Source organism: Aythya marila (genome assembly GCF_965140915.1).
Source record: "Aythya marila genome assembly, chromosome: 13".
Classification (NCBI taxonomy): Eukaryota; Metazoa; Chordata; class Aves; order Anseriformes; family Anatidae; genus Aythya; species Aythya marila.
Window position 1 is genome coordinate 16,478,807 of NC_139054.1, and position 57,972 is coordinate 16,536,778.

Consider the following 57,972-nt stretch of genomic DNA (forward strand, 5'->3'; position numbering starts at 1 on the left):
CATCCATCAAACCAGGATTTTCCCTTCTGTGTTCCTTGGTGTAAATCACTGAGCTTTACTTCATTTCATGGTCCCGTGAATTGCTCGGGTGGTGTGTTTAAAGAAAAGATCATTGCATCCTGACTTTTGCATGGTCCAACCCAGTTTCTCTCTGCTCCCACTAGGAACAGAATGATGGATGCTTCATGTTGTTGTCATTGCTGCCATAAAATTGGCCAGCTCACAGGATACAGCTTCAAATCCCTTTGCACATGATGCACCCAAATCAAATCCCTTTGCGCCCAATGCAGTGAGATGCTGCCAGTGAAATATTTATTGACAGACTGGTGATTTGGATGCATTGCAAGGTATTGAGTAAAGTCTGGCTTTAGGCAAATAACAAAATGATAAATTCCTGAAGCCAGGAATTTCAGGCATCATAAAAGCATTTATTCTTTAAAAAAAAAATAAAAAAATTGAATCAGATATACTTTGTGTGATGACCTTATTTCTTTAAAGCAGTATCTTTGAGCTTAAAATCTAACTAGTTTGGGGGAAAAAAAAAAAAGTTAAACAGTTTTAGGTTCTGTCCTTGGTCTTGATTAATACAGTTGTTTTTTTTTTGTTTTTTTTTTTGGAGCAGGTTTTACAGCTGCACTGCTCTATTTGTCCCTCATTGCCATGTAGCAAGCCTACACAAAAATGACAAGTAGACCATCAAAAAACTGACTACAAAATGCTGCTAAAAGTAAGTATTTTGCTCATATAATCACTTTCATAAATAACAAGTGTTTAAAGAAAAATAATCTGAAAAAATTACATTTTTGTAATCTCCCTTTAATGAGACACTGTATAAGCTTGCAACGCACTCTCCAAGTTCCTAAGAACACTTTCTAAACTGCAGTTTCTGAATTATTACCTTTAAAAAAAGTTATTATTTATCACTATTTATATTTGTCATTTACTTTTTGCCTTTATTTTCCAGTCTCATGACTAAGCAAATCTGTTAAGTTTTGCTTGCTCATTATAGCTCCTGTCACTCTCCTGGTGTCCTTCTGTAGCTTATTGCCTATGCTTAGGAACACAACCACTCCCAAGAGAAGCCACTTCTCTTAATAGTAGAATTTAATTATTTTATTAATAAAATCTACATTTTAAGCCTAAACTGTATGACTGTCCATTTTGAAACAGAAATATTTTGCGACAGTCTATTCTTTAAATCACAGTTTCTAAATTCTTGCCCCAAAAAGCACATTCTGTAAGTTCCTTTGCTGAATGGATGTGGGACTTTTAAGGAAGATGTGTAGACAATATGAAAGAACCTTCCACACAGTCTGATTGCTGATGCCCCTTAATACCAGCTTATTTTCTTGCCTTTTTTTTCAGTGATGTAGAAACCAATTTCTGTCAGCTACATCAAAGTGTAGTGGCAGATTTCCCTTTGGAAGTCAGAGCCTGTTTCAAACGTCTCTTTAAGTCCTGCATGTTTGGAGACTTGGGTCGGACAAGGTGGAGGCCTCTTCGTTTCTCTCCGTTGCAGCTCCCGATCATCCTGCTGACCTCCTGGCAGAGCTGCTGGAAGGCTTCATGCACTCCCTCACAGTTCTCTCGAGCTGAGACTTCGTAGTAAGTACCTCCCAGTTCGCTTGCCAGCTGGAGTCCTTCTTTGGAGGACACCTGCCTGGCTCGCAGGAGGTCTCCTTTGTTTGCCATCAGAAGCAGGGGAATGTTAGCGTTTGGGTGAATCTTGCGGATGTGCTGGTACAGGGGCCGGATGACTCGGTAGCTCTCATATTCTGTGATGGAGTAAACAAAAACGAAGCCATCTGCCCAGTAGATTGAACGGTTTATCTGCTCTTGGCAACATATGCTGTCAGTGTCATCCTGCCGTCAAAACCAAGAGGTGTGAGATTAGAAAACTGAGAACAGGGAGCAGACGGAGCAAGCAGTCATACAGCACCGATAGCTACTCAAAGCTGTGTACTAGTACGGCTGTTGCTCAGCAGACAGGGAGAAACCTCACTGTTTGCTGGGGGATGCACTGGGGACAGGAGAAAGTTCCTCTCTGTGTCAGTAGCATATGACAGACAAGCAGCACAGAAGCGGAGGGCGATCAAAGCCAATCGGTTAAAAATAAGAGAACAACCTAACACTGAAATTGAAAAGTTCATTTTGGATTCTCTGGTAGTAAATCCTTATGACAGCAACCTGCCCTTTTGTTGTGGATAAAATTGGGATTGGCATAGTAGGAGCGTTAGAAAATCTCAGCAGGCTAGTCATACTATTGCAAGTGAATGGTTGTTCCCCAAGGTGGTTTTTTATGTCTTTTTCCAATTTTGCATTGGATGTCTCCATGGTTGGGGGTTCTCACTAATTCTGTTAAGTGAAGCCTGACAGGTTTTACTGCCATATAGTTTTCCAAATAATCAGAAGCAAAGTTACTTTGAAAGAGCAATTTGTTGCAAATAGCCAATTACTGGCACTGAAATGAGGTGAAATCTCATTGCTCATTTATGGAGCTGCCATGGGTTTATATTACTGCTTTGCTGGTCACACGCTTGTTCTGTCCATCACAGCTCCTACTCACACAGCTATAGCAGTCACCAGCATGGGGAATATAAAACAGAATACAATACCACAATACTGTGGAGCTTGAAAAGAGATCTGCTCACTTTTCAAGATGACGCTATTTTCAGCTAATCCTCTACCCTTTGTTATCCCTGCTGGCATGTTTCCCAGCTAGATAGGGAGATCAGTGCTGCAGTTATTACCAGGATTCTCGGTTTGATAAGAACTGACATTCCTGTCAATAATCCAGGCTTTCTGGGAACGTGCAATTTCTGCCATACCCAACAAGACACTACACACATTCAGCCCTTGCTGAAGTTGTAAGGAATTAGAGGCTCCTGGGTGTTTTAGTGGGAGTTCAGCATCATAAATAGAGTCCAGCTTTTTTGATATTGTTGTTGCTAAATTCTATTCAAGAAATCTTCATGAACTTTAGTAAGACTTAGGACAGGCATTTTAAATCCTCTCCAAAGCCCACTAATGTCCGTGAACGTTTTATCTAACAGTTACTGGCCGACAGAATGTGCCCAGTAAACAGTTCAGTTAATTGGCTGTGGAGGACAGATCCAGCACAAGAGGTCAGATAGTATCTTCCTAAACTGAAACAGGCAACATTTCACATACTTCAACATCATTCACAAATTGTTTTGTCATGTGTCTGTGATGCCATGTAATGACTCATTCCAAAGGCATAAAACACCTGGAAAAGCACTTAGAGGTTTCCTGACAGAAATCTAGTTTGTCATAGGAAAGAACAAAAAATATGTTAAAAATTTAGCCACTGTTCAATATTAGTTATGGAAATTTAAAATATCAGAACTTATGCTCCAATATCTATCTATCTACATAACACTTATCTGCCTTTCTCATGCATTTTAACAGGATTTGCATGTGCTCAGCAATCTCCCAAAACAGATCACGTTTACTTAGACATCTAAATATGAATTACAAAGCCTAACTTCAGGAAGCAGAGGTGGAAAAGAATGAGCAAAACTGATTAGTCCTTTATGGTGCGTCAGACAGTTTAAAAGAAGGACCACAGACAAGACCCTTTTGTGGGAAGGAGGAAGCAGGGTATCTGAAGGCTCAGAGTCTAAATAAGGCTTAAAACTTTCAGCAGCAGTTCTTCTAACTGCCCTTTTGATATACCTATTTGCCCTGTACTTATTTCAGTATGAGCAATACAGGCACTGGCCCATCATACCTAGTAATTCTTTGCTCTTGCCAGCTCACAATAGTATAAACTTAAATCTTAAATGTCCTTTATTAGCAGTGAAATTGTTTAACAGATGTCCTGATCACTCTCCTCTCCCCTGCTCCCCAACCGAGGGAAAAAAAAAAAAAAAAAAAGAAAAAGAAAAAAAAAGAAATCAGGGTTGCATAGAGAAGGAAGAGGGAGCCTCACTAGCAGCTTTGCTTGCAACGTAAATGAGAGTGAACTCAGCCAGGCCAGGGCAGGCTGTGGGAAGAAGGGCAATTTGCACTGTTGGTGTCTGAGTTGTATCCAATCTGTAGATAATTAGCCTCTTTTCACCAGCAAACTCCTTTATGGGGAAAAAGAACTAATTGCTCTGGCAAGCGTTGGAAAATGTTTTGGGAGAAGGTGTACGTTCAAGGGAGCCCTAATGAGCAGGAATTCTCAGTTACTCCAGCTAGGCCCACCCAGTAGTGAGATGGATGGATAATCCCCAATGGAATGCTTTATTCAGGAAAATCAAAGGCTAATGGGCTACTTTTTAAATGGAAATCTCTGCTCCAGAATGAATTTTGAAACACACAGTCATTTGCCATGTATAGTCCAAGCAGCAATGAATCATCTAACAAAACCAGTTATCTCTTTGCTTCTGTTTCTCTCTTAAACATTAACATTTCCAGTGTGGCAAGAATCCTGAGTGATTCCACATGACTTCCTCCTGAAACACTCTGCTCAGCCTGCCCACCACAAACAACTCTCTTTCTTAAGGATTTTAACAGAAAATCCGACCTATTCTCACTCAGTCTTGAGTTCTGTTCAGGAACAATCCTTTCAAACGATTTCAGATACATTATTTGATGCCAGCAGAGATCCAAGCTAAGATAAGCATGTCTGTGGGAACTGTTGAAACAGAACAGACCTTTGATTGGGACAAAGAAAATGAAACTCCTCCCTAACTAAATTAGAATAGTTCCTGACTAGGAAACCTCAGCTGCTGGCATTACTACATTTTGCAGAGCTCTGGTTACAGTCTCTGAACTTTAGGGCAGAGTCTTAGTTAAAACAGGGAAATCAGAAAATAAACATGTATCTGGTATGAGAGGGGAGTTAAATTCATTCACTCCCTCCTTTCTCCAGGAGACAGAAGAGAGAAGGGATTCCCTTTGCTAAGCCTGTCAGGCATTCCCTGTTGTGCCTAATCACCACCAATAGCTTCTCCTTGCTGTGTCTTCTCTAAGCAAGCTGGCGTAGGGTCTTTGTACAATTAAGTCCCACTTGAATATTTGGAGGACTTCCATAATGGCTTTTGTTTGCTTTTTAGTGTGCCGAATAAACGAGGGTTCTTCTGCTCTGTGCACCTCTCGGAGCAGAGACTTTGGAGCCTTGTCAAGGCTTTCCACTTCAATCTGCTTCTGGTTGTCAGAGAAAATGGACATGCAAGCTGAGGCTGGGGGACCTTTGCTTACCCTGTTCTCTAATCTCAGGCTGGAACAGCTCTTCACAAGCACAGAAACGAGCCCGTGCTCGTGTGGGTCCACGCAGACTAAACAGGATATATAAAGCTGTCCAGGGCTAGCTTGAAAGTGGATGAGAGATGGTGGTGTTCCCATCCAGACATATATTTGGCCAAGTCTGAGCACAGACTGAGGTTAAAGCCAAACCTAGAAGTTTAGATTTGATGGCGACAAGAGGATGCCTAATTTTACCATGAAATCTCAGCTATTCTATAGGAATTATTGCTCTCCTGAGATTTCCAACATTCCTGTAAAAACAAACTTCATTACAATTCCTGCTGCTCAGACACCACTTTCATCATGTTGTTTTACACATAAAGCAGATCTTCAAAAAAAAGTTATCTTTATTTTGGAATCTGTTTGTAAGAATATTTATAGAAACAGGTTCCTGTTCAAACATTAAACCTTGAATATCTAAAATAAGAATAGAAAGAGGCGTATATGTAAATGCCAACAACTGAGAAATAAGGAATGAATAAAATTAAAACATGAAAAAGTAGGGAAAGCACTGAAAAGCACCCTATCTGGAAATGACAGTTTCTGTGAGGCCTGTCCCTTTGAAAAGAAACACCTTTTCTGGAGAAGAGAGATTCTGGGTGCGTCGAAATACGTAAGGTGAGCCAGCTGAGCCTCTGGGCAGGTGAGTTTTCTGCTGCACAGAGACAAAAACTATTTGACAGGAAATAAAACAAGTCAGGGAGTTGGCAAGAGCAAGCCAGCCTGATAGTCCTGCTGTTTAGGGTTGGGATGTAGGTATGTATTTGAAATAGATTTGGTTTAGTTCTGACTTACTCCTAAAAAGAGCCTGATTTAATCTCTTCAAGGGCTCGTTTTGGTAGGTGTAAGGTACCCCCGTTATGTCTTCCTTTGAGTTTGAGCCCAGGTGTATTTCTGCTGGAATACTAACAGATGACAGTGCTGGCAACAAACAGATAGTAACTGTGCTGTAAAGTAGTGAGCAATGCACTGAGCAGATGTGTTACCTCCAGTGAAACAAAGGGAGTATCCTGCACCTGTAGGGAGATCTGTTCCCCATCTATGGTGAACTTTCTTGAATACAAAGCACCTGGTGGAAAAAGCAAGATCATTAGGGGCAGGGACTGTAACAACAAAGGAAGAGCACATAAAGGCAAAATGGAAGTGTCGAAATCTAGTTTTGAAGCTCATGATATGTAGCTGCTTATAGAAAAGTGAAAGGTACCAGGGAGGCTGAGTGGCTGGTTACTTAAGTAAAGTGGGTTTGTTTTTGCTGTGTGTTTGGATGTTCCCACTGTATCCCTAGGATGGTATATGGGAGGGGTGGCAATTGTAGTGAGTCAAATACTCAGTTACAGTGGGTGCATCAATCCTAGTCAGATTTCCAGTCCATTTTGTTAACTTTTTAAAATGTGGAGGGCACATATTTTTAATCTCAAGCCAAGCTATCCAGGTGTTTACTCTAAAATAGGTGAACTGATTCCTATTGCATTTTTCTGAAAGTGTTTTTTTTTATTTTTTATTTTTTTTAAGGGAAGTATTCTAGTTTTTGAACACAAAGCAGGTGAGCATATACAGAATACCCAGATGCTTTTTCGAATTTGTACGACTTTAGCAGTCAAGAGTTTGGTTGAAATCCCCAGAGATTAAATCAGAGTTCTGGTTAGTCTGAATGACTGATACTCAAGGTCAAGCCCTGGCAAAGTGTCTAGGGCTGACCCAGCTCTCATAGGAGCATGACTGTTCTGGGCTTGAACTTCATTTTGGTACTGGAATGCAGATGAAGTGACAAAGAAAACTTAAGTTTTGATCTTATGAACTATCTGTGGTTGTGATAAGGACAGCTTCAGAGACTGATGTCATCATCGTTTTTCTTTGGAACTTAATGCAAGTCACATGGATGTACAAGAAATGCTATATCTACAGCTGTTGTGTTTGACCTTTCAGAGTTGTCCAAATATAATTGTCATCGCTACACTTTAAATGATGTACTTCGGCTCAAACCTAGAGAAATCCCATCTACTGGAGAGCACGGAATTCAGACCAACAGGAAGGTCAGTTAGTGACAACAATGCTGTCACTTCTGAAAATTATCTCTGTAAGATTAGATTCAGGGAAACAAGTGCTTTTATTCCAGTGGAAAAGATTCTGAGCTCATAGCAACATTTATAATATGAGGAAATTTAATATGGCGAAGTTTGCTGCATCTGGATCCAACATTATCGTATTATATTTTAATACTGACTCCGTAAGGTAATATAGCCCTCCTGGGAATTATTTATTTATTAAAACACATCAGATTTTAAGCTGCTTAAAAAAAGGTGGTACTAGTTTATGGGAAGGTACTGCGCCCCTGAACCAGACAACATATTATTTCTAGTCTGTAATGCACTGCAGAAAAAAGACCAGGTACTTCCAGACGCTGTGCTCTTACTTCTACCCAAGCGGAGGAAAAGCATGCTTGAGTGATCACAAATACAATACCACCTGTTTCTTATTTCTGGCATATTTGTTTCTTCTACAGCATGGCTGTTGGGCTGGTAGCTTAATGAGAAAAGCATGTGGTTCTCGGCACCAATCCATTCCAAAGCTCAGAAGTCTGACTTGATCTACGGTCTCCCATAGAAAAGATGAAGGAAAAGAAAGAGAAATAGTGCAGGCAACCGTCGAGGTTACTTAGGGTCAGTGAGAGGGAGCTGTAAGGAGGAGCTTTCAGACTGTATTTCATCAGACAGGCAGAGATCAAAGGTGTCTTGTACTGCCATCTCCATCCCTAGCTCCCCATTCTAAATCCAGCATGTGTCTCCAAAGTGGAGCAGTCACTGCTCTGAATCCCCTTCTTTTTCACCCCAAATCTGAGGCAGCCTACGTGTGGGATGTGCTAGTAGGTATGCGCACAGTGATCCCTTCTACAATGCTGGCTGATACAGTTAGCACTTGGAACAGAGGCTGAGAATTAAACAGCACATCCCCTGAGGTGTCAGGATTAAACAAGAAACACAGTAGGAGTTTGCGTGGCCACTTTGCTTATCTTATGGAAAGAAGACTTCAATTTGAAATCTCCCTTGTCATAAAAGACACTGAAAGAAGGGAATACAAAGGGGGAAAAAAAGTTCTGAACTGCCTTTTACACACTTTGGAATTCCTCTGGCTTCCCTGGGGTTGCAGAGAGAGCAGCATTGGGTTTCTGCGGTTTAGTCAATATGCCAGTTGCTCCTAGAGTCTACATTTTAGTATAGGTATGTCCCCAAGCAAGCATTTTACTCTGATCCTTTTCCTTCATGTTGGGAAAAAAAAAAAAAAAGGCAGCTAAAAGGATCATAAATAATGAGGCTTTGATTTATTGCTTTCATAGCTTGAGGCTATTAACTGAAAATATGCACCTTATGGACATCTAACACTGCTTGGCTTTCCTGTAATATGCGCCCGTCACAAAATTGAGTAGATTCCTTTTTAAGCTATCTGCAACACTGCAGTAGAGAGCAGACTCACCAGTATTGGCTTCGTAGTCTCCAATAAATCTCTTAGTGAGAAAGCGCACAACCAGGGCTGTAAAACAATGAAAAAAATATGGGTCTTTAATGTGAACCAAAGTCAGTCTCTGCAGAACACGTGTAATATCTGACTGGAAGAGTTAGCATAATATGAAACCAAGATAATCTTGCTATTGCTTGCATGCTATTCTGCAAATCCTTCTCTTTGCACTCACACACACACACACACAAAGATTGGGGCCAGGCTGTGATACCTAATGCAGTGTTTAGCAACTTGTACTGTAAATTCCCCTCCAGTTCAGTAGGCTATCCAGTATAGGGTGTGGAGGGCTGCTTGTGACTGCAGATATAATGATCTGACCTTTGGTTTAAAATAATTTAGAAGAGTAACAAGCCAACCCCTTACTATACTGAAACTAATCCTAATACCAGCTTTAAGACCTCTGTGCCATATCAGAAGTGTGGCCGATGGATCAAATGGCTCTTCCCAGCCTTAAAAATCCTCAGTCCCCCTCTAATGAAACCCATTAGTGATATCTAATCACACCCAGCAAACAAACTGCATGTGCTATGCACACACGGGTCATGCTGTGGCATGACCTCCTTATTCATCTTAACCTGTGGTGCTTTTATACACCATTGGATTAGAACATTTTCCTTTTTTTGATCTCTTTATAACACTTATATCTCATTTTTGGCCACAGGAATTTATATTCCTGTAGTGCTTTCATCTCAGCAGATTCCCAATAATTTTCAAAACCACTCAGTTAATATCTAAACAAAAAGTTTTGTTCTGCAAACAACTGTATCATAGGTTTCATTTAAAACAATCATTTTTCTCACAGTCTGTACTGAGTCACCTCTTTGCTACCTTTACATGGGCAGCTACCTTCAGCAAGTTACCTAAAAATAATACAGAAACATAGCTGCTTCAAATCCAAAGCAAGGAAACATTTTTGCTGAGTGCTGTGGAACCCCAGATGCACTAAACCAGATCTTCCCGTAATTATTTCTGAAACCATGAGCCATCTACTCCAAAGCAGTAATGCTCCCTCACCCTCCTTTCTTCTGCTCTCCTTTGGAGAGTAATACAGGGAGACACATCTCCTACGCTGTTATTTGTCCACAGACCATACATCATTTACAGCAGGAGAATAAAAATCGCTAGCCCCATTTTTTTCCGAGTGGAAATTTAGATGTTAAACCCTCCGCACAAGACCCCGGAGATTCATTTGTGAGCACAGAAGTCCCCACGCACTGGCTGGCCGCACAGACCTGCAGCAAATCCTCCCAGCAAACCAGGCACCGAGCAAACAAACATAAGCACGAAGTAACTCCAAATGCTTCAGCTGCAATGTTTAAAGGGGCTGGCACAGCCTTGGGTCTATCGGAGCCGCCGTCGCAGGCAGCCAGCAGCAAGCAAAGAGCACGAAGGACACCTGTGGGCTTACCTGTCTTGCCCACGCTGCTGCCACCCAGCACCACGAGCTTGATGATTTTGTTGGGCACGCAGTCTAGCACCGGGTACTCTGGTATGGGAAGCAAGAGAAAGTTAGTAGAATACTGTGACATCGTATCCTGAGGGATGAGACGCATGCCAGAAGGGAGAGCTGATCAACTCCAGCAGGAGTTGGGAGAGAGAGGGAGGAAAGCAGCTTCTCGGCGCCTGCTCTGGGCTGTGTGTCCCCGGGCAGAGAAGCCTTCTCATTGCATTGAAGCAGCTTGCCCGAGGAACGCTACAGCCACCGGCCTCCTCTTCCCGATGCCTCCGCTCAGACAGCAACTTTGGAAAGCAAAAGGAAACTTTTTGATCAACCCCCGTGAAAACTGACTCCTCCATTCCCCAGCCAATCACGAGGGAACCCAGGACATTCCTCCAGCCGGGCACGGAGCGTGTGCCTCCATCAACCACGCTCCCTCGCTCCCCGCTTTATCTCCCCGCCGCCTGGTTTCTGTGCTGCCCCTTGGCTCCTGCCTAAAACGAGATTCTTCGGTGCTGCAGTCGTCCCAGCGGCAAGAGACGGTCACCCCGCTGCCCTGCGCTAATTCCACTTTGAATCATCCCGTTCTGCCTGTCTAGTTTCTCGGCATTTTCAATGGGCTCCAGCTCCAGGCTCTGTTGTTTTCCCTGCCCTATTGTGTCCTGCAGTTGGGTCCCTTCAGGGTGCCAGAGCTGCTGGGACACTCCTCGTCAGGAAAATAAACACTTTCCCCCCACACACACATTTTTCAGACAGGGGTAGGTTTTTTATTCCAAAGTACAAGCTCGCATCTGTATCCTCCAGGATACATTTGATATGCTGGGTTGTGCATGTTATTAGTTGTAATAGCCCGCTGGAATGTGGGTCAGCACAGGGTTGGGGCACTGCTCTTTCTCTGAACATATAAAAGTGAATTTAGGGCTGACAACAGGCTTGGGAAGGCTAAGGAAGCCAGTATCCTTCAGAGCCAGACAGAGGGAATGAAGAAAGAATGACTTCTATAGGCAAACCCGGTGTAGTTTTAAGACAGCTGGCAGCTGCAAGGTCTGTAGGGATGACAGCATGTAACCGTACACGGGCTACGAGCAACTCTCAGTTATCAGGGATAATGGGGAGGGAAGAAAAAAAGGACGAGCAGTGGGGAGGGAATGGCCCAGATAAAGGAAAACTGCAAATAATATAAAACAGATGTAAATGAAACTACAGAAAGTACAGTCTGAGCATTCATCTCTGAAAAAAATGGTCAAAAGAGATCTGCAAAGGGTAGGGCTGGCTTTGCACAGCGGTGGGAAGAAGGAAGCCTGGTGCAGACAGCATTCTTCTGAGACGTGTGCTCTGCCACGCTGCGTGGGAAACAGAGATATTAACTGAAAGCTAATCCACCCCCAGATCTCGGAGACCTGAGTACACGGATTTCTCCTGTCTTCTGCACACTTCTACCAGGCAGAAGGTAGGCATGGCTCCTTACAGAGAGGCTGCAGCCACCAGAAGAGCTTTTTCTGCCCAGACACTTTTGTGCAGCTGCTTTCAATCACAGCACACACAAGCAGGTTCTGGAGGCTGGGGTATCACAGGAGGAAGGGGAATCAGGCCAGGTCTCTCGATTACCACCCCTTCTCAAAGCACTGGGGGCCAGATTTTCCAATGATCTCAATTTCCATGCCAGCCTCACACAGGACCTCTGCATGCTGAGCGTGAATTGGGTGCAGAGCTTCGGAAAAATACAGCTTTGGTGCACAGCAGTCCAGTAAAACAAGCACAGGATGCAGAAGATTTATGAACGTATCGCTTTTCCAGGGCTCGGTTTCCCCTCTAAAAACTCCTTCTGAAGCTGTATTTGTGCTGAGTTGTTGTGTAAGTGTGAAGGGTTATTACTTTGACCATCATGACAGTCAGCTGATGAAGAGGAAGAACAAAAGGCCTGGAGGGCTATCCAGCTCGTGGCACTGGGAGGGAGACACCAGATCCTGTGTCTTTTGGGACACGGCTCCTATGGGAACGGTCTTAAATCTTCCAGTGTGTAAATTGGCTTCCAGATTTTTGCAGACACCCAAACACTGAAAAATCTTTTCCAGGAAATTTCATTACCAGGGTGCTTTAATCTTGCAGAAGTTTTGTAAGAACTGGGCAAATGAAAGGAGGAACATGAAAATGTTCAAAATCTTGTGGTCGATTAACAGGACACTTTGAAATGTGCTGTTGAGCTGGACACATTATAAATTTTAGGATTAGCTAGCAGCAGTATGTAAATGTCCCCCTCCCTAAGTGTAGGATGTTGGAAACCTTATTACCATTTGCTATTAAAAGCATATGTGAGTGAGTAATACAAAATTATTCATTGTAAGTCTTCCTATGAAAACAAGTGGTAATATATCTACCAGCTTCTAGGTGGCCAGAACGATTTCAGCCCAGGGAAAAGGGCCAGATAAATTAAGCAATATCGTGGGGAATGTTCTATATGAGCAAAGACATTCCTAGAAGAATACAGGTCTGCTGTCTTGCTTGAAAAAGAGAGGCAACACCGCTGACAGGAACAGAAGTAAATGTCCTTTTGGGTTGTGTCAGTGCTGAGGAACTCCAGAAGGATCTCACAAAAGCGAGCACAGAGAAAGCTGGCAGAGGAGCTTTAGTCTAGATAAATGTAAAGCAATGCATCTAGAGAAAAATAACATAAACTATGCTTAAGTGGTGCTGAACTTGGACTTGGCACCCATAAATTAGGAAGGAGACCTTGGAGTCATCAACGGCTGTTCTCTGAGATCATCAGCTCAGTGTGCAACAGAAGGAAAAAAAAGAAAATCATCAAAATGTTGGAGGGGAATGGAGAACGAGACGTGGGGTGGCTTTTTGCTGCTGGCATGAAAGCTCAGAGCATCCCCACCTCCAGCGCAGTGTGCGGTTCTCTGCATCTCAAAACCATGCTGGGGGCTGAGAGGGCACGGAGCCGGGCATCTCAAATGGTCACGGCTTGGAGCAGCTGCTGGGAGGAGGCTGGAAAAGCTGCTTGCCATGTGCTTACACGGATGCTGGTGCTGACACCCGAGAGGAGATGTGTCGGGGCAGGAATGAAAGACCAGTGCTGGAGGAAATGTTGGACTGCTTCTTTTGGCAGCTGTGATGGCTTCTGGTTGCTTAAAACAAATGTGAAAGCAGTTTTAGACTGAATCTTGGAAGCAGACCAATTGATTTCTAGTTCTTTGGCTAATATGGTTCCATCTAAGTTTCTGATGCACTAGCCCAGGCTTCTTGTGCTTCTAACCAATGCTTGCATCCACGGCATGTAGAAATCTGTGTCCAGAGCAAATAGTTTCTGGTAGCAGTAAAAAAGGCAACATACACTCCAGAAAGTTTTAAATAGATTCCCAAACTCCTTTTCTTATTAACCAAAAATGATGAATTTGGGGCTCTAATTTGGAAAGAATTTGAGTAAGATATGTAGTAAAAGCCAGAGGGTTTTTTATCTGATCTTTATTTGATTTTCTAGATTGTCAGAATAGTCTTTTCACCGAGTGACACCACGCAGAAGGATCCACACTATTTAAGATTGTATAACCCTTGGCATGTAGAATAAGAATTGTTTTTAAAAGAGATTTTCATTGTTTGTGTACAATGGACTTATATTTAGCTAAAAAAGCACATGTTTTTAATTCAAATTCTTCTGGAAAAACAATAGCTTAAATTAAAGGGAGAATGTTTGCAAAACTCAGAGCAATTTTGAAAACATTTGGATGATTCTGGAGATTTTAGTAACCACTCGTTAGGTTACTCCATGCAAAGATATCTGCCTTTGCATGTTGCACACAGATTACGTTATTTCCACACCATTTTATTTTAAGATTTATTTATTAGTCTATGTTACTTTTGGCTATGATTTTTATAAGATTTTCTATTTTTATTGTTGTTGGCACTTGTGCATATCTTCAGCGATGAACCATAATAAAAACAAAAATATTTGCCATTACCATAGTGCTTTTCATACGAGGATGTCAAATTGCTTTCAAAACTGGATATAATTACTCCTCATACATTTTACAAAAGGAGAAACAGATGAGCAGAGCTAGAGCATCTTGCTAAGATCCCTGCGTATTGGGAGGAAGGCGAATGTTCTCACTCTTTCCCCTTCTTCCTAGCAGAAAAAAAAAAAAAAAAGAACAACAACAACAACAAAAAAAAGAGTGATCTGTCTAAAAGTCTATTTGCAATGGTTACATTTACCCCCAGTGTCTCTCTGATGCTTTTGCACAGTATTTTGACATTATGGCAACACTGCTAGAGAAGCGTGGCACATTTCTGAGCAGATGTGTGAAGCATGGTGCTGAGGAAATGCCACTTGCTTTTGCAGGTGTTGGGATGAAACTCATAGCTGGTTGCTCCCGTAAACACCCCCTGCTCCTGAATGTGTTCTAAACAAGCACAAACTGATCTTTGCAGCTTTGTCTGACTGCCTTTGTTGCAAATGTGAGGCCCAAAGGCCAGCTCTCACACTGCAGAGCTTCAGCACAAAACAGAAGACAGAAGTAGCATTTTTGCCACCTTTTGTTCCCAGTAACCCAGTACCTCCTAGGCAGTACCTTTGTGGCAGGTAAGACAAAACAGTGATGAATGTGATGTGCATGAGGAGCAAGCCTTCCTCTGTGTGTTCAGGATTGCACCTTGTGTAGGTCCTGATCACAGGTAAAAGACATTAAAAATTAGGCAATTGTGGCTCAGCAGTAGCCTCAGAAGTTGTCGTTTCAGGACAAGACTGCCATTTTAGCACCATATTTGTACCCAGCAATAAACTGTTCCGATCTTGAGGCTAGAGGGGAAGGAAGTGTCCTCAGATGCTATTACAACATCTGTGATAAATCATATTTGGTTCTATTTTGGGATGTAAGGGAGGAGATCATTTAAATCTACAGTTAAATCTGGTTAAACACTGTACAGATTCCACTATTTCTGAACTTCCTGTCCCTAATTCTGTTGCATTGCTGTTCATGGAAACCCTGTAAGTTGCACGTGTCTTTTTTTCACTTTTAGTGTATTTTTAAGGATATTTTTTTAGGTTGCGGAATACTCTCCCCTGGGATCCTATAGTAGATGACGTGGGAAGTACAGCGTGTATAAGAGAACATCGCTGCAGGCGAGCAACTCAAATAGAATGGAAACATCTTGGCCTCATAAAATAGTTTGTGCTTTGGAAACTGAACCAGCTCTTCCCCACAGATATTCCCACAAGGTCAAGGCTGAAGCAAGGGGCAGCATGTGGAATTGGTCCTGCCCACGGTGTGTTTCATGCGCAACGTAAACTTAGGGCTTCCTATGATCTTCACCAGCTCTTTTCAACAGCACTTAGTTTATAGGCCACCCGAAATATTTGTCAGGTTTCTTCCAGCTTCAACACAGAGAATTCTGTACATTGTCATCGTTGGGACAACAAACACTTCCACCCATCTGTCTCCACAAGGGATTTTTTCCTCTGATAGGTATTTGCTTTTGGCGTGCAGTGTGTGAAGTGGTAAATAGTGACTGGGCAGCATTTTTCACTCCTTTTCTGCTGGGTGTACAACAGACACTGGTAACACAGCGCTGTGCTCTGAAAGGCTCCTTTTTGTGATTTTGCTGAGACAGGCATGCATAGTGAAGAGCAGCAAACAATTACTTGGTGCAGAAACAATGGCCATCTCCCCCATCGTACTGGATGGCTCTGTATAAACCTGTCAGTGGGTGCTGACAACTGCTGAAGACATTCTTGGGAGAAGGTGAGTTCCAGGTGATCCTTCAGGACTTGTCAGTGCCCCAGTATCCATTGCCTTCCTCACTGGGAGCTTGGTGATGTCCCCTTCCTCCAGCCATTGCACCATTTTGAGGATGTAACTCCAGCTTGGCCTTTTAATATCATGATTCTGACCTTTTGATATGATTCTGTGATTCTTCTGCATTCAGTTTTGGGTCCCTCACCACAAGAAGGACACAGAGTTGCTGGAATGTGCTCAGCAAAGAGCAATGCAGCTGCTGAAGAGACTAGAAAACAAAACGTATGAGGAGCTGCTGAGGGAACTGGAGGTGTTTAGCCTGGAGCAGAGGAGGCTGAGGGGACACTTTACTGCTCTCTACAACTGCCTGACAGGAGGCGGCGGCAGCAGGGTGCCGGTCTCTTTTCATAGAATCACAGAACTGTTAGGGTTGGAAAAGCCCTCCGAGATCATCTGGTCCAACCATCCCCTACGACCACTGTCACCCACTAAACCACATCCCTAAGCACCACGTCCAACCTTTTCTTGAACATCCCCAGGGACGGTGACTCCACCGTCGGCAACCTGTCCCAATGCCTGACTGCTCTTTTTGAGAAGAAATGTCTCCTCATTTCCAACCCGAACCTCCCCTGGGGCAACTTAAGGCCATTCCCTCCAGTCCTATCGCTAGTTACCTGTGAGAAGAGGCCAACCCCCAGCTCCCCACATCTTCCTTTCAGGTAGGTGTAGAGACCAATAAGGTCTCCCCTAAGGTGACAAGGATGTGAGGAAATGTCCTCAGGTTGCACCAGGCGAGGTTTAGGTTGGGTGTGAGGAAGAATTTCCTCACAGAGAGGGCTGTTAGAAGGGGCTGCCCAGGGAGGTGGCAGAGTTCCCCATCCCCGGAGATGTTTCAGAGACATGTGGACGTGGCACTTAGGGATGTGGCACTTAGAGACCTGCTTCTGTGGTGGCCTTGGCAGCCAGCTGACAGCCAGGCTTCCTTTTGGGGCCCTTTCCCAAGCTGAGGCCAACTGCATGAAGTTCAACAAGGCCAAGTGCCGGGTCCTGCACCTGGGGCGCAATAACCCCAAGCAGAGCTACAGGCTGGGAGATGAGTGGTTGGAAAGCTGCCTGGCAGAGAAGGACCTGGGAGTGATGGTGGATAGTCGGCTGAATACGAGCCAGCAGTGTGCTCAGGTGGCCAAGAAGGCCAACACCATCCTGGCTTGTATCAGGAACAGTGTGACCAGCAGGGCTAGGGAGGTGATCGTCCCCCTGTACTCGGCTCTGGTGAGGCCGCACCTCGAGTACTGTGTTCAGTTTTGGGCCCCTCGCTACAAGAAGGACATGGAGGTGCTTGAGCGGGTGCAGAGAAGGGCGACAAAGCTGGTGAGGGGCCTGGAGAACAAGTCCTACGAGGAGCGGCTGAGGGAGCTGGGCTTGTTCAGCCTGGAGAAGAGGAGGCTCAGGGGCGACCTTATCGCTCTTTGTAACTACTTTAAAGGAGGCTGTAGAGAGGTTGGTCTGTTCTCCCACATGCCTGGTGACAGGATGAGGGGTAACGGGCTGAAGTTGCACCAGGGGTGTTTTAGGTTGGATATTAGGAAGAACTTCTTTACTGAGAGGGCTGTGAGGCATTGGGAGGGGCTGCCCAGGGAAGCGGTGGAGTCCCCATCCCTGGGGGTCTTTAGAAGCCGTTTAGCTGTTGAACTCAGCGATGTGGTTTAGCGGAACCCGCGGCCGGGCTCGGCGGCGCGCAGCCGGCTCTGCTTGGGCGCCGCACGGGCGGCCCCATTTGGCGGCCGCGCCACCCGCGGCCCGGCTGCCGCTGTCAGTCGGGCGGCGGCGCAACATGGCGGCGGCGGGCGGATGGAGGCGCTGATGACGGTCCGGAGACTCGCCTCCATCTGTACCATGGTGGGTCAGCCCCGCGGGGGCACCGAGCTCCCGGCCGCCGCTCCCGAGCCTGCGGGGTGGCGAGGCCCCGGGCTGGGCAAGGAGGAGGGAAGGGGGAGCCCCCGCTGTTGGGGTGGGGGGGGGGGTTGGGGGGGAGGCCGCAGGTGCTGGGGCCGGGGTGCCCTCAGGGGGGGCCGGGGTGCTCCCCCCTTCCTGCTCGTTTGTTTATTTATTTTTGTGGTAACTGCACCGTTTTGAAAGGTTTGTAAGCGTTTCGGGTGGAAGTGTGGAGCTGGGCTGCTGGAAACCCCCAGTGACGGGCTGCGCGGGGCTGTTAACGGGGGTGATCTGTAAGTAGAGGGGCTTGTCCGGCCCTGAGCACAGGGGGCTCATAGGGCACTGTCGGGTCTCACTGGGGGTGTGCTGTCCAAACACCTTGTATTTATTCCTGGCGTGGGGCGTTTGAGCACTACAGGCCGGCGTAGGGGTCTCAGTACTGGTTGGAGTAGGGGTCTGGATTGCCAAAATCCGACACAGGCTGAGGACATGGGGTTTAGTGGCTCTGTGTTTCTCAGCCCCCATCTCCATCGCTCCACCCCCTCAAACTTCAGTTTTGGATCTTATTTGAAACCGTAGCAAAGCAGGCAGGGGCTGCGTCCTCAGAAAGGCTGCAAAGACTGACTTCTGACCTGTGCAAAGAGCGTAAGGGTTTGGGGTTGCCTTTCCGTGTGGGTGCTGACACCAGTTTTGATTAACTTCAGATCCATCTGAACTGACCTGTACTGTTGTTTTACAAAGCTCGGTGTCTGGAGAGTCATAGTAATACTTGTAACAAGAGGGTTTTGTTTTGTTTAATTTAATTTAAGGCAATGAGTATCTGGTTAAAAAAAAATAAATCAATTTAAATATTTCAGAAGATCACCCAGAACTTCATACTTCACTTATTTCACTAGGTTTCTTTCTTTTTCCAAAGCAACTTGGACTTCTACTTGCCCATCAGAAACACAGGTGAAATTAAGGTCACGAGAGGCAGCTGAATCACGCCTTCATTGCAGAGCTCCGTACCCCAGAGGCAGGCGATTGACTCAGTCCCATACAATATTTTGGATGCATTCCTGAGATCAGCTGACTGAGCCTCAGATTATGAGGGTGAACGTAAGGCAGTGCATTTTCCTATGACTATGCAGCCAAACCTGACTATAGTCACTTGGGTGTTTGTGATTTGTTTTTAGAGACTTTGACTATACATATTCAGTCTGGGACTCATATTTGCACCCGTGCTTACCTTAATTTTGGTTGGGACACTAGATGAAAGCGAAGCAGATACTTGTAGCCTGTTAATGTCCATTCTGAAGTAATATTTATCTTCAAGAGAAGATTTCTAGCAATTATGTTTTCATCCTGTTGCAGCTTTGGGACCATAACCCCAATATTGCAACTTTGTGATATCAGTGTTTTGTCAGATGTTACAGATTTTTTTCAGCATAAGTGTTCTATGTGCATTTGTGGCTTGGGTAAACTTCCTGGCAATGCCACTCTTATCTTTTCTTCAGCTAACATGTGAAATGTAAGGTTCTGGGTGCTGTGTTTTAAAAGTGAATTGCTTTATTTGCATCTGCTTCGATGTCCAGTGAGTAAAAATACCATTTGCCTTGTCACAACGTGAACACGAAAAATGTAAGCCTTCGTTCAAAAAACCACTCGGTTACTTTAACACAGTCTCTTTAGGAAACTACTTTCTGGAGAACTATGCTAACCTGTGCTGTCTGTGCAGTACTTGACATGCTGCTAGTAAAACGTGCAGTTTTCACCAACAGTTCTCATCGTAGAACGGTTTAGGTTGGAAGGGGCCTCAAAGATCATGTAGTCCTAACCCCCTGCCATAGGCAGGGACATCATCATCTGAACTTTGGGCTGGAAAGCTGAAACAGAGGTTTATGTTGTTCTCAGACCTCTCAGTCAGTACTGTAAGGGCTGATGTCCCTGACTTACCATTTGAGATGCTCCAGTATTCTGCAACCTCTCTTTAAGAATGGAATTCTGTGCCCAACCCCATTAGCAGGCAGCAGTATGTTTGTAACTTGAGTTCGATCCCCCCTCCCTAAAATAACTCCCAGGTTTTTGTAGCGCGGATCACCTCTCCTGTGCCTTCTGATCGTAGCGTGCCCGGTGTGCGAGCACCGTCCCTCTTTCAGCAGTTGCGTAACATTCGTGTGGCAACTACGGCGTTGCGAAGATTGGAGCTCTCAGGAAAATACGTGGTAATTCAGGAGTGATTCATCGCTTGGTAAGGATGCTGACACCATATGGCAGGGCACATCCATAGCCAAGAGCTACCAACTAGAGCTCTGGTTCTCTGCTCTGCCCTTTTGTCTTAATTTTTATTACCTGGCCTCTGTCTTTGTCTTGTACTCCAGGGTTTTTCATTTTCTTTTGTAAGTCACAGCAAAAGTAAGTGGCAGAATGAAACAGAAAGACTATAAACAGAAAGTGTTTAGACTTTTTTTTATCCCCTTACCTTCTGCTTCATGAAAAATGCATAGCTCCTGTTTCAAAAGTATATTTAAACCGGTATGTTTCTAGTTCTGTGGCATATGTGCAGTCATGGACATATGGGAATCCTCTCTTGACTCAGAGAGGAAGGAGGGCTGAATTTCCATGGGTCTGACTGTGTCATCTGATCCAGAATGCGCCTGCTGTGCTGCAGGGCTGTGACAGCCAGCTGTGGAACTGAGCTCACCAGTCAGGGTCTTTGTGGCATTGACAATAACCTTTTTTTCTTTCATTTCTCTGTATAAGCAGATCAGAACGCTAGTATGGAGCAACGTAAGAAGCACAGGGATCTGAGCTTTTCATCTGCAGACTTTGTGAAAAGTCTTCAGTAAGCTATTAACAGAAATATTGGTGTTTCTTGGTAGGCTCATTAGGGACATTTCCCCTAGATTTGTGTTTAATTGTTTGCTAAACCAGCAAGACGTGCCTTATGAAGAACTCAAATCCAGTATACAAATTGGTGGTAGCTCTGCTCTGCTCTGAATCAGTGCAGCGAGGATATAATTATTAACTTCAGCACTGGAGAAGGGATGACTGGTTCATTTGTAAGCAATACATTTCCATTTGCCACCTGAATAATTCACATTATTCAGTTCAAGCAGGGCTTTCATGTCATTGATATACACTGTGTGCCTACCTGCTGCTTCACCTATATTTTTAGAAGTTTCTTTTAGCTTTAACAGAGAAATGGCTTTTATGGCTGGGAAGGGGTCACTGAGGAAGTGGAAAGAAGGGAGGACAGAAGCTGAGCTAGCTCAGCAGACTTCTGTTTCCAGCAGTGCTCTGCTTCTTGATTTGTTAAGTTAAAGGAAAGAAATGCTCATCGTTGTGCTTAATGCACAGCTTGAGAATGCCCTGCTTTATCGTAGGGAAGGAAAAAGCGTGTGTAACCCTTTGCAAAGTAGTTTGTAGGTCACTTTGGTTCTTCTGCTTGTGCTCTAGTTTAAGGCTGGGTGTGTGGGGGGTGGTTACTGATGTGTTCTCCGGATCCTGGACTTGGAGCAGCACGGAGATGGGAGCTCGTGCCTGGCAGGCAGAGGGCCTGCATCGAACAGCCCAACAGGTGGGCAGTGTGCTGCCTTCTTCTGAAGGCTTTTTAGGATTTTGTGCAGGAATCCTGAGCTACTGCACAAGTCTGTCTTTCTGCTGTCCTGGTGTCTGTTGTGATCTCAGGTTGTTTATAAACTTTGAGGTTTAACGCCTTCGCTATCTCTGGGAAAGTGAGAGATCACAACTGTTGTGCCATGGAGCACTGAGAAACCTGGGGGCAGTGCGTGGTTCATTGAAACCAGGTATTAAATACACCAGAGGATGGGTACTGCATGAGCTATTGCAGTTTTAAAAATGAGGTATGAATACTGGGGAAAAGGTATTAAAATAGAGTGAAGGTTGTTGAAGAGATGCTCTGTAGAATCTTGCTGGTTTTGATCTTTAATCAGGATTCAGAAGAGATGCTTTGAAGACAGTGAATGCCTGTGTGTGTAAGCACATCACTTACTGGCTTGCACATTAGAAGGTGCACGGCTTTCAGAATTTGCTCTTACAGATGTCAGTTCAGAAGCTTCCTGGACTTGTTGCCAAAGTAAGGGGCTGCACTGCAGGTCATCGTGTTTTGTTTCTGGTACTTCTCAGCTCCTTTCCTAGTGCATTGTCCACTTAACCTCTCCTGCAGCGCTGTGACTATACACACCTTCAGGCCCACTGGTGGGCCTCGTGTCTGTATTTTGTGCTGTTATCCCGAGGTCCTTGCCCTTCCGCTGGTCTCCTTGTTTCCTCCAGCTGTGATGCATCCGTGCCTGTTTAACCTGTACGTGCACAGTGCCTGAAGTGACAACCTGCTCAGAAATCTGTAAGGTGAAGTTTAGCCTTCTGTCAGCACCCACATCCTTGCTTCTTCCAATACTGTTTGATGTATGAAGATCGTGCTAAAATCTCACTGGAATCTCACAAAAGAGTGGTGCTGGTGAGCACTGGGCTTCGAGTGCACCTGTGGGGCTGTGCGTGTTCCTACAGAGGGCCAGGAGGCCCTCAAATACCTGAGAGCTGTAATGGCAAGGCATCTGCTCCTAAATTGTCACTGAGTCAACGGGGAGAAACCCAAGGTCAGGAGGAACCTCAGGGAGCTGCCTGTGAGCACTTGGGTAAGCTTGGAGTCAGTGGCTAAGAAGGGAGAAATGAATTGCTTACAGGACCGCGTTACAAAGGCACAGAAACTACTGCTTGGAGTCCTGACTTCCTCACCCTAATCGGCATCCTTCCCGTGTGCTCTTTTAACTGGAGCCTGGCTTTGCTGCCTAATTGTAAAGAGCCTGAAATTGTGGAATTTTGCAAGTGCGTATGGCTTGCTGTACCTCAGTAAGTGAGGCACAGATCCCGTGGACCTTGCAGGACCAGCTCCTAATTACATAAACATCTACGTGAAACAATTTACCAAGCACTCAGGTTTAATTTACCTAAAAATACTCTAATTAAAACCGTACTTAAGGCTTGAAACACTTGGTGGTAGTAAATCTGTTTTGAAACACAGCGTTTTGTAATTTCCCGTCGGTCTCCATAACGCTGGTGTGCTCTGTAAGCTTTATTCCCTTTTTACTCCTTCCAGAGCCAGCCTTCCCCGCGTGCACTTTGTGCAGACTCAGAAAATTCTGTAACATTTACAAGCGTGGAGTTTAGGAAGTCTGCAGCAGCCTCGTACCTGCTCCTTTCAAGATTATCAGCTTGTTTGCCTGCATAAGTGTGCGAAGTGCTAGAATCCAAAGTTCAATTTACCGCAATTTGCTGCGCTGAGGACGTGAGCCCTCCTGGCTGCGGGAAAGGGATCATTTCGAAACTGAAGTCATAGCGTGAGGTAGCTGAGCTGACAGCTCTCGTCGTCTGGCTTCAGCACTGCACACAGCCACGGAGTTTCAGAAGAAGGGGAAGTAGCATCGAATTCTGTGTTTAGAAAATCATGGCTCTACGTTTTATCGAGTGTTTCAGAAATACAGCCCCAGGTTTGTTCCCTCCTCTGCTCTCCCACACGGTGATTTTAATAGTCCTGAGACTGGAACTATTCTGACAGCGAACGTGGCAAAGGAGATGCAGGCAGAGCACGAAATGCATTGCTGCACGAGGGTTTATTCCCTGAAACGTTCAGAGTAGTGCTGGCCTGGCCTTGTTCGTTCATCCTATTGCTTTTTGTTTGTTCGCTCATTAAAAATCACTTGTTAGTCATGCAGCTCATTTAATGAGCTTTCGTCGTCTTGAGGGCTGTGCGGTGGTGCCCCTTGGAGCCTTTCTGCCCAACTTGAAAGCCACTTCCTGGCCTTTTTTTCAAATGCCACATCTTTTTCTGCGCTAATTTCTTAAAAAGAAAGGGTCAAATGAGTAATTAGTGGCTTCAGCAAGACTCGTGCACCAGATCTGTTCTGGATACTCAAGTCTCTCATGGCTCCCTTCCTCTTTTTTTGCCTTTCCTGAAGGGAAATGTCCTCTGCAGGCAGGTGCACGCTGTGTGCTCAGAGGGAATCAGCTGGTTCCAATCCAGAGGCTGCGTTCGTGTGGTGCTGAGCCCAAGCTGGCACATCTGAAGGCACGTTTGTTTCAACAGGCTGCTACACCAGCCGTGCTCTGCAGCTTCTGAACGTGCAGCTGTAATGGCATTCTGGGCATAAACTAAGCTGCAAATTATGTCGTTTGCACTGAATGATATTAATTGCAATGGGAAATGGATAAAAGGTTTGCATAAAAAGCATACAACGTCGAAACCAATGTTTTGCACTGAGCTTAAATATACATATGTAGCAAGTAATTTATCTTAGAGAGGCTGTGACTTCAGATTTCCATGGACTGTATGGAGTTGTGCATGGAGAGCTTTAAATTAACTGATTCTCTCCAGCTTGTTGAAAGTAATCTGGTGATGAGATTGGTCTTGGGTATATTTTAGCTAGCAGAGCAGTTGAAGGATCCGTGCAGGCGTAGGAAACTGCAGTTTAAACACCATGCAACATACAGACAGAATTTTTTCAGGAACTCTGAGAGCAGTAAGGTGTGCACTGATGGCTTTAGGAGTTACCCTTCTGAAAATCTGCTAACTCCAAATAAACTGTAAATGAAGCATCTAAAAGGATGGAGCACCCCTAAAGAAGCTCAGCAACGATCTACTTGGATTTCTCGTAGGTTTTGTCAAGTTCATTATGGTAAAAGAAGTAACAAACTGTAAGATCTTGATTGCATTTTTCTGAAAATCTGAGAAGAGCTTCACGGTTCTGTTTACTTTCTTGTATTGTGCTGTAAGCTGCGTCATCTGTGCTAGCGTTTAAAAAACCACTACCTGTAGTTGTTTGGCAAGTGCATTGCCTGCTTAGGTATCTGTAAATTTCTGTGTCCTTCTAAGACAGCAGACAAATCTTTTTTGTCCCTTTGTGTTGAGCTCGTAATGAAGCTACTTAGGAATCCGTTGACAGTCTGCTGTTACATGGCTTTTCCTGTGTAATTTCAAGAACGCTGCATAATGCAGAGCATGTCAGAAATGCTGCTTGCACAGTAGCCGCCTTCAGTGAGTATCTCAACAAGGTTTTTTTTGTGCCTTCACTTTCTCTTCTTCCACCATAGTTTCTTCTTTTTTTCTTACTGTACTTCTCTCTTCCAACCTATTCCATAAGTTTGCCATCTCCGCAATTAGGAAACGGGCCCAGTTCCTAATAGCCAGTGAGTTGTGCTAATGTAAGACATTCCACCCTTCCCTCAAAGCAGATGTGAATCCGGCACCCTCCAAAATGTGCAGGACAGCTGCCTGAGCCCTCCTCGGGTGCTTAGTCCTTGAGAGCAACTCAGCTGGCGACAAGAAATCCCATAAACTGCTCTGCCTCCCCACACCAAACCCACAGGGTGTTGCAGAGGGGGCAGTGGGATCTTCCTGCTCATAGCCCTTTCCCTTCATCCACTTGGTGTGTTTCTTCCTACTTCATTTCACAGCTTCAGTGCCTCTCTGCTCACTGTTTGCCCAAGCAGCAGCGTGACGTTGACCTGATTATTTTTGACAAGAGTTCTGAATAACAGCAAGGATACTGACCCGGGCTTGTGCTAATTCTGATCCTTTTCTTGCAGAAGCTATGGCAGCAGCTGCTTCGTGCTCAGGAGGTCTGCTTGCAAGCTTATCACGATAGTACGGCCCTGCTTTTGTAACCATGCCCACATCTGTACGGTTATCTTCATGGCTGCGAGAAGCAGATACTTGTAAATGGAAGTGTGAATTCTTCAAACTGTGAACGTTGTTAATTCGGGATAAGAAACTTGACTCGTAATGTTGTTTGCTCTATAATAATCCACTTGTTTGCAGCTGAGTTCTGCAGAGGAGCAGGACTTACGTGAATTTAACTCTTTAAAAAGAAAGCAGTGCTCAAAAGGAAGAGAAGTAGGAAGTTGAAGGAGGACCCGTGAGGATGCTGGACATGTGGATTTTGTCAGCTGCTGACCGCGGTGCAGCTCTGTGCTGTGCAGCTGTGTTCAATCATTCCCAGCTGTTCTGCTGCTCATCTGTAACCTCAGAGGAGCTCCTCAGCTCTGGGCCTCATAACTGTTTCTGCCCCAAAGCTACCTGTGTATGGCGGGTAGAAGAGAAGTCTTTTTTTTCTGTGTTTTTTCATTTGCGTGGTGCATTGGGCTGGGTATAAAACTTTAAGGTTGCTCTACCGAACAAAAAAGATCCAGTTTCCGAGTTGGAAGACTTCACAGATCTCTCTTCTGGTTCTGAGGGATTATGCAGTTAAGATTTGAGCTGTGCTGTAAGATCCCTTCCTTCGTGATGCCTTGCCTAGCTAGCTACCTCAGGTAAGGGGTTTTGAAACTAGGCTTTTCACATCCCTTTTGGCTCTACCAAACTCCCCGAAACCTGCCTTAGAGAGGTTTTTGTGCTCTTGGGGTAAATAAGAGTTGTACTCCATCCTGCCTTCCCCGTATGTCACACATATCTGCTGCTGGTGTGCTGTCCTCACCAAGCTGGTATGAAAATTGGGGAAAAACTCGAATATTAACAACTCCCTGTGCTTTGTTTGGTTCTTTAAATCTCAGCATATGAGACTTTTTTTTTTTTTTAAATGGGTATTCCTCATCTTTTCGGATGGAAATCAGTGAGCACAATTATTCCTGGAAAGTTCCCTCTTCTAAGATTCAGTATCCACAAAGTGAAGTGACTGCAGCTATAGGAGAAAACATTTTGTTGTCTGTATGCTGCTGGGGTTTTCTTGGCTGCTGTTGGCAGCATTTATTGTGCTGATAGCTCGGAGGGGCCAGGCAGCTTTCCCTCTCTCTTAGTGCCAAGCTGAGCTCGCTCCTTCTCTAGGCTCAGTCACTTGTGCCAGCGGCGGTGTGAACAGCACAGGGGAGCTCTGGCAAAGTGCAGCCAACCTCTGAGACATCATTTTAAGGCGTGGTAATTTCTAGAAAATTACAAATCCTCATTTCAGGTTGCTGGAACTGCAGTTGTCACCTCTCCCACCACGTTGGAAGTGTTGAATTCGCATCGCTGAGTCTGGTTACAGCAGTAGATCAGTATTACCACGGCAGTTAGACTAGGGGGATGGCTTTTTTGGGGGTGATTGTGTTGACTACAAATTCGTGTTTTCTGTGTTCTCTCCGAACTACTGCCTACAAAAAGTTTTCTCTCTGCCCAAACCAGAGCAGCAGTTCCTTGAGAGCGTTTCACTGGCATCCTAGAAGTCCCAGGGCTGTTCTTTTGGGGTTTTTATAGGATGTGTTGGTCTTGTCCTAGCATTGAGGACTCAATTCTGATCTCATGCATTAAACTCGTGCATTTAACTGCATTTTATTACAGTACTTGCTGAGCTTTTATATGCCAAGAGAACTTGATTGGTGTCTGGTAGTGATTTTTTTGTTGGAGCTCACTCCTGTGCTGCATCGCTGTAATCACTGCAGCTTGCAGTGGCGTAATTTAATCGTGCTATGATAGGCATGTACGTTTTCTAGAGCCTCTCCAGTATGTTATGCATTATTTAATTTGTGAATCGACATCTTCACTATGCTGTCTGAGTAGTTTGTGATTTTGATTCCCCGCACAATTAGCCTGAGCCTTGTTTTGGTTTACATGATTTTGGTGTGCTAATTTTCTATGCCATCTGACAAGAGCCTTCAGAAACTCTGTGACTAAACATTGGGTTAATTTAGTTTCTGCAACTGAGTAACTTTAAATTAGGCATTTAATTTACTACAGAAACCTTAATTTTTCATCTATTCCTAGAGCTAACTTACCAAAGTCACAATTTAGGGCAGTAGGTATTTGGAGGGGGGAGGGGGTGAAGGGCAGAGGTAAAGATAGATTAAAAAATCTTAGGTCTAGTATTTTTTAATCTACTATTTCTTTTCAGGGTGGACACATAGTGGAGGGAGAAAGGAAAAAGTAGTTGGGAGCAGGGAATGGGTGTGGGGAAGCAGGAGAGGAGCTGCCTGAACTGGCAGTGATGCCTCAGAAATGTCCTGTGTAATCGCTGCGTGCACGGAGCCTGCCTTGTAAATCTATCAGCACCCATGTTTTGGTGTGGTTTTTATAGTACCAGAATTTGAGTCTTCCTTGTTTTCTGTCTTTTTTGATGTATGTAATTCCAGTAAATCTGATGTGGGAGATCTGACTACAGCATTGCCCTTCTTCATCTTAAACTGAGTTGTTTCTCAGGTTCTTCTGTCTTTCTTAGTTGTTTTTTTTTTTTTCTTGTTCTTTCTATCTTCTTTCAACCTATATTGTCTTTAATGGTCTAAATACAGTCTCTACTTGCCAGAGGCTTATATTAATAGCAGAATGCTAATGGAAATTTTTGAAATAGCAATTAAAAACCATTGCTAGCTTCAGGGAGAATAGGTGAATTGTGTTTTGCTGGGCTGTAATTTGTGATTGTTGAGTGCTTTTCTGAGGAGTTTGAATTTAAGCCTTAATATGGCTCACCCGTGCAGTAGGCTCCCTGGTTGCAGAAAGCTTCAGGTGGAATGATTTGGGTGTGCAAAACAGAAGTCAAGAATCCAAAGTGCTTGGATGCTGCCCTGGAGGATGGTGAGTCCTTAGGCAGCTCTACAGATGCGTTGGGAAGCAGCTGAGGGCTGGTGGGCGACCATCAGGAAGCATCAGGGGACAGGATGGAGTGGGGTGTGAGGGGAGGCACCAAGTCCCCACTGAGCTCAGCTGTGAGGTGTTGGTGGAGTAAAATAAAAAAAAAAAAGGGGGGGGGGGAATGGGAAGAAATGCATTAACCACTTTGAATTGGAACCAACAAACTTGAAACTTGGATGTTGGTATGCTTTAGTTCTTGTTCTGTGCAATAATTAAAACCCCATGGATATGGAGTGATATTTTGGGGGCCTCTCTATAATGGTGAGTTCTGTCCTCATTATATTGCTGGAGACTCAAGGATATATCCAGAAATACATGGCAAGCTTCAGCTTCCTTAAATTAAAGGTGCCAAAGCACTGCCAAATGAGCTGAGTTTGAGGAATGTCTCATAAAATACAAAATTTTTCTTTCCATTCTTATCTTAATCATGCTCCACGTGTCCATAATACTTATCAGGAGGGAGAGAAGAAAAAATAAATAGTATTTCTGATAGAAAGTGTCAGTGAAGAAGACTTAAAGAAGACTTTAATTCTGTATGTATGATAGAGACAAATAATCAACAGCCACACTTACCTTCAAAAACTGCTGCAGCATTGAAAGATCTAATGAATACTCAGAAGTATACTCTTTGGAGTATACAAAGTATTCAACGCATGTTGAAATATGTTTAGAACAGAATTTGGTGAAAAATACCTGTCTTAGTTACTCAGGCACCTTAAACGTGGCCGTAAGGTAACATCAAAAGTCCTGATGATCACACAGCATCTGACGGATGCAGGTCTAGATCACATAGCAGTGATTTACTATTAGCTGTGAAGTTGTATGTCATGCATTGGAAGTTAAAATTTATGCAGGTCCCTCCCTCCTGCAGCCCCCAGGAGATTCCATGAGGGAATTGTCTTGTTGTTCTTCCATGAAGGTGCAGCCCACATCAGACAGACATTTTTTCTTTCATGCAATTTGTAGCCTGTATGGTTGTTGTCCTCTAGGCTTAAAAATTCTGTGCGTGTGTTACAAGTTTCTTTATTTTTACAGTACATGCTTGGCTAAGTTTAATTTGGCATTTCTACAGGGTGACTAATCGGAAAACTTAAATGAGAACAACTTTCTTGCCGTTAATTTTCAAATAAAATCAAATGCAAAAAAAAACTTCTGTTAGATCAGATGGTGCTCTGCTGTAGTTCTGGCTGATGAAGTAGAATCTTGAAGTGAAAGTGTGGTGCCTTTTATAATAATAAATTAAAGTCGTCGTGTTGGTTTCATTTTCAAGAACATAGGATACACCAGCTGCTAGTTTTAATGGAAGTACCTCCTTCCTAGCTGCTTTGTTTCTGGGGTGGTAGTATCAGTTCTGTTGGATTTTTTGTTACTGTTTTTTTCTCTAACATATTGTTTCTTTGCAGGGCGCCAATGCCTCTGCTTTGGAGAAAGAGATTGGTCCTGAACAGTTCCCTGTGAATGAGCATTACTTCGGCTTGGTCAATGTAAGTGCATGCTCTATGCTTTAAGTGCTATTTTTTTTAATTTGCATCGTAATTTGGAATTTAACAGGCTTCTGTTAGAACTTTATTTTGAGCCCTTCTGATGTAAAGGGGGACTCTGCACAGACACGACAGTCTGCAATGCCTCGTTGTTAACCAAGATATAAATTGTATCTTAAAAACAGAAAAACAAGTATTATAAATATTGATCAGTGAGAGTATTTTTTCTACCTGGTACATTTCTAATTATAAAATCTTAGTACTGAGCTAGAAAGGTCATTACAGTGTGTATGTTGTTTGTATTCTCTCCATCTCGAGAAGAGAGGTTTGATGTTATGCTGATACTGCGGTGTGTGGGATTCCTGAGGTTTTTAAATGTTACTTTTCTAAAGCATCCTGCTCATGTGGGATTTGTGGCAGTTCTTCTAAGCAAGTACATAGCCAGATGAATGATATTTACTTGGCCAGTAATTTTCTCACATGTAGTAACACTGCTCTTTTATTTTTTGACAGCCTTGTGTAACAATGAGTCCTTCTAAAAAGCTTTATCTCTTCTATCAGCTTGTGTACATCTGACCTCATTAGGATCTGCTGAGCAGGAGGACTTTTCTACCTAAATTAACTGTGGAGAGAACTGGTGTTGATCTTGCCAGTGCTTCTGGAGGAGAAGGGCAGCTGTTGGGCCTGTGACATCTTTTACAATGAATGTAGGAAGCTGCTTAATAGCAGGAGGTTCTGTGGCATCGTACCCATGGTGTGAAAATAGTTCTGGCAAAGCTCACTAGAACCCCAAGCGTACTTCTGTTTGCTGCTCATCTATGTACCGCTGGTACATCTCATTGAAAACAGAGACGATCATCTTTAGACGCACAGAGCAAGGTTAGCATAGCTACTAAAGCATTATTTGCTGCAGCTCATCAGAAACTCATTTAGTTGCCTTCTGTGTGGGCCTCTGGCAGTTTATGTTCTCAGACACCAAGACATCTAAACACATTGAGTTATACTCCTTAAGTATGGTGTTAATGGCCGTTCCAGAGCTTCTGAGGTTTGCACCATAATGAGAAAATGGAAGGCATCTCCAATCGTAACATAAATAGCAGAGTGATGAGCAGTGTGAAGAGGGAAAACAGCATTCTAAAAATAACCACAGCTATTATGCCCGCATCCATTCTCTGTTCAGAAGGACAAAATATGACTAATGCTGTTGTGCTCCATTTCTTGCAGTCGGTTTCTTAGGGATGATCGTTCTCACGCTTGTTGTTTTGGAGAGATTTTTTTCCGAAGCTATTTCTAGTTCTTTCATGATGTGAAATTAATTGGAGCGCTTTAAGGAGTGCAGTTTCATGACTTTGGCGCTAGTAAATATGTAGTTGCACTGCAAATAGAACCAGGTGTTGAAACCATGGACAATGAAGGCTTTCCAAAAATTGTTTTGTAGTTTCCTCTGCGGATCAGGGAGCTGAACCAGCTCGCCTGCAGTCGGACAACTGCTAACACTGCTGCAAAGTGTATGGGGGAAGGCTCCAACTCTTCCTTCTGACAGCTGCTACTGAAAGGGATTTTGTGTAATGTTGAAATAAGTGTGAGCAGGATGGAACATTGTTTTAGTTCTAGAATTTCATCTCAGTTTTCATTCTAAAAAGTTTCTTGTCTTAAAATGAGCCTTTGAATTTCCTTTACACTTTAAATACCAGATGTTTGTGGTTATTTTTCCTTTGTATTTTAGGTCACAGTAGACTTCATATGCACAAATGGAGTATCTGATCTTTGCATAGGACTGTAGGACTAGAAATATTCAGCAGCCTGAATATAGAGAGCTGCCATGCCATCTTCTCTTTTGGCTTCCTGTTGAAGATGTATGGGATGGCTACAACCCTCTTGTTTTTTTGGGGCAGAATTTCTAGCAAAACTATGGTTGTGGTTGGAACTGACTACATTGTTCTTCTAAAGGCAGACTGATTTAAGTTAAAATTATAACACTGATATGTAATAGTGTTTATTTTTTGAGAGCTCTCTCTAATACAGAAAAGAGTAGATCAATAATAGAGTTGTTCAGAAGTTTCCCAAGGCACTGAATTGCTTAAAGCTGGAAGAACTTTAATCTAACATTCTAGAAGTCAGAATTTCTTAAATAAAATGCATCACATGGCCTTTCTGTAATGTACTTGGCATGCTGTAAAATACCTAAAACACCAGCAGGTAAGAGTGATTGAATCATAGTCGTAGAATATCCTGAGTTGGAAGGGAGCCACAAAGATCATCGAGTCCAACTCCTGGCTCCACACAGGACCACTCAGAAACCAGACCACGTGTCCAAGAGCGCTGTCCAAATGCTTCTTGAACTCCAGCAGGCTCCATCCTCTGACTGTAGGAAGAGAAGTGTTATGTTGTTGTGTAAAAGTTGTGTTTCAGCTTGCTTTGTTTGCTACTAGTAGGAATATGTTATACAAGATTTTTTTAAACTTGAAGCATGCCATTAAGTGAATTTTTCACCACATAGCTTTGGCTACTGGAAAGCATCTTGTTCTGACTGTCTGCAGTTTCTAAGGCTACTTGGGTAGCATTTGGACTCTTTAACTCTTCCATGGAGTTTGATTCTAATATTTCTTTTACTGTATGGGCAGCATCAAAGCAGTACACATGTAACCAGTTAACTTCATGTTCTTTGACACTCCTGAAATCTCACTAGCTACGTGTTTGTAAACTTTTTGGAGGTAAGGTGCACCATGACCTCCCAGTTTTTTAAGGTTTGTCTACTTTCTTCTCTCTCTTTTTCTGTAATTATTATGGACAAATATATTACTGTTTCCAGATGAGGTATCTAGTCAGGCTTGTGGTAGTTTCCCTGCCTGTTTTGTATTGTATGCAGATTTAGTTAGTGTGATGTTTGTTTGTGTGTTTGATTTAAAAGTCATTCATATGCATGAGTTGGGTTCCATCCTAATTCATGTTTGTTCAGCTTGTATATTTGTTTTCCTCGTGTCAATAACAGTTTTAACTGTTGTTCCATGTTTGCATATGGTATAAATTATTGTTAATGTATGTGTAATGGTGTAGCCTTTTGAGCAGTGTGAATTAAAACTTAATTTTCTGTTTCACTCAGTCAGCAAACTTGCAGTCGTTGTGCTACATTAATTACACTGAATTCTGGTGAACAGTAGTGGCCATAATCTGAGTAGTACATAATAAAATCATCAGTATTCTGCAGTCGGTTTTGTATGCTCGTTTTTTCATTTTAATATTTTGCTCTCAATGCTCTTGGGCTGCAGAATCTGACTGCCAGAATATTTTGGGACTGGCAAACCAAAAATTGTTTCCCTTTTGTGAAATGACAGCACTGTAGAACATAATGGCACAATAAATTGCAAAGAAACAACTCGAAAAAATGCTGTATTTCTTCTAGATGACATGCTAATATCTCAGTTTGTTTCTCCTTGTTAAGCAATGTGGAACACTGCCTATGGAAGCCATTATCGCTGTCCTCCTTTCTCTAAACTGACGCTGCCTTCAGATAGGGCAGATGTAAAACAGCTGCTCCTTGAATTTGCCTGCATCATATACTTTTCATATTTCCTTGTAAACAGGAAATACTTTAGACATACCTTGCTAACCATCTCCAAAAAGTAATCTGCATACGCGACACAGGCAAATCAGAAGCATGAATTCACGCGTTGAGCTCTCGTTGCTGTAACACAGCCGAGATGCGGGGATGCCATCTCTGCCTTTTGGTGTTTACTCTCTGTGCTGCTGTACCATTGGCACCTCTCCTGATGGGTAACACCAGGATCTTCCCTACCAGGCTTAATAATGTGCTGTCTTTTATGATGAGCCCTCAATTGGCTTTTTTCTGTAAGTGCATTCCTGCTTTTTTTTTTTTTTTTTTTTTTCTGGTGCCCAGTATCACTGTGACCGTTTTCTTCATTTTACTGCTACTTCCAGTTGTGATGATGTATGGATGAGTCTTTCAGAACATGCCTACCAGTAGCTCCCCAGTAAATGACCCCTGACAGGCAACTTGTCCATTTTCAGTATGTGACATTCTTTGAGTAACCTCTTTTCTTTTATTACTTTTTAACAGACCTAACACGAAAATGTTTGTTTTCCTTTTGTTCTGTTTTGACCAGTTCGGCAATACCTGCTACTGCAACTCAGTCTTACAGGCACTTTATTTTTGTCGTCCATTTCGGGAAAAAGTTTTGGCATACAAAGTGCAGCCTCGAAAGAAGGAAAGCCTCCTGACATGCCTCTCTGATCTCTTCAACAGTATTGCTACGCAAAAGAAGAAGGTGGGAGTCATCCCACCCAAGAAATTTATTTCCCGATTGAGGAAAGAAAATGGTAAATGAATAAATAAATTCTTTATGTAGATTTAAGCATCGAATACCTAAGCATATAAAAATGGGAGCAGTTTCCTTTTTAAGTGAGTCCAAATTGTCAGGTTGTAGCAGATTTCTGGAATACTTTTGAACTCCACTTTGCGGTATGAATTTTGCCACCTCTAGCATAGGCAGAGATTATATCAGAATTAACTGTGCTGTGTCATAAGAGGATTATCTGGGTATCCTTGGTCTGAGCAAGCACAGAAACAAATACAGAGAGCTTACACAAGCCTCAGTACTCCAGTTACTCCATGTTGGCACTGTGTTCTGTAGAAGTCTGTTGCAAGTCAGCATGCTTCAGGTCACTGCTAGAATTTGTCGTGATTAAACAGACCTCACGGAGTCGGTCAAAGTTAAAGTCTGTAGGGAGCCTTAACCACCCTTATCCTGCTTTCTTACATTTGTGGTACAATAAAGTTGTTATGATGAGAACTGGTGGTTATTTCCCAGGGCTGGTTTGTGAGGAGAGGTTCTGTGTGTTGATTTATCCTCCCTGCTTGAACTTGAAAAGATAAGCTTACTAGTAGGGGATTTTTTGCCCCTTGATGCTGGACTTAATGAGCTAATGGCCCAAGGCAATCCATCTGAGTTTCTTTATTCCTTTTCTTCCCCAAAGGAAAGCAAAACAACAGTAGTTGTTGTTCTTCAGTTCTAGGAAATGCTCAAACTAAATTTATTTCATGTTACTTTTCAGCTTTCTATCTGTTTCATGCAACCAGAGGAATAGGTGAGGGTAACCTAACGTCCTCTGCTAGGACAACAAAGCCCAATTCTTTAAAGACTCTTTACAGTGTAACCCCAAATAATTTGTGGGGTCGTGTAGTAGGGTACTTACTGATTCCTGAAAGCATAGTAGGTTGATATTATGAAGTATCTTTATTTTTTCACTTTTCTTTGTCTCTTCCTTTCCAGAATTGTTTGATAATTATATGCAGCAGGATGCACATGAATTCCTGAACTACCTACTTAACACTATTGCTGACTTACTGCAAGAAGAGAAAAAGCAGGAGAAGCAGAATGGCAAGCTCCAGAATGGCAGCATTGAGAGTGAAGAAGGAGAAAAGACTGATCTGACGTGGGTCCATGAAATCTTCCAAGGAACACTAACCAATGAAACCAGATGTCTTAACTGTGAGGCTGTACGTTTAAAACAAAACAAAATCTTTTAGATTTTTCACAGGTTCTGGATCAATTTCCCTAATACTAAGCACACTTTTTCATTTATTAGGGTAGATGAAATTGCACTCTCTCTATTAAAATATGGAGCATAGCCTATTTTATGACTGTATCACCTCTATGTTCAAACCAATACTCATTAAGGTATGTTTCTCAGAAAAAGCATAGTGTTTTTTCTATTATTCCTACCTGTTTCCATCAAGGCAGTCTGCACCTGGCTGATATGAGCTGCCTTTTTGTCTTCGTGTTATTTCTTGTGTCAGTGATTGATAGTTTGTTATGTTTCTACATGAGAGTTGCTCACTATTTATTTAACTCTGGGATTAACTGAATTTGATGGTTCTTGAACTAAAAGTCTGTGCTTTGTGGTGCCGGTCCATAGCCACTCTATTTGAGAGTAAAAAGAAGTGTCAAAGTCTAGAGTTAGAAGAGCCACACTACCTTCAGACCAGGAATTAGTAGTTAGCAATGTGCCATGTCTGATTTAAAATTTCTAAAAAATGAAAACCCAGATGGGGAGAGAGAAAGAGAGAAGTAATTACAACTGAAATGAGTGCTCTTGGCATTTTAAATCTAAAATTATGGCTATGTGGTGAATAGAAGCTCTAAAAATGGAATTAATAAGATTCTGTCTCAAGAATCTAGAAGCTAAATGTGACTGTTCCACAAATGGAAGGATGGTTTTCCTAACTGCTAAGCCATCCCAGGATTTAATTGAAAACCCAGCTGACTGTTTCTGCATTTCCTATCAGTAGTTGCTGTTGTACTCAGAAATGCAGCAAAAAACTGTATGTGGTCTACAGAGTAGAGCAGAATACAGATAAAGCTTCTCCAACTCTGAGAGGTTAAAAACTTGGTTTTGCCAGTGAAGTAAGCCAATGTGTCTTGAAAGCTCAAGGCTTTTTTTAAAAGAAAAAAGAAAAAAAAAATCCCCTTTGGATTATAGCTGTATATCAGATTATTTCTTCACTTTTAATTTACTTCAAGAAAGAACCTGTGTGTGTGTGTGTATGTATTTTTTTTTCAAATCAAAGTAGTCTGTTTGCATTGAGACCATTACACCCTTCCAGAAGTAGTTAAAAGAAATCTGCAAGATTATAAACTGTTATGAAATATTTTTTCTTATTTTTTTTTTTCAAGGTTAGTAGCAAAGATGAGGACTTTCTGGATCTGTCGGTTGATGTGGAACAAAATACATCAATTACACACTGTCTAAGGTAAATGAAAATAGTTGTGAATGGAAAAAATAACCTGCCCTTGGTTAGAGGGAAGAGCCTTGTTTATTCTTATGTGCAACAGTTGAAGGCTTTGAGCTTATGGTAAAATACGTTCTGTTCAGAGTGCTGTTCATTTCATCTCCACTGGTGTTGCTGCTCATTTCTTAGTGTTTTTTAGTAATCAGTGAGCGTGGTGATTTCTTGCTGGTGTGGAAGATTGGGTTTCACTTTCTTTTATGGGGTTTTTAAGTTGTTACATAATATAGTCAGGTTTTACGAAACTAAACATATTATGTGTGGATACGTAATATATTCCTGTTTAATATTTTTAGTGCACTTCAGTTGCCTGGTCCTGCTGTTTGAGGCGGGTGTTCTTGTTGCTGATAGAAATTTGGTCCACGTAGCTGGCTGCCAAATCCGAGGCTTATCAGCTGCTAGGATACTACAAGTTGTGTATAGCAGCTAGCTTTTTAGAAGCTGATAACGGATATATAATTGCTAGGAACCGAAAGATAATCCACTTTCCCTAGTCAGTGGCTAATGGCCACAGTTTGATGTTTAATGCCTGCCACATGGAGTGGCTGTCTGGAAACAAAACACGATTACCTTGTTGCTGTGTGCTACCGATCTCGTTTGCCTCCTACGTGGAAAGTATGCAGTTAGTACCTGGTGGCATCGTTTCCAGATTTTGCTAGCTGAGCATTGATATTACAGCTCAAGAGTGGGACAAGTAGGCCTAAAATGTGTTTGGGAGATATAAGTGATGTGAATAAGAGGTTTTGTCTTGTGTGTGCTTTTTTTTTCATCATTATTAGCAGTTAACTTTTAGCTGGTGGTCTGACTGAATATCCCTGTCTAGCTGACTTTTTTTTTTTCTCACTTTCATTTCCACAGAGGGTTTAGTAATACTGAAACTCTATGCAGTGAATATAAATACTATTGTGAGCAGTGCCGCAGTAAACAGGAAGCACAGAAAAGGTAAGGTTAAAATGCTCCGGCTATTAGAAGTTCTTCTAAAGCAGGCAGCTGTTAGAGAATGCACCTTGTGAAGTCAGCAAAAAGAAAATGCAGGACTGTTTTGGTCTGTGTTTGGTGGGGAAAGGAGCAAGGAAAAGTGGGGGGACCAGGTAACTTTGTGGCAGCCTTATCAGAGAGAAATGAGATTAATTTTGTATTCCTCCCAGAAGTGCTTATATCTGGTGTTTCCAGACATTCATGTTTTCCCCAGTTAGCATTAATCAGCTCAAAGCCACCCATCTGCTTTCATTATGAATACTGTGTGCAAAAATCTTATTTCTCACCTTGTACTCGGTAGCAGCTGGAACACCCGGACAGATTTATTCCATCCCTTTCTTCCCATTGATATGATGAAAAATTGATGTTTTCAACAAAAATTGTTGTTCTACACTCAGATGTCAGTTGTGTAGTTAATCTTTCAGAGGAAATGATGCCCATTCTCACCAGAATACATATGGGAAAGGCAACGTTTAAAAAAAGCCTTCCTCAAAATTTTAGATGTGTTTTAAGAGACTTCTTCATGTTAAGACTATTTTTGGAGAAAGCTTTGTTCTTAGGTGATCTGCTAACACCTCTTTCTTTGTTTAACCCATTTTTGTTTCAGAATGAGAGTGAAAAAGTTGCCCATGATTCTAGCTCTGCACTTAAAAAGGTTCAAATACATGGACCAGCTGCATCGATACACCAAACTTTCCTACCGTGTAGTCTTTCCCTTGGAGCTCCGGCTCTTTAACACTTCAGGAGATGCTACAAATCCTGACAGAATGTATGACCTTGTGGCTGTAGTTGTTCACTGTGGCAGGTACGCCTTTGTGCTTTCTGGACTTTAAATGCATCCCCTTGAAGTTTAAAACAAGTCTGTCATCCATATGCCATTTTGTAATAGTATAGTGGCTGGCAATATGGGAGCATGCCAAGCTAGTTTTCCAAATATATTAAAAAAAAAAAAAAAAAAAAAAAAATTATTTGTGGATCTTTTTCACTTTTTAACTGTTTTAAATTTTGTTTTCAGACTACACAGTCTAAGGCTTGCTTGTTTACAAGCCCTCAAATATGCTGGCAAATCAGAAAAGTTGTTTTGAGGTTTAGCAGAGTAAGAGCAGTCTTCCAAACACAACAAACAAACCCACCGGGTTTTCAGGGAAGCCAAAGTGGGATAAGTACAAATATTGGAAAATGCTTTAAAAAATAATGGTAGTTTATAGATGCTGTGTTGCTTCTGGTTAAGCCATTGAAGGTTTGTTTTTTTAGAAGCTGGTGCCACCACGTGGCATCAACTATGTACTGCTGGTTTTTTTTAATTTACACTTTATAAAATTTCTATTGTATTTTTTAATTCGCTTTTTAAAAGCAAGGAGTAAAAATAAGCACATTTAGGAAAAAAGCTGTTATGGAAGTAAATAAATATGATTGCCTTCTAGAAGTGCGAGTTTTAAAGTAATGAGTACTGCAGCACACACAAATGGTGGAAATATCTTTGTGAGGAGCAAGACAATATTCAACACATCAATGCTGTACAGATTTAGTATCAACACTATATAATTCTAGGTGATTTTTGTTGTGGTACAATTGTACTATTCCTGTTTTTACCACTTTTAAGATCTCATCCGATGTCATCTTCTGTAGGCATTAATTTGCTATACCTATAGCTGCATTTATCTATAGCCATTTCTTTACATTGTTAAAACATCATTTAGATGGATTAAATGGCTTTGCTTTTTCTTCTCAAGCCTGTTGCCTTACATGGGGCTTTTAGGGGCCTGATGACTCTTCTGGTTCTAATTCTCACTAGAAGCTTACCAAAGACTTAGGATGGACTTCATTTTCTAAATATTTGCGTTTTCAGAATTTGCCTTAAATATTTTGCCTTAATTTTATTTTTTAATTGAGTCATTATAAGCAGAAGTTTCATTCTGTGACAGGTATAGTGTTTAAGTAGATCAGTAATTCCAGAAGGACTAGAGAATTTCTTTTGGCTAAAGCCCCAAATATTACTTGGGTTAAATAGATCATAAATAGAAAGTAAAAATGGGGGAAAAATGTTTTTTTTTTCTTTTCTTTTCTTTTTTTTTTTTTTTTCACTGTGTCCCTGGATTGTTCCCTGAGAACTTGAGGTTAGATTAATAGTTTATATTTTCCCACCCATGCAGTTTCCTATCCCAAGCTGGCAACTTTTCAGGACAGTGCCTGCCTTTACTCTGTAGATCCTTCCCTCTTTGATTTAAGTCACTTTCTTGTTCCTTCCCTTCAAGGTAAGCATTCAGGATACAGGGGAAGTACAAATAAAGTATTTCAGATAAGTGCTTAATCAAATTTTTAACAGTGTTTGCAATACTCAGTGATGATTATGTGACAAAACAGTGATTGAAGTGACTGGCTTTTAATTTCAGTTTTGAAATATATGAATGATTACCTAAAATGTTTACGGAATAGTGTATTTTGAATATATTGTATTTGGCAGGTAGCAAAGATAGAAATTTTAATTCAAGCAATTTGGTAAAGTCCAAGAATGTCAACAGTGTTATTAGGTAGTATTAGACAACATTAAAAGCTGGGAAATCTAATTCTGCCAGTAATAGCTAGAATCATGTGGGAGAGCAGCAGCCCTGCCTTTGTAAGCACAGGAGTAATAAATCTTCAATCTCTTTTTCCCCTGGCAGTGGTCCAAATCGTGGACATTATATCACCATTGTGAAGAGCCATGGCTTTTGGTTGCTGTTTGATGATGACATTGTAGAGGTAGGTGTGCTTTTACAGAGTGAAAACACTGCTGTGTAGGCAGCATCACACTTCAGCTTTGTGAAAGGTTTCTTTTTATGTCTCGGATTAGCTCTTGCACCTGTGAAACAATTTCTGTAAAACCCATGCACAGAAGAATTCTGAATATTTCAGAAGTAAACTTTATCACTTAACCACTTCTACAAAGATGATGCATGTATGGAGAAGGGCAAACCAATGCAATGGCTGTGTTGACAGCTAAGATGCAGCTAAGATACAGGGTGGTGTACAGCTGTTCAGGCTCAATACTGCAGTGGTCTTGATAAAAATCTGAAGTGCTCATATTTTAGACCACCTTCTGGGCTCCTTTTTGTTGATAACTTAATTTCTTATAGTTGCATTTCATTGCTGCATTTAAGAATTTATCTTTTTTTTTTCTGTAGACATTTTTCCCCAACAAATTCAAGTACAGAAAGGCTATACAATAAATAAAAAAATCTTTGGAGACTGTACTAAGGTCCTGAGGATATACAGAGGTGTTTGGGCTACTGGTGATAATGTTTAAATAGTCGTTTCAAGCAAATTTTCCTTATTTTTTTTAACATATTTTGGATATTAGATTTACAGGTATGTTTATCCATATATCTCACATAGTATCAACCAAATACCAAATTGTAGAACTGCTTTTTGTAAAGACAAGAGTGTACTCTTTGCTTCTGAGATCTCACAGTCAAGGTTAGGGTTAGATGCTAGGTGTCTAAACAGGTACAGTAAAACCCCCCTGGTTTGTGCTGAGATGATGATGTAGTGTGAGCTCTCCCTTTTTTATTCTTCAGGCAGCTTTGAGTATCAGGTGTGACTTCCTGGTGATTTGAATAACTTCTCTGGCTATGAGCAGTTCTTTCCCACATTATTGTATTTTGTGGGTTTTCTTCTTCTGTCATGGCAGAAGTACATAATTATGTGTCAGCTCGTTTTGAAAGTGATGCTCAATTTAATATTTTTAAATGCAAATATTCACTGTCAATTTCATCCAGGAGATAAACTTGGCATTTTAAAAAGTAATGTAAAATAACTATCATGTTATTCTAAATTTGTTTTGAATGAGTCACATCTATGTTGTATCCTAACTTTCAGGTCAAATCAGAATTTATATAATCCACAAATATCATTGGCACTTTTATAGCTGTGCCAAACAGAGCTTTAAAATGTGTGTTGTCTGTTACTGGATAGTAAGTCCAAGGAGCTGGCACAAACTAGAATGTAGTTCCTCTCTTCTGAATAGATACGTCTTTTTTTTGAAGTTGCTTTTCTAACTTAGATCATGGCTTTTTAAATCTCACCTTTTTTCAGAGTTCATTTTAAAAGCTGTAAAAATAAAGCTCTTTCATCTGAAACTTCTGCTTTTTGTGGTTATCACGGTTCTGTGAGTTTTCAGAGTCCTGAATAGGATTAGGAGTGTGGCCATGAACTGTAGCGCTCCCCCTGCCCCAGCTGCAGATCTGGAACTTTTAAGATTCCTCTTCCTGCTCGAAGGCTGTCTGTTTGCAGGTGTTGTTTTCTGTGAAACTGAGGCTTTGTTTTTTCCTGCCCACGGAGGGCACAAAGACTTGCACAAGAGTTTTACATACAAGCCACCTGAGGTCTTTGACCCTTTCCAATCAAGTGTTGCTCCTTGGGCTGCTCTGAAGCGTGTAGCGTGGGCATTCTTGCTGGTTTTGTCTCAAGGACTCTTACTGTCCTGTTCCTGCCTCCTAAAAGCATGATAAAGGTGAAGCTTAACTCTCAGCTCCCTCTACGTACGAAGCACCACCCTTTCCCTTTCCTCAGCCTTCCAGAAGTCACCTGGATTTCTGGAGATTCAGTGATCAAGAAGAACAGGGTAGTGCAGACTGCTTTGCTGTTGCTACAGGCTTCTGGAAGAAGTAGCTGCAGTTTTGCTCATCTGTTCTTGCTCTCCCCAATTAGTCATCAGCTCCTGAGAATTAGTTCCTTTCTGGGGCTGTAGGCTATTCACTGAAAAAAACGAAGTAAAGCTGAAACGACTTTTGTCAGCTCCATCTGCTGCCTTAAAGGGATTTAACTATCTACTCTGAGCTTAACCAAGTACTGTTTTCAAGCTGCTTGTGATTGTTCTTACAGTGCCACTGCAGGAAGTACGTTGCTCTGTATGGCACTTCAGAGGTTGGCCTCAAAAACTGAGTGGCAAAAAAGAAGAGGAGCCCCTAACCCTCAAATCTTCCAAAACATGAATTCTGGAGGAGTTTCTGTTTTTAGGGCTCGCTACAGGAGCCTCCTACTCTTCAGAGACTCTCGGAATATGAAAGCAGTTTTCTTTTAAGCTTTAGAGACTTCACATTTTGAGTGAGAACCAGCTATGTAGCCAAATGGGTATTAGTCAGCAGGTGTCAGAAGATGGGGCCAAGGTCTTTGTACCCATATACAAATATTGCAGCTAAAAGAGAATGCAGGAGAAAGGTTTTTTTTGCCCTTTAATGCGGTTTAAAAGATTTGTTGTGTGTTTGATATGAATTAATAGCTCTGAAGTATCAATAGGAAGTAGCTTATTCTTATTACCCACTAAATGTCATAAACGGTGAAGGCATGTTTATCTGTTTGGGTTTGGTTGGGAGGCCAACTTCCAATTAAATTGGAGATAAATGATAAGCAAACATACTACAGCATATGTGAAAAGGAACCGCATCAAATCCAGGAGGTAACTCAGTCCAAATGGGATGCTTTGCCAAGGAAAATTAATTGAGAAACCTGAGTAAATGATCTCTGGCGGGTTTGGCACATTGTCATTAGAGAGCTAAGTGATGCATCACAGTGATGTGTACCTGAAACAGAGGGAGAAGTGTCCGTTCAGGGAGTTCTCCAAATTCAGAACAGGGCAAGAATGATTGCATGTCTTCTCTTAAATATCTGTTCACAGACTTGCAGGATTCAGTTGAGTGCTGTGGATGGTGAGTAAGGAAGATGCAGTTTGGGGAGCCAGAAATGATCAAAAGATACTTAAGCTCAGTTGATAGGAAAAAAAAAAAAAAAAGAAAAGCCAAGTGAAGCTACAGAATCCTAAAATTAGTTGTGAAACTATCAACCAGTTGTTGCTATAAAGCTGCAACCAGGTAAAACTTTGCTGTCCACAACATACACGGCTAGCTAGGATGGGAAGAATAAAGTCTATATAATCCTCTTTCATTTCTACTTTGTTTTCTGTGGATAGTGGAATCTAAAGAGGAAGCTGTTTTTGCCATGATAAAACTAAAAATATCTGTAGGATGAATTAATCTATGTAAAACATTTGAGTTGCATTCAGAATGAGTAGTAGTGGAAATAGACTTGATTGCACGGCAAAGTAGTTGGCACTTAAAATAAAATGTTTGAGTTGTCAGCTAAATATATGACAAGGACTAGAAAATGTTCTTTTGCTATCTTTCTATTAAAGCACATATCTAACAATTTGAAGTAGACATTATTTTAGTGAACCCTGTGAAAAGGCAAATGCCGTTAGCGTAGGCTTTCAGCTTCTGTGAAGTCCAGAAATGGAGGGGGGGAGAGAGAAAGAGCCAAAATATGTTTTATCTCTCTCCCCCTTCCCCAGATTTTAACAGTAAACGTTTAACAAAACTATTCAAGAGAGACTTTTCCGCTGCCTAGTCTTGTGGTCAATGTAACTTCTGGAAACTTAAGCACCAAATGCAAGAAAAATGTCTTCAGATAGGCTGGGAAAAGGGTGGCCTGAGCTTGTGGGTTGTTTGGCAGCGCCACTTCGAGAAAGCAATGTTTTTGTGCTTGCTGGTGATGCTGAAGTCTGTTCAGTGAGCAACAATTTAGCACGCTGCCAAATGGATTCTGTAGCCGAGGAGGCTCCTTGATGCAGTCATTGCGTGGTCCCTTTCTCTGAAAATGTAGGCGCAGCTTGATCTCTGCTACTCCCTTTCGAGATTAAAGCAGACATGTTCGACCCAGAGACTCGTATTCTATGTGCTTCTTTGCTTCCTCAGTTCTAGTCCTTGGGAAATAAAAATATTTTTTTTTAAAAAAAGCTTTTTTTTCTTTATTTTACTTTAGACCACTCTCCCCTTGGTCTTCCTCAACACGTTTAGGCTACAGCCTCTCATCTTTGAATCCAGAGTCCGTCTTTTTAAAATCCTAAAACGAGTGTGGAGTGCTGAGCAGCACAGGCCACTGGGAGTGTTTTATTTCAGCACTTCAATCTCTGCACTTGTTCTCCACTGACTGCAGGATCCAAGTCAGTGATGTGAAGCCAGTCGTTCTCAGGAGCTGAATCAGCGTGGTAGAACTTGCATCTTTAAAAGCCCTTTAAAATGCCCTCCAGACATTTAAAGTATTTCACAACTCTAAGCATAAGCAAGCCATTTAATTCTATTAATATGGCAAATAAGTTATTTCTCTTAGAGCACAGATCTTGTGATAACATTCCAGCAGGCTTTGTACCAGCAAATCTGAAGGAAGAAAAGCTCTCATAAGACCAGGGGATTACAATTGGGTGTGATCCACAGATTTCATGGTATAGTTAACCAGTGGCGCTTGCAGGACTTCTGTGTGTAAGACAGTCACAGGAACCTGAAATGTTAAATCTGCTCAAGAAGGGCCTTATGTGCTCCCAACTATACAAAATCTTTCTTTGCTAATCATTGACTGATTTTTTTTTTTTTTTCATTTACATTACAGACCTACGGTCAGGAAAGGTAACTCCGATCTGAATGAAAAGGCAAATAAAAATGTCATGTAATATTTTAAGGATGATTTTAATTCCTTCTTTTTGCGGTCCAGCTTAAGAGTGCACTGCTTCAGAGAGGAATTATTTTCTGTTGATTCACTTATTTGCAATAGTGAATAAGTTAACAGGTGGAGAAAATATTTTGGTGTGTTTTGTTGTTTTCAATGATATTTAAGTATCATTGTACTAATACTGTGTGGCTCTCCAGCATCGCTGCTGAGAGCTGGAAAATAACACTTTTGTTTGTGAAAAGGGTTCTTAAAGTGATGTTTGACTGAGACTAATTTCTGCCTCTTGTTAATTTTCAGAAAATTGATGCCCAGGCCATTGAAGAGTTCTATGGGTTAACATCAGACATTTCCAAAAACTCAGAGTCTGGATATATCCTCTTCTACCAGTCAAGAGACTAAGACAAAAGATACGTATGTATAAAAAGAAAAAAGGGATCAAGATATGTCCAAGTGGAACATATTTGTGACAGCAGAAGCAGTTCCTCATTGTTGCTGTAGGACCAGGACAGATCCAGCAGGGCGAATAAAGGTTTCTCTCTGCCATTTCTTGGAGGATTAGTGCTGACTGCCGTAACAAGAAGAGCTTTTGCTCCAGTTTTCTTTCTGGGCTTTTTTTACGTGCTATCTTCCAAAATCTGTGTTACCTCTACTTGAAACCTGGCTGCTTATTTGTTCATGAACTGAAGAAGAGTTTTAAAAGTAGCATTGTAGAATTTTTACCATTTAATGTTGGCCTGAGGCTATACCTTGGTTTCTATCGTCGTTTTTCTGTATTTTAGCAGAATGATTTCAATATTCAGTGTCAGCTGAAGGCATATTTTAGGATATGAACAGCAGCTGGTTGCTGGATATTTTTGGTGACTCAGACTTGAGAAGCAGTACAAAGCTAAGACATATTGGAAATGTCAAGTCTGTAATTTTTTTAAAAAACAGACAAAAAAACCTCTGACTGCAGCATTGTAAATTCCCCATTATGCATTACCTTGGTTTTAGATAACACTAACGGCACTGCTTCTTTCTGCATTTTTATTTTTACTGTTCTGTCTCTTCTTCAGAAGGTATAGGGCTATCCACACTCAGCCGAATGTTCGTTTTTGCTTTGAAGCAGAAGTTTTGACTCAAAGCCTCATTGCTGCAGATTTAAGGGGAGCAAAAAAGCAGTTATGTGTTGAAGAATGTCTGGCAACCAGTTGCTGTAGAAAGTTTAAAGTTACAGCATTTCTTGGAGCTATTGCATAAACCGAAAGTGCCCTCTTTCTGAAACAGGATCTGTTCAACATTTCATTCAATACGTAGTGAACTGATGCAACTAGCATTTTGAATCTATGCTAATACACAGAAACAGCACTAATTGTGAAGGCTTAACCAAGGGAAGCATTATTTACCAAACTAATCCAGTTGTTCTTCACAATAATGATTATGTAAGAAGGAAAACCAGCCAACCAGCTCAGACATGGCCTTGCTACATGTTCCTTGTCGTCTGTTGGTAACATTTGCACCGATCTGGGAATCATAACCCCCCTAAAAATGCTTCTGATTGTCTTACCTCTATAGGCCTTGCTTAACAGGGGAAATTGTTAGTCTTTTGAAGACTGAAATTAAGTAATTATCCGTTACGTGTGTATATATTATAATCTCAAGGATAACTAGAAAGAAAAGACTACGGGAGTTTGTAAGAAATCTCTGAGAAACATATGTAATTTTCTTTTTGAAAAGTCCTGTTACTGTGCCAAAGCTTGTCGCAGCTGGCTCTAAACTACCAGTGGAAATTAATATTTTCCTTCCCTCATCTTGTTAGATAACACCAGAGCTGTCCTCTTTGTGTCTGTTTCCAGTATGGCCGTTCATGGTGTATATCAGTGGTTGTTGTTCCTGAGGACATTTAACTTATGCAATTCCATGGCTTGTACAGGATAGAAGAGTTTTTACCAAAATATTGTCCTCAGGAAAACAGCAATCCGCAAATGTTTTCTTGTGGTGGCTGTACGTATTTGTTTCTCCTTACCATGACCAGAAGCATAATGTTAGCAATTAACCTCTCTTCAAAATGCAAACCAGTTATCGCCGTCGGATTCCAGCTTAGTACAGGTTCCATTCTCTTCGCACATCTTCTCCAGAAAATAAAAAGTATGGACATTTTTAAATTATTTTTTATTATACAGAGTACTGTCATTTTAAGAGACGTTGAATAACAGCAAGCATCCTTGTCATCTTGTTCCTGTTGTGTGAAAACTGTTCCTGGCTACGAGTCTTCTCCCCTTGTTCCCATTACAAGCCGTGAGTCCTCTCCTGGTGGCGCTAGCAAAAGCCTGTCATCAGAAAGTCTTGCAAAAAATAAAAAGAGCACTGAGTTAAAAAATAATCTAAACAGTAAATACAAAAATTAATGTAGTACACTAGACATGTATTTTGTATATCTGGTGATACGTTTTTACAAATACCTGATTGAGAGAGAATATTGAAAGATATATACTATAGATTAAAAACCGTTAAAAGTGCACTTTTGCTACAGATTTATAAGGAAACTAAAAGGAATTAAGTTGGAAGAGAATGGTGTGATATTACTTCTGTATAATAAATGACCCCACCTGTCTCCAATAAAGGTCACGTATGATCAAACGCACATGGCCCAAGTGTTTTTCCTTGAATTGCAATCCAAGGCAGAAGCAAAAGTAATTGCTTAGTCACTCTCCTTAGCTTCTCTCTCTGTGTTGGCTGGCTGAGTGATTCTGACCGCTGTGTTTTCATGCCTATAACCTGTGCGGGAGCAGCTTAAACTAAAGAGAACTGAATAATTCATTGTAGATTACAGGCAGTGTGCTGGTAAACGAAGGAGCCTCTCCCCAGAGCCTTTTCCCCTGACACCCACCCCGTCCCTGCTATTCCCTAGTCTGTTCTGCAGCCCCTGCAGGAGCTCCACCATCACCTTTCCCTCTGATTTCTTTCCATTCTCCCTCCTTTACCCCTTGCTGTTGGACTCCGTAAGACTTCGTTGCAAATGTTATCTGACTGATCTGGAACAGAGACATTTGAAAAGCAAAAATAGTACTACAGGCTTGGAGCCTTTCAGGTTCATCGCGGGACAGGTCTGTTTCTGTGTCAGCCACTTCTGCACAGGAAAAACTCGATTCAGGGCTGCTCCCGTGTGCAGGAATACACGGGACTAAGTCAGAATGCAGTAGAGGCAAATGAGGTTCCAAAGTGACAGCTGCTCTGTGAAAGCACGTTTTAGACTCGAAATACTCTCTGGTCCTTGTCCTGCTGGGCCACACGTTAGTAATAAATAAATAGAGCTGATTTTTACTCCGGGGAACGTGAGCTTGACTTCGAGTGACTTCAGAAGGAGCGTTTCCCTGAGCTGGCCTTGAGGCTGACCAACCCCGCTCAGCAGATCTGCCCGCAAGGTGGGTTTAGCTCAGCACCAAGGCAGGATGGCTGCTAGGATTCGGGGGCTGCTCCTGTCTCGCTTCTCCCCAAGGGATGCTTGCACCTGCACTGACCCTCAGGGCCTCCTCCAGAGCATCACGCTGGGGTGGGGGTGAAGCCCACCCCGTGCCCATCGCCTGGTTTGTGGGCTGGTGTTTGTGCTCAGCGTGTTCAGTGACCAGCAGGAGTTTTTAAAGTCACCGTGCCAGCTCAGCTTAGGGTAAATTTAAAACAAATCGCATGTGATTGCTGCAAGAAAGAAAATAGACTAACACAGGCCCCTGAGACAAATAAAACCTTCCCATTGTAGTCCTCAGCGTTCATCAAAAGGAAGCAATCCCCTGAAACACAATTAATTTGTGGCATGTGAAGCCCTGCTGTCGTTGCACTAATTAACCTTCAGGCAGCCTGCCGTGCTCGGGCCTGAAAGCAGCCACCAGCTGGGATTAGAGGCCCGTAGGTGATAATCCAGAGTACAAAAGGTTAAAAACGAGGCAGGATCGGGTGGGATAACACGCGGGCCATCTCGTGGTTTCCTTCTGAAGCAACGCTCTGCAATGGAAGATGGTTTCACCCTTTCTGCCTCCCGGCCTCCTGTGGTCAGAGGGGACGGGGAGGAAAGCGAAGGGTTTGGGGAGCTCGCTGCTGCCTTCAGAGGCTCTGTTGGATGGAGAAGCCGCTTTGAAACCTCTTGCCCTCCAGCAGGGAGGCTACGGAGGGTCCTGCCTCGGATGTCAACAGCTTCTGGGGCTTCAGGGCCCCCCTGTGTCCTGGTTGACCCCCAGAAGCTGCCGTGCTGAGGGAAGCAGAGGGCCGGGGACAGGGGTAGCTCAGGAACCCCGAGAGGAGGAGCCAGACCTGAAGGCCAGGCTAATAAAAAATGGTGAAGGCCACAAAATATCGGGTCCCCAAAGGTATTACTCCGGATACATTGGCCCAAATTAACTGAGGGCAAAATGCTTCCGGTGCCATGATGCCAGGAATCGCCTGCAACACCTGGATCCAGCAAAGTGGGGGCAAGGATTGTGCTGCCGTTTGAGAAACTCGGGGGGCCCTGGCAGGGTGTTGTGGTGGCTGCCAGGGCTGTAGGGCCTGGGTTTATCAGGGATGAGGATGAGGATGAGGATGAGGATGAGGATGAGGATGAGGGGCTCCAGCCTGCAGCCGGGGCAGGCCTCAGGCTGCTCCCCACCAGCAGCCCTCAGCCAGCGATGGAAACAAATGGCTGGATTTCCTCTCCATAGGCACAAAAGCAAAGAGCAGGCAGGTTTCAGTGGGAGCTGAGTAACTTCGCCTGTAATTAAGTGTCCTAATTAGCACTCTATTAGTGCATTTGTTTCCTTCAGCATGAAAGCAGCCTGCATGTACTGCAACAAGGCAACAAGCCAGTGGAAAGCAGGGACTGTGTCCTCATTCTCTGTTTTGTCTGAATTTCCTCCTTCCACATGGAAAAATGGGAAGAGAAGGGTGGGGAAGGGCAGGGAAGGGCAGGGAAGGGCAGGGAAGGGCAGGGAAGCCCCGCTGTGCGCGGACATCGTGCCCATCACCAGTTAGGAGCAGAGGGTTGGGATCTCAGAGGTAAAACCTCTGGCTGAAATGCGCCATTGCCAAAACACCCGCCCCGTTGCAGAGCTCCTCCAGGTCCCTCTGCTTCCACGCTCGCGCCAGCAAACCCTCAGCACCTCCCGGCAAACCGCGCGAGGACGCGGTGGTGGAGAGGGATGTGTTATTCTTGGCAACGCTTCCACCCCCCCTTTTCTTTTTTTTTCTTTTTTTTTTTTATGTTAAACTGTTCATTTTCAGATTTTGAGTCACAATATTTCTGCAAGCAAAAGAGCATGAGTTTGGAAAGAATCCAGTTTATTCCTTCAAACTTCTCTGCAACTGCTTCAGTTCGGAGAGGGGCCGCCTGGCCGAGTCCCCTGCTGGCTGTGCCGGGTCCCTGGGTGTCCCCCAAAAGCTGGGGACAAGGGGTGGGGTGAGGATCACTGCATGGGTTAGTGCAAAGCAGAAATATTTTCGTTGCCTTATCCCTATTTAAGTAAAGATCCAAATGGGGATTTTACCCTTACTCGCCTGGGTTCTGGAGGATGGAACTAGAACGAGCACAAAACTAATTGTGAATTTTGGAGATGTCTCAATTTTTTGAGCCCAAGACCCAGCAGAAAGCTGAGCTCTGCTCTTCCTGGCATTTCCCATTCACCCCCCGGTGGGAAGAGGCCCATTAAGGAATTTGGAAGAACAAGTTTTTGGGCTCTCCTTCCCAGCTGTCTGAGCCAGGCGCTGCCAGCAGGTTACACAGCAGTGACTCGGGGAGGGCAGAACTCCCATGCGGGCTGGAAACCACATTATCTCCTTCTTTCCAAACTAAAAATACCTTCCAACAAAGCACCAAACCTCTCCGAAATAACCCATCTGAAGCAGCGGGATCCAGTTTCGGGCTCTCCGGAGGCCGCAGCTTGGCGGTAATTAGAGCGGTGCCGCCTGCGGTCCCGGGGGACGTGTCCTTCCTCGAAGCAGCGCTGGCGAGGAGATGAGCTTCAAGAAACCCGCTGTGTTGAAAGGGCTCAGCCGAGGGGAGCTGCAAAGGAGAGCTTCCTCCGTGCCAGCGGTGGTCGTGCCCCGAAGGGGAAGGGAAGAGGCGGGCAGGAAGGTGTCCTCCATGGCCACGAGCATCCTTGCTGGGAGGACCCACAGCCACCTCATGCCTGGCCACATGTTGCTCCTTGAGTTTATTCTGCTCTCTGCAACTGCAAAAAGCCTCCTGAAGGTGGTTTTTTTTTTAATCATTATTTTTCTTCCAAGGGAGAAAAAATAAAATAATAATTCGCTTCCCCCTCCTCTCTTTCCCTGAGCGTGTTTAATCGCTTGCAAGTTAGTCATATTCCTAAGAAAAGAAAACGTGGCGTGACGGTGAGCGGCAGCTCCTGAAGAACAGGCGCTAATTATATCCCAGCCCTGAAAAAAATAACACGCTGGGCTGGCGGAGCGGGGAGGGAGCCCGGCTTGTGCAAGTGGCTGGGATTTCCAATGCCTTGCAGCACCGAGCAGCCTCTCTCCTGCCCTGCAGACCCTCCTCTCCTTCCTCCCCCGAGGGCCGAGGCTGCAGGCTGGGGGCAGCGCACCTGCAGAGAGCTCTGGGGTCTCCAAAAAGCCACCTGGAAAGGTTTGAAGGATGAAAGGCTTGCCAGCGAGCTCAGCAGGGCTGCCTCACCTGCTCAGCATCCTCCCAGCACGTGGCATCTGCCCCTGGTCAGCACATTCACCGCCCTATTTCCAGTTAACCAGGCAGGCAGTCCCAACAGTCCCTGAGCCTTGGGGTGAAATCCGCTGAATTTCTCTTGATTTGTGGTGAGCGGGTGCTCCTGTCCCCTGGCTCAGTGCCCACAAGCACGCAGGGATGCTCCCCTGGACTGGGCTGGGTTTATTTCTCACAGATCATGGGGGGTGCTTTTTCCTGGGCTGGGTTTTGTTTTCTGGAAAAAAAAAAAAAAAAAAAAAAGAGTGGATAAAAATATCCCCCAGTTTGCTCGGCTGCACCTCTGGGAGACGCCGCTGGGCTCGGCTGTTTGAGGAAGCCGTTTGCCTCCTGTGTATTGCAAGAAAATAATAATAAAATAAATGGATGGAGAAAGCCCTGATGGGGATTTTTTTCATATTTCACTTGGCCGCAGGTGGTCCCGGCCTCAGGGATTTGGGACTGGGTTTAACCCCCGGGGGTCAGCGATGGTTTGGTTGCATCTCCCACTCCCCACAGGGCAGAGGACGAGGACCCGGCTGTCCCCTCTGGGGTCGTGGGGCTTGGAGTGCAGGGATGGGGGCACCCTGCAAGAAGGACCTGGGACAGACCCCCATGAGGCAGACGGGGACCCGATCCCATCCCAAGGGAGCGAGGGTCGGGCTCTGGGAGCAGCTGCAATGGAGCAGCCCGTAGGCATTTTGCTGGGCTGGGTTAAGGGTATGCATCCTTGTCAAGAAATAAACCCCCAAAATAATGGAAAGCTCCCCAAAATGAGCTCTCTGCAATACCTTGAGCGCTGCAGGCTCGGCTCTGCTGTCACCGTGCTTGCATCTCGTTTCTCCCAGCAGGATTTGGGATGGGGAAGGGATGCTCCTGCCAGAAACACGAGGGATGGGGAAGGGATGCTCCTGCCCGAAACCCGTGCCACGAGGCACTGCAGGGAGAGGGCTCGGGGTGTGAAACTGTGCCAGAGAGTTACGTGCGAGGGGAGCTCAGCCTGGAATCGCTCGTGGCTGGGTTTTCTCCGTCACACGAAGTGATTAGGGTAACGAAGGGATCCTCGCCCCGCCGCGCCGTCTCTATAGCAACCCCAGCCTGTTCCTGTGAACCAAGTGACTCATCAAACACAGCTACACCGCGATCGGGGGCCAGGATCGTGACTTTGGCTCCGACAAGAGAGCTGACCTTTGTGGGGAGGGGAAAAAATAAAAAATAAAAAAAATGAAGGGAAGCGGCAGAAAGGTGGATGGAAGGGGCAGCCCCCCAGTGCCGTCCCGTCCCGTCCCATCCCATCCCATCCCATCCCGTCCCATCCCATCCCATCCCATCCCATCCCATCCCATCCCATCCCATCCCATCCCATCTACTGTGCCACATTGGGTTGGTGTTAATTGGCCGTTATCATGAATATTTACCCTAATATTTTTATAATTTATCTCCCCTGCAGGCTCGCAGAGTTTCCTATAGCTGAGTGGATCAAGGCCAAGGCGAAGCAGTCACTGATGGGGCAGCCGGGCACAGCACCCGATACATCACATAGAGGTGAGGGAAATTAAGCAAAAGCCCTTTTTTTCTAGAAAAATGCCCCACGCTGACATGGCCTGTCCCCATACACACGCTGTGGGGGCCGCGTCCCCATGTGCTGGCAGTGGGCTCCTGTCCCTGTGCATGCAGCAGTGGGGTCGTGTCCCCTTTTTGGGGTGCTGGGGTCATGTCCCTGGGGGTGCCGGTGAAAACGCTGGGCACTGGCCCCGCAGTTATCATCCTCTACAGATGGAGGAGGGTAGAAATTGGGTGGTTAAGCTCACGGGTTTGTCCCTTGCTCGATGCCAGCCACTGTTTTTAATGGAAAAAGCACAACCCCTAAGCCAGGATGTGCCCCCAGGTAGGGCTGTGGGTGTGATGTGCCCCCCAGGGGGATTTAGGGTGGTTTGGGGCTGCTGCGGGATGCTGTGGGGCTGGCACCCAGCCGCCTGTGTGGGGCTGTGCTGGAGAGGCTGGAGGGACGGGGAGGTCCCGGGGAGATCCACGGGGTTTGGGGCGAGCTGAGCCCCATTTGGGTGCACATGGGGTGGGCGAGGGGACAGCTGCTCAGAGCAGAGGCCGCTTGGGACCCCCGGGAGCCTCCCCAGTTTCCCCTTGTGTGGTCTCAGCCTGACGGGGAGCCCGTCTGCTCCTAACAGCAGTGGCTGGAGGTGGCCGAAGCCCCTGCTCCCCATCGGAGTGTCACAGTGTCCCTGCACACTGGCGGCTGTGCACCCGTGGTGGCACCGCGCTCACTGCGCTGCGTAGCTCCAGCCCGCGAGAGAGAGGGGCGAGAGCGTCAGGTTATGAAACCAGCACCAGAGGGGGAGAAGTGGGGTCAGAGAGAGCCCAGCGTCCCCACCCCAAAGACGCAGCTCCCTTTGGGAACGACAGAGCCCTTGGGAGATAACCCTGCCTTCGGGCTCTGCGTCTTGCCAAGCTGCTTGGCTCCCAGGGGGAGCAGCTGCGGCACGCCGCCTCGCTCCCCGCTCGGCATCCCCACGTCCCTGGGCACCGGGTGGGGAAAAAACCCACTCGGCCTGGCCTCCCCTGGGGGCTGTGACCCCTGCGGGCCTCTGCACCGAGCCCCGACCTTGGGGAGCCGCGTGGGGCACGCGGGAGGGGCGTGCGTGCGCGGGTGCGCGGCCCCTCGTGCCGGCGGGCGCGCGCGTGGCGGCGGAGCGGGGAGCCAGCCTCGTTGTTATTCCGCTCACAGCCGCTCTGATTCACAGGCTTGGATCATGAATGCAAGTGAAGACTTTGACGTCAGAGTTGAGATTTATCAGCAGATCCAATGGGGCAGGAATATTAAGTGCGAGGCGATGCCAGCTACCTACCAACGTTATTAGCGATGCTCGCCGAGGAATGAGGCTCAACACCGAGGGCTGGAAGGAGCGGGAGGGGGAAAAATAAAAACGGGGGCAAACGAGCTGATCCTCCAGCCTTAGAGCCAGGTAAGGCGACAGCCCCGGGCTGGGATGGGAAGGGAAAGGGCGATGCTGGCGGGGGGCTGGCGGCGGGCAGAGCCCCCCAGGGCCAGGGGGGCTCGGCAGGGGCACGGTGGGCACCGAGCGGGGCAGGAGCCGGCAGTGGGGGCTGCAGGAACCTGGCGGGGGGACGCCCTGCGGCGGCATCTTGCGAGGGAGGAGAAGGCAGGAGGGAAGGAGAAAGTTAACGCAGGCTGTCCCCAGCCGCTGCCTTCTCCTTTCATCAGCGGCGCCGCATCCATGCGAGGGCTGGCCTATTAATAGCAGCGGCTTTTACTCGCCAAAAAAAAAAAAAAAAAGGAAAGGAAAGAAAAGGGTGGGGGATGGGGGGCTTTGCGCTAAAAACGGGTGACAAAAAGGTGGCCGTGCCCTGGGGAGGGAGCGGTGGGGTGCTGAACCCCCCCCCCACGCACACACACAGGCACCCCGCAGAGGGGCTCGGGGGGGGGGGGGACATGGGGATGGGGACGGGGACGGGGATGGGGACGGGGATGGGGACAGGGATGGAGACAGGGATGGGGATGGGGATGGGATGAAGACAAGGATAGAGACAGGGACGGGGACGGGGACAGGGACGGGGACAGGGACGGGGACGGGGATGGAGACAGGGATGGAGACGGGGATGGGGATGGGGATGGGGATGGGGATGGGGATGGGGATGGGGATGGGGACAGGAAGGGGGGTCAGAGGAGGGGATGGGCATGGGATGCGGAGCAGGGGACGGCGGGGGGGAGCCGAGAAGAAGCCCGGTGCCCCCCCGGGGAGGCTGCGGGAGGCTGCCTGGTGCCGGGCTCCGCTGCGGGGGGGCTGCACCGGAGCCGGTCCGTGCGCCCCCCGCTCTGACCGCCCGCCTGTCCCTCTCTCCCCAGCGATGCTGCACGGCCCCGGCGCCCTGGGGGGGCCGTGGCAGCCCCCGCAGCAGCAGCAGCAGCGGCTCCCGGGGCTCGGCACCGCCTCGGTGCCCAGCGCCTGGCCCTCGGCGGCGGCGGCGGCGGCTGCGGGGGGGGGCCCGGGCACGGCGACCCCGGCAGGCGGCGGAGGAGGAGGCGACGGCGACGGCGGCGGAGGAGGAGCAGGAGGAGGGGGGTCCCCGGCCGGGGGCGGCGTGGGGGGCCCGGTGAGCCCTTGGGACATCGCTCTGTGCGCCACGGGCACGGCGGTGGCGGCGGAGAACGCGCTGGTGCTGGCGGTGCTGTTCTACACGCCCAGCCTGCGGGCTCCCACCTTCGTGCTGATCGGCAGCCTGGCGCTGGCCGACCTGCTGGCCGGGCTGGGGCTGGTGGGCAACTTCGCCGTGCGCTACCTGCTGCGGCCCCCCAGCGAGGCGGCGGAGCTGGGGGCGGCGGGGCTGCTGCTGGCCGCCTTCTCCGCCTCGGTCTGCAGCCTGCTGGCCATCACGGTGGACCGCTACCTGTCGCTGTACAACGCGCTCACCTACCACAGCGAGCGCACGCTGGGCTTCACCTGCGCCACGGTGCTGCTGATGTGGGCCCTGTGCCTGGGCGTGGGGCTGCTGCCGCTGCTGGGCTGGAACTGCCTGCGGGAGCCCAGCGCCTGCAGCGTGCTGCGCCCCGTCACCAAGGACAACGCGGCCGTGCTGGCCGTCGCCTTCCTGCTGCTCTTCGCCCTGATGCTGCAGCTCTACCTGCAGATCTGCAAGATCGCCTTCCGGCACGCCCAGCAGATCGCCGTGCAGCACCAGTTCATCGCCACGGCGCAGGCCACCTCCACCCGCAAAGGGCTCTCCACGCTCTCGCTCATCCTCGGCACCTTCGCCCTGTGCTGGATCCCCCTGGCCATCTACTCGCTGGTGGCCGACTCCAGCTACCCCGCCGTCTACACCTACTCCCTGGCGCTGCCCGCCACCTGCAACTCCCTCATCAACCCCATCATCTACGCCTTCCGCAACCCCGACATCCAGAAGTCGCTCTGGCTGGCCTGCTGCGGCTGCATCCCCTCCGCCTTCTCCTCCAGGCCAAGGACATCCAGCGACGTGTGAGGAGCTCCCTCGCTCGCCTCTTCTTCCTCCTCCTCCTCCTCCTCCTTTCCCCCTCCGCCGTCCGCGTTTCCCACCGGGAGGAGCCCCCCCGCCCTTGTCCCCCCAGCCCCGGCCTGCGCATCTCGCTCCATGGGCAGGTGGCCAGAAGGGAAAGAGGAAAAAAGGGGAAGGAAAAAAAAAATAGAGAAAAAAAAATTAAAAAAAAAAAAAAAGGAGGAGGGAGGTGGAGAGTGGAGAAAGAAAAGAACGATAATGGTTTCCTTTAGAAATGTTATTTTCGTACACATTTTATTTTTTATTTAAAAACACAAAACACCAAAAAAAAAAAAAGAAAAAAAAAAAAAAAAGAAGGAAAGAGGATCTCCGTACGATGGATGGCGTTTGTCTCGTCTCGGGTAAGGAGGCAGCGGGCTCGGTGGTCCTGCCGCCCCCCGGGGCCATGAGTGGGGGACGGCTTTGGGAGCATGGGGGGGGCAAGCCCCATGTGTGTGGGGTGGGGGGGCCCCAAAATCAGGTGTTGCTCTGCTATGCAATAACGGGGGGGGCTGCTCTGGCTGGGAAGGGGCAGCCCCGGAGAAGCACAGGGAGTTGGAGGGGGGTGGATGGGGCCGGGGGGGGGCACGGTGCCTCCATGTGGTCTTGTGGGGCCAAAGGCACTTCAGGGGTTGCCTCTATTTTGGGCTGCTGCAGGGCTGATGGCGGTGGGGGCACCCAGGGAACCCCCCCCCCCCCAAAAAAAAAATAATAAAAAATAAGTGATTTTTGGCCCAGCTCCCCCCCGGGCTGGCTTCCACTCTGCTTTGCACAGGGATGGGGGGGTCGCATCCCAAAAGGGATCCGGGCTTGCTCAGGTCCCATAGAGGGCTGGGCAGAGAGCACAGAGCTGCCCGTGGGCACCAGCCGATCTGCTGGGGCAGGACAGGATTTGTCCCATGCTGGGGGGGGGTCACAGCCACCCGACAGCACCGTGTGTCTGTCCGGGTCCAGCCCCACAAAGCCAAGTGCGTGAAAAAGCAGCTGAGGGCGTCCAAAGCATGGACGGGGCTTGAACTTGTTTTCTGCCTTTCAGAAGTGGCCA

The 57,972-nt window shown here is 45.0% G+C and overlaps 3 protein-coding genes across 5 annotated transcripts; 2 read left to right on the forward strand and 1 right to left on the reverse strand.

Annotated features, from left to right (window-relative positions):
• Nucleotides 1-580: 580 nt before the first annotated feature.
• Nucleotides 581-10,534, reverse strand: LOC309883092 (ras-like protein family member 11A-like). Of its 2 annotated transcripts, none has more exons than XM_082770819.1 (4): nt 10,178-10,534; nt 8,725-8,781; nt 6,270-6,322; nt 581-1,863 (listed from the first exon to the last, which is right to left on the reverse strand). In XM_082770819.1, the coding sequence occupies exons 1-4, from the start codon at nt 10,320-10,322 to the stop codon at nt 1,396-1,398; spliced, it is 723 nt and encodes a 240-aa protein (XP_082626945.1). In that variant the 5' UTR covers nt 10,323-10,534; the 3' UTR covers nt 581-1,395. The 2 variants fall into 2 exon arrangements, with proteins under 2 accessions (XP_082626945.1, XP_082626944.1); XM_082770818.1 differs by having other exon boundaries at nt 6,240-6,322.
• A 7,198-nt stretch (nt 10,535-17,732) lies between these two features.
• On the forward strand, nt 17,733-47,600 carry LOC309883053 (ubiquitin carboxyl-terminal hydrolase 12-like). Of its 2 annotated transcripts, none has more exons than XM_082770732.1 (9): nt 17,733-17,841; nt 29,875-29,955; nt 34,217-34,290; nt 35,244-35,470; nt 36,648-36,724; nt 37,619-37,702; nt 38,346-38,543; nt 40,402-40,480; nt 45,515-47,600. In XM_082770732.1, the coding sequence occupies exons 2-9, from the start codon at nt 29,930-29,932 to the stop codon at nt 45,614-45,616; spliced, it is 867 nt and encodes a 288-aa protein (XP_082626858.1). In that variant the 5' UTR covers nt 17,733-17,841; nt 29,875-29,929; the 3' UTR covers nt 45,617-47,600. The 2 variants fall into 2 exon arrangements, with proteins under 2 accessions (XP_082626858.1, XP_082626857.1); XM_082770731.1 differs by having other exon boundaries at nt 17,739-17,841; nt 34,077-34,290.
• Nucleotides 47,601-55,766: 8,166 nt separating this feature from the next.
• Nucleotides 55,767-56,894, forward strand: LOC309882923 (G-protein coupled receptor 12-like; the record flags this gene model as incomplete). Its single annotated transcript, XM_082770428.1, has 1 exon — nt 55,767-56,894. The coding sequence occupies one exon, from the start codon at nt 55,767-55,769 to the stop codon at nt 56,892-56,894; it is 1,128 nt and encodes a 375-aa protein (XP_082626554.1).
• Nucleotides 56,895-57,972: the final 1,078 nt, after the last annotated feature.

Bases quoted from the DNA above. Each gene is read 5' to 3' on its own strand.
- LOC309883092 (XM_082770818.1), bottom strand. From the start codon at position 10,322: ATGCGTCTCATCCCTCAGGATACGATGTCACAGTATTCTACTAACTTT. The intron at 8,782-10,177 runs GTAAGCCCACAG...ATTGTTTTACAG, and splicing joins CAGCAGCGTGGGCAAGACAG to CCCTGGTTGTGCGCTTTCTC. The intron at 6,323-8,724 runs GTGAGTCTGCTC...TTTTTCCACCAG, and splicing joins AGACTACGAAGCCAATACTG to GTGCTTTGTATTCAAGAAAG.
- LOC309883053 (XM_082770731.1), top strand. From the start codon at position 17,794: ATGGAGGCGCTGATGACGGTCCGGAGACTCGCCTCCATCTGTACCATG. The intron at 29,956-34,076 runs GTAAGTGCATGC...TGTTTTGACCAG, and splicing joins ATTACTTCGGCTTGGTCAAT to TTCGGCAATACCTGCTACTG. The intron at 35,471-36,647 runs GTACGTTTAAAA...TTTTTTTTCAAG, and splicing joins GATGTCTTAACTGTGAGGCT to GTTAGTAGCAAAGATGAGGA.